General features: G+C 35.1%; 1 pseudogene; it reads left to right on the top strand.

The window, feature by feature from the left end:
* The first annotated feature begins 37,406 nt into the window (after positions 1 to 37,406).
* LOC132437161 (cerebral cavernous malformations 2 protein-like) lies at positions 37,407 to 66,731 on the top strand (annotated as a pseudogene).
* Positions 66,732 to 72,089: the final 5,358 nt, after the last annotated feature.

Below are 72,089 nucleotides of genomic sequence, written 5' to 3'. Positions count from 1 at the left end.
TTACCACCGAGAGGGGCAATCGGCCTTGACCTCAGCTCAGGAGGCCAAGACCCGAAATACCCCGGGTTGAATGGTTGTGGAATTGGCCTACCCGCTTGAGGGTGGGAGGGACAACTCCTCTTCCAGTGGCCCTTTTGGTGACAGTAAGGGCACGGGATATCGGGTGGTGGGGTGTGGCAGTTCCTGACAGGGTGCCCCTGCTGACGGCACTGGTGGTAGGTCAGTGGTGGTTTCTGAGATGGGAGAGGGGCTCCCGTGGGTCCCTGCTGTGGAGGGACTGAGTAACGGCAAGAGCCATATATTGAGCTTGTCGTTTTAATTTTTCCTCCTCTCTCAGTTCTCGTCTGTTCCCAGAAGCCTCCTCCCTGTTGTTAAAAACCTTAAAGGCCATGTCAAGTAGGACAGAAAATGGGGTCTGTGGCCCTTGCTCTAGTTTCTGTCATTTCTGTCTTATGTCTGGGGATGCCTGGCTTATAAAGTGAACTGCAAGTATAGCCTGACCTTCAGGGGTCTCAGGGTCTAGGTTGGTGTATTTCCTCATAGGCCCTGCTAATCAGGCCTGAAAAAGGGCTGGATTCTCAGAGGGTTCCTGTGTGACTTCTCCGAGTTGATTATAATCGACAGGTTTGATCATTGCCTTTTTCATACCTTGTAGTAGACAGGTAATCATGTAATTTCTCCCAGTGAGCCCTCCTGCTGTCCCATTTTCATTTGCCTGGTATCTCCATTCTGGGTCTGCCAGTGGGACTGCCTCTGCCCCCGCTCGGTTCTCATTAACATTTCGGACACGTGTCTCATCTGCCCAGGCCTGAGCCGAGGCCCCGATCCTGGTCTTTTCTTCGTGATGCAGTGGGTAGTTAGGACCACAGGAATATTTGGCCAGGTTAGGTCAATGGTTATAGTTAGGGCCTGGAATTCCCTGATGAACATGGAGGGGTCCTGGCTAAAGGAGCCCAGTTACCCTTGCATATGAGAGAGATCAGACATGGGGAAGGGGACATTAACTCTGATAGTACCTATGTCTCCGTTAGCGACCTCTTGGAGGGGAAGCATATTGGGACTTGATTCAGAGCGCTGGGCTGCTCCTGACCGAGTGTGGGGAGGGGAGGGAAGGTCTGCTTCTGGGTACAGAGGTGGGGGAGGGGAGGGGAGGTCTGCTTCTGGGTAGAGGTGCGGGGAGGGGAGCAGAAGGTTGAGGAGGAGGCTGGTGAGATCGGGGACAAGAAGGGTCATCCAAGGTATCGGGTGGAGGGGGAGATGGGGAGGGCCGAGGTAGTGAAGCTGAAGAAGGACGAGGGGGGAAGGGCGAGGTATTAAATCGGCAATGGAGAGACACATGCAACAGGAGTCCCTCAGGCTCGGATTCCGACTGAGGGCCATGAAGGCCTGGACGTATGGAACCTCGGAATTCTTTCCCAGCCTCCAATAACAGAGATCAAGTTGGAGGATGGTGATATAATTTAGCATCCCTTTAAGAGGCCATTGTTCTTGGTCCCCCAGCTTGTATTGGGGCCAACCCGTGTTACAAAAGAAAATGAGCCTCTTCTCTTTGAGATTGTCTGCGTCAAATTCCTTCCAATTCCTGAGAATACAACCAAGAGGTGAGTCTAAGGGGATAGAGGTACCTGAACCCATTCTTAGCCCCGGTGCCGTAGAATGGGGGTACTGAGAATCACTGACGGGCAAAAAGGTGTCCCTCTGTCTCAGTGGCTTCTCCATGCGACTATGGCACAAAAATGCCGACCGACTCAGCAGTTGCATCCAACTGAGAGAGGTGGCCAGAGCAGTGAGAAACCATACGGCCAGGGCTCCAGTGACCACAGAGAGGAATCCCCGGAACCGGGAACTGATTCACTGTTAGAAGACTCTCAGGGATGGGAAGGAGCTCTCGGGACAATCTAAAGGTGGCAAGGTTCTTTGGAGTCAGTTCGAGCTGAGGAGAGAGAAGCAGAAGTGACAGAAAAGAGGACTGAGGATTCCACCTTCTAACCCTACTGAGGAGGCGGTGGCCAAGGGACTGCGGGCTTGTGTTTTGCTTCATCCATGATGTGCCTCGCATTGCACAGAAGTTGTCTTGCTGGGGGCAGATGCTCTAATAGCCTGGTCCGTTCCATGACCACCTTATCCTTTCATAGGAGTCTTCAAGCGTCAGGTGCCCTAATGGCTTTTAAATGCCTGACCCGTGCCCGCACGATACCAATCGGCCTAGTCCTCAGTTGGAAGGAAGACAGAGGGATCCTCACCCGTTCTGGGTGGCAGTTACTGGGGTGATGTGAGCCATGGAGCCTTCGGAACACATCAGGGTGTGGCCCTGGCCAGAGTTCCTCCATTGCTTCCACGGCAGCTTGCCTGTTCACAAAGGGTCCCAAGGAATGAGGAGAGGAGGTGGGGAAAGAGATGCCCCTGGAGATCCTCATACGGGCCACCAAATATTGTGGTCTGAACCTGGGTTGGAAAAGAATTTGCAGACACAAGGCAGAATGTAAAGAATATAGAATTTATTAGAGGGAAGCATCGCTGCCAGAACAGCAGGCTGACTTCTTTCTAAATGGTGATGCAACAAAAATACCAGCCAGTCAACACTCGTACAACCCTTGAACAAGCCGCCATCACTTTCCATGGGGCCCACATTCCTCCCTAGATACACCCTGACAGAAAGCAGGCAACGGGAACCCAGGGCCCCAAGACGCCCCCACTCAGCAGGAAGCATCCAGAGAGAATTCTGTCGCCCCTTCTCACAAAAGGGGTTCCCGAATGTCTGAGAGGGAATTAGGCAGTTAGGTAGATATAAACCGAATATCCAACAGGGCCAAGGAATTCGCCCTATAAATAAAGAGAGGGGGGAATGTGGTGCTCCAAGGACAATGGTGCTTCAAAGACAAAGGATGACCCTGCCTGAAAAAATGTCAGCGTTACACCCCCCACCGGACTTACTCGCCCTCCCCACCATGTTGCGATGGTTACGACATTCCTGAGCCCACCTAGGTGCTGCCCACCTGGGCAGCGGGACCTGTCCCAAATAAGGAAAGGCATATGCCCTGTCTCACTCCCACCCTATAGAAGGAAGGTATATGTGCCTCGACCAATCAGTAAACGAAATTTTCACCTTGGACCATTCCTTTGTTTTCTGCCTGTAAAAACTGACCAATAGCACATGTTCAGTCTCGACTCTCCCAGACTACTAGTAAGTTGGCCCGCTGTTCTGGCAGTGACCCTTCCCTCTAATAAATTCTATCTTCTTTAAAAAAAAAGAATTATGTATCTTTTTTGTTTGTTTGTTTGTTTTGCGGTACGCGGGCCTCTCACTGTTGTGGCCTCTCCTGTTGCGGAGCACAGGCTCCGGACGCGCAGGCTCAGCGGCTATGGCTCACAAGCCCAGCCGCTCCGAGGCATGTGGAATCTTCCCACACCGGGGCACGACCCCGTGTCTCCTGCATCGGCAGGCGGACTATCAACCACTGAGCCACCAGGGAAGCCCGAGAATTGAGTATCTTAATCCTGTAGTATGGAGGTTCAAATGGAAAGAGGTGTTAAGAGAGAATTTACCAAAGTACGAAAACAAAACATAAATGAACAAAGAAACAAAACTTAATTTGATTTCAGGAGAAAGAAAAGGAATTGCAAGTGAAACTAAGATCAAGTTCTGAACAGAGTTGAAGAAGTGTTGAATTTAGTATATGTCATGCAAAGCTTAAGACTTCTCCAGCCTTGAAAATATTGTGAATTTTGGTGGAAATTTTGCCCTGGATAATTTTAAAGAGGAATAATTTATAATAATTAGGCCAAAGGTATTCCCAAGGGCAGAATTACACGTTAACTCGGGGCTTAAAAATGTAGCCTTCTCTTTGGGTGGGATGGTAGCAGAAAATAATTCAAAACAAATCCTTATTGCAAATATAGAGAGACAAAAGAGGATCCTAAGCCTACTTTTCCCCACTTATTACCAAAATATAACAACTAATTAGCTATTTCTCTTGAATATCTGAATTTTTAGATATGCAAATTCAAAAAGGAAGAAAAACAAAAAGAACCTTCTAGCTATCACTGAGGATCCCCTGAGCTTTCCCTCCAAACTGATAAGATTCTGTAAAATATCATTAGATAATACATAGCAATCTGGAGCTAACAGAAAAGCTTCTGGTGCTAATGTGAAAATTATAAGATAATATTCATTTGCCTGTAATCATCCACTAAAATGATGCACCAGGGACAGCTGAAAAAATAATATATTCCAGATTGTTTATCTATTTTACTGAAATTATTCCTTTATGTATCATCCAAAACACAATCTAACCCCCTGAAAGAGAACTTTATCATCAATTTGTACCAATTGCTCATAAATTCTGCTGGAAATAGTTTCTGAAAATAGATAACACTATAAGGTGTGTTTGATTTGATAACGATTTATGGTAAATATCCCAGTTTGAAAGCCTTTTTATAGTTCCATTCTTTTTGGAAATTTTTCTTGGGAAAAAAAGGGTGAAACAAATGAAGGGTTGGAGGAGGTAGTTTTGTTGTTTGGGTCATGTGGTTCATATGTTTTGGTAGTATTTGCTTGTTTTTAAGTGAAATAAATATAGTATCCTGAACTGTCTCTGATTTTTGTGTCCAAAGATCATTGCCTCTTTCATCTAGACACAAGAGAATCTTCATGCAGAGGGACCAGTTATTTACTTAAAAGGTCTTCTCTGCCTTATAAGTAATGCTCTCAGAAAAGACAACTGTCCAGTTCAGAGCACTACTTATTGAAGAGACTGTCTTTTCTCCATTGTGTATTCTTGCCTCTTTTGTGGTGAATTAGTTGACCATATGTGCATGGGTTTATTTCTGTGCTCTCTATTCTGTTCCACTGACCTATGTGTCTGTTTTTGTGCCACTACAATGCTCTTTTCATTACTGTAGCTTTGTAGTATAGTTTGAAGTCTGAGAGGGTGGTACCTCCAGCTCTGTTCTTTTTTCTCAAGATTTCTTTGGCAATTTCGGGTCTTTTGTGGTTTCATATGAATTTTAGGATTATTTGTTCTAGTTCTGTGAAAAATGTGATGGGTGTTTTGATAGGGATTGCATTCAATCTGTAGATTGCTTTGGGTAGTATGGCCATTTTAACAATATTAATTCTTGCAGTCCAAGAGCATGGGATATCTCTCCATTTCTTTGTATCATCTTCAATTTCCTTCACCAATGTTTTATAGTTTTCAGAGTACAGGTCTTTCACTTCCCTGGTTGAATTTATTGCTAGGTAAAAATAATTTCTTTTGATGTGATTTTAAACAGGATTTTAAAAAAACTTTCTTTCTGTTAGTTCATTATTAGTATGTAGAAAAGCAACAGATTTCTGCATATTAATCCTTTGTCCTGCAACTTAACTGAATTCATTTATTAGTTCTAAAAGTCTTTGGATCAAGATTTTAGGGTTTTCTATATACAATATCATGTCATCTGAAAATTTAGGCCTAAATGTAAGACCTGAAACCATAAAATTCCTAGAAGAGAACATAGGCAGAACACTATTTGACATAAATGGTAGCAATATTTTTTGGATCTCTCTTCTAAGGCAAAAGAAATAAAAGCAAAACAAAAACAAAATCCGACAACAACAGCAACAACAAAATGAGACCTAATTACCCTTAAAAGCTTTTGCCCAGCAAAAGAAACATCAAAAAAACAAAAAGACAATCTACAAAGTGGAGAAAATATTTGCAAATGATATGACCTACAAGGGGTTAATATTCAAAATGTATAAACAGTTCATACAACTCAATTTTAAAAAAACCACAAAGAACCCAATCAAAAAATGTGCAGAAGACCTAAATAGATATTTTTTCCAAAGAAGACATACAGATGGCTAATGGACACATAAAAACATGCTCACCATCACTAATTATTAGAGAAATGCAAATCAAAAAACAATGAGATATCACCTCACACCTCACCTTTTTGACTATTATCAAAAAGTCTACAAATAACAAATGTTGGAGAGGATGTGGAGAAAAGTGATCCCTTGTATACTGTTTGTGGGAATGTAAATTGGTGCATCCACTATGGAATAAGTAAATATCAGCATTCACTTATTTGGAGGTTCCTCAAAAAACTAAAAATAGAACTACCATGTGATCTAGCAATTCCACTCCTAGGTATATATCCACAAAAAAGCTAATGCTCCCAAATGTTCATAGCAACACTATTTACTCTAGCTGTGATGTGGAAGCAACCCAACTGCTCATCAACAGACGAATGGATAGAGAAGATGTGGTATATATTGATATACACAATGGAATATTACCCAGGCATAAAAAAGAATAAGATTCTGCCATTTGCAGCAATGTGGATGGACCTAGAGAATATTATGCTTAGTGAAATAAGTCAGAGAAAGACAAATACTGTATGATACAATTCATATGTGGCATCTAAAAAATAATACAAATGCATATAGCAAGACAGAAACAGGCTTGCAGATATAGAAAACAAACTAGTGGTTACCAGTGGGAAGAGGGGAGGAGGAAGGGGCACTTCAGGGGTATGGGACTAAGAGATACAAGGTAATATGTGTAAAATAGGTAATCAATAAGGATGTATTTTACAGCACAGGGGATTATAGACATTATTTTATAATAACATTTAATGGAGTATAATCTGTAAAAATACTGAATCACTATGTTGTATACCTTAAACTGATATACTGTATCAACTATACTTCAATGAAAAAAAGGCAACCAATAATGTATATATCACTAAGTCCATAGGTAGACTTCATTGTCCAACCTGCTTTATTGCAAAGCAGCATTTAGCACAGCAGACTACTTCTCTTTAAACATACTCCTTCCTAGTATATAGGGACAACATAGGCTCCTGGTTTTCCCCTTACCTCTCTTGATAATCCTTTTATGTCTCTCTTGTCAGTTTTTCTTCCTCAAGACGACTGTCAAGTAATAGAATCCCTCAATCCTTTTATAATTATAGATCTTTTCTCAGGTGATTGATTCTATCTCTTAGGTGTAAATGAGAATTTATAGGCATTTACACACAGTCCTACATTTCTAGTCTTCACTTCTCTTCTGAGTTTCAGGTTTATATATTTAAGTGCATACTCAAAATTTTTGGATGGATGAATCAGAGGACCTCAACATACTTTGTTCAAAACAGATGTCAAATCATTACACAACACCTCTTTCCCAAATTACCCTTCTTAATGTTCCCTATTTCAGCTAATTCTGTCAGAATTCATTTATTCGCTTGAACTAGAAAACTGAAAAATGTCATTAACAGCTCCCTTTGCCTCTCCCTCACCTCTTATCCAATTGTATTGCTTCCCCGTTAACATATCTATTTGTCCACTTCTTTCCATTTATATTGACAAAATGTAGTTGTTGTTTTTTTTTAAAGAAGTATTCCTTGTTTGATGGCTTGTTTGATTCCTTGTTTAAGTGGCTTTAGCCACTTAATTGGTCACTACACATCCAGTATATCTCCCTTTTACTTCTCCATATAGGAGTTTAAGTGATAGTAAAAAATAAAAATTCAATCTGATGTTTGTCAGTCTTCATTATAAATTTATTCTCCTCTTCACTCTATGCTTAGCTCCTGGAAATTTTGATACTGATGCCCTACTGCTAATAAATAATCAATATTAGCACATTTTACTGCAAATGTTTTGGTAAGATATTAAAACAAAGTATATATAGTACACTATGACTATTGTGTATGTGTGTGTGTGTGTGTGTGTGTGTGTGTGTGTGTGTCCATGTATACATACAGGTATAGTTACATCTTCTTAGAGAACTGAGTTCTTTATCATTATGTAAAGTCTTTCTTTACCCTGACATTATTCCTTGCCCATTTTTGTGTGTCTACTTTGTCTGAAATTAATATAAGTAATCCAGATTTCCTTTGATTAGTGTTAGCAAGGTGTATCTTTCTCCATCCCTTTCCTTTCAGCCTATCTGAGTCCTTATAGTTAAAGTGGACTTTATTTTTAAGATTTTTTTAAGAGTTTTTTTTTTTTTTTGATGTCGACCATTTCTAAAGTCTTTATTGAATTCGCCACAACATCGCTTCCATTCCAGGTTTTGGTTTCCCGGCCACGAGGCGTGTGGGAGCTTAGCTCTCCAACCAGCAATTAAACCCTCGTCCCCTGCATTGGAAGGCGATGTCTTAACCACTGAACCGCCAGGGAAGTCCCTAAAGTGGGTGTCTTTTAGACACCATGTAGTTTGATCTTCTTTATTCATTCTGTCTTTTAATTGGTATATGTGAACCATTCACATATAAAACGATTATTATATATTTGTATTAATATATAATGTGTTTGTAACTGTCTTATATTTATTGCATTTGTTCTTTGTTCCTTTTCCCTCTCTTTTCTGCCTTTGCTTGTTTTAACTGAGCATTTTATGTGATTGCATTTTATGCCCTTTCCTAGCATATCAATTATACTTCTTTTTGAAATTTTTGTTAGTGATTGCCCTAAAGTTTTAAATGTACAATGTTAATTAAGCTATGTGTCACTTCACATAACACTATACTGTTTCACATGTAGTGTAGATTCCTTGCAACACAGTATTCCAAATCCTTCCCTCCAGTCCCATAAGAGATCACCGGTATTCACTTCACTTATTCATATGTTATAATCACCCAATACATCGATAATATTTTACTCTAACCAAAATTTATCTTTTAGATCAATTAAGGATTAGTAAAAGATTTTATTTTACTTTTATTTATTCCTTCTCCTATGCTCTTTCATTCTTTATGTAGGTTATGGTTTTTGACCAATCTCATTTTCCTTGTCCCTGAGAAGTTTATAGTGTTTGTTTTTAACTTTTCTTTTTTTTTCAGGGCAGTTCTTCTGTCTGAAATTGGATAATTTATTCCATGGTTTAATCTCTGTGTACAATACTTGCTTATATTTCCCTTCATTCCATATTAGCTATGAAAGATTATTTCTGTATTTCATATGTGTGTGTTTATGTATGTGTGATTATGTGCATAAATGCAGTTGTTTCAGTTTATATTGAGAACAAGTGTTTGATAAATGAACATTTTACTTGAATGAATTTATATTTAAAGTATGGCATAGAATTTGGGTGTACTGCCTTAGCGTTTGGTTACAGCTTTTTACTTATAACATAGAGTTTCCATTTTGTATAAACAAATAAGAGAATATCATTTTGAATGGGTTGATTTTTACCTCAACAAAAGCTAGAGCCATTAGGTAATACTTAGTGTCTGCACCAACAATGTTGAATCTTTTAAAGTCACCTCTATCTATTCCACTGTAATGTTTTCTGAATGATTCCATACCTTTGCTATTTACCCATGTCATCTATGCCTCAGTTATATCCATTTTCAGGGAAAAGCAGTATATATTTGAGACATGGCAAATGCCAGAAAATAATAAAGAATGGTACGAAGTTGTCTAAGTTTTTTACTGATATTTTCTCATGGATTTTCACCAATCTTGATTTACAGGATGGATCTTGAGGAGTGAATATTTCACTGAAATATTGCTTAAATCAACATGATGCTGTTAGAATTGTTCTCATATTGTATAAGTGATGGTATGGCAATAAAAAGCATTTTTTTATTGTATTTATAGGTGATGATACCATATAAAAGGTTTCCCCATGAATATTAATTAGTTAGAAGTGATACTGAATGTGAGATCTTTTATGTGAAAAGTTAAATATTTAACGTGCTTCACACCATATGTGTTTTTGTTGTTTACCTGCAAGAGACTCAGATCCTCCATTAATGCTTCAATTTCTAAGAACATATTGAGATGTTAATATCATATGCAATTTAACGTAGTATTAAATTTAAAAAATAAAATTGTCCAAATAATTTTTTGTGGATGAATTTTAGCAGCAAACATTGTGGGATGAAGCACTTAGAAAGCAGCCTTAAAGTGCAAGAAACAGTTCAGAATGAAACTGGTCACAGAAAACTGCTTTTTCTTTTCACTTTGCTTTCCTTTTATTCCTCTTACTTCTTTCCACCCACACTCCCATGTAAAAGTTGGCACAAGACTAATCATGCATTCATGTATATATTTGTTTATATTTTGGCTAGAAATCAGTTTAAAGCATATCTGTTTCAGAGTAAGCATATCAAATAGTTTAACATCACTAATAATTTAGGTGGAAAATCAAATTGCTGAATTTTTCAGTACATTGAAATCTGTTCACTAAATACCAGATTACCTACAAAGTTTAAGTTGTTTTAGGGCAGGTCGTGTTTTATTCTCCAAAGTTATTGACATGGTACTTTTCTCACAGTAGGCATTTAATGGAAAATTTATCTTATTAAGAAATGAATAGAAGAGCTTATTCAGAATTAAATTAATGTAATAACTTGCATTTCTGATTACATCTTAATTTTTGATAAGTTGCTCACAATGTTGTAAAGCTAAATAGAATATTGAATATGATCATCCCCTCAATAATTTTCAAATTAATGTACTAGAGGCAATACTATATAAGACAGGGAAAAAACAGTTAAATGACTATGTGAAGAAAAAACATTAATATCTAACTTAGAAAATCAGCATGTACATAAATAGCATAAAATTAAGCTGTTTTGGCAGGTCTGAGTCAGGTTAATGGAAGAAGAGACTGATTCCAGCATCTAAGTTGGTCCTTGGACCATTTTCTGTATCAGGTAGGTCCCATTGTTATGTGGTAAGCTAGAAGCTCTCCAGGAAGCAGAAAACTGAAGTTACATAGTTCTGTCAGAACTCTTTTCAACATAGATAAAGCTTTGCCAGACCTGAGTACATTTCTGTACAGATTTTTCCCATGAAAACTTATTTTATATCTGCAGTGTGTGATGCAACTGTTTTCTCAGTCTCTGCTTTAGTTTTTGATATTCCACAAGGTCAGATAAATTGAATCATATAGTATGGAACACTTTTAGTCTAGCTCCTTTTATTTTCTACAGTGTTGTTGTTGTTGATTTAGTTGTTTTGTTTCCTTGATATTTTTCTGATTTGTTTTCTTTAGGTTTCTTGGATGCATGAATTTGTATTTTGATGTCTTTTCTTATTTTTGAAAAATTCTCTGCTGTTATTGATTTTGATATTTTTTCAAACCTTATCTTTGTCTTTGCATTCTGGAAATCCAATTATATATGTTAGACAGTTTGATATTGTATTACACCTCTTGGAAACTCTGTTTTATGTATATATATACATATATATGTGTATATATATATTTACACATATAATATATTTTTTCCTTTACCCTTTGTGTTTCAGTGTGGGCCATTACTATTGGTCCATCTTTGAGCTTACTGATTCTTTCCTCAGCTATTTCTAGTTCACTGATGAGCTCCGTGAAGGTATTCTCAATATGTTTTACCATATTTTAAATTTCTTGCTTCTATTTGACTCATTCTTATAATTTTCATGTCTCTATTAAAATCCTCCATCTGTCCATGAATGTTGTCTACCCTTTCCATATAATGTCTAACATATCACTTACAGGTACTTAATTTCCCTACCTGATAGTTCCAACATATATGTCTTATCTGAATCTTGTTCTGTTAAATTATTTGTCTCTTGATATTATTTTTGTTGTCCATTTTCATATGTCTCATAAATTTTGGATTAAAGCCAACATCGTATATAGTGTAATAGATACTGAGGTAAATAATACTTAATATCTCACTTGCTGGGCTCTGGTGAGCCAATGCTTGCATCCCATCACTTCTTGTTTCTTCCTATACTTCAGCTTAGTTCACTGTTTTTCAACTTTAGCTCTCTGATTGGTTCACAAACATGACTGCCTTTTACGTTACATTACCTAGGTTTGAAACCAAGCAAACCCCAGACAGGCTTTCTTGGTAACAGACCCCTTCTTGTTCCCCATCTCTGACTTAAAGAAAACACTTCACTCTCCTGAACTTTCCCTGAGTTTCAAAAAATCTGGCCCAAGGATTAATGATTAGAGAAGTGAGAACTTGCAGAGACAAAGAACTACAGGGCCGGGAGTGGGGGGGGGGGGCAGGAGAATTGGTAACAATTTAAACAATAGATCAGCCATATAGCATTGTCACAGGACCTTTAGTTCCTCTGTGAAGGCCATAGGTAACAATGTCTGATGCACATTCCTAAATTGTTTTTACAGAAACAAGACTCCCACCAGATGGAAACTGCTGATTACAAGCATGTAGACCCCAGATGGGTTAGAACAAGAAAGTTGATGATTGAGTTTCCCGTAACATCTCCCTGTTACTCACCATCCACAAATCAGTGACCCTCTGCCTCACACAGTCTTTAAAAAACTTTTCCTGAAAGCCACTGAGAAGTTCAAGGCTGCCTATTCTCCATGCTTGGCACCCTGCAATAAATGCTGTACTGTTCTTCACCACAACCCCAGTGTCAGTAGATTGGCTTTGCTGTGGATCTGGTGAGGAGACCCAAGTTAGTTTGGGTAATAGGTTTTCTCACTGTTCCTGGAGGAATATGTACATTTATATCATATATCTATATTTCTATCTATCTACCTATCATCTATCTATTTATATAATCATGTTAATTTTTACCCATCTATTTTTACTTTAACTGAATATTTTACTAATCTGATTTTCCTGTATTGTTTCTGTCCGAAGGTATCATATGCAGAATATATCACTCTGTAGCAGAGTGCTTGGTGTGATTTAATTATCATTACTAAAGAGAAAACATTTTTTATCAATGTGTATAATATTTTATCATTTATTTTGGTCCCACAAATATTTCAGCCATTTCTATTCAAAAAACAACTTGCTAAAAGTAATAAAAGGAACAGAACACAATAAAATGGAGTCTCAAGAAGACAATATCCAAGGTCTGTTTTCACTAATGTTTTATAAAATTTATGAATTGGCTTTGTCTTTTTATGTTTGATGGGCAGACTAGTGAAAGCTAGAAACTTAAATGTTTATGTAGAATAAAATCTGTTTAAGCCAACTGAATATTTGCTCTTTTCTTGCTCATATATTCTTGTGTAAAAATTAGAAAAAATACATACCATTTCTTATCATGTTGATAACATTCTTTATACTATTTAGTAGTAGTTATGTTCTAACCAATTGTATATTTTAAACAATGGCAGCACTGAGCCAATCCATCAATTCAGTCATATCTAAGAAATAGGCTCATCTGTTCCATGTAAAAACTGCCAACTGTAAAAAAAACTTTAGTGTAAAAACTGTTTAGACTTTTAAACTTCAAAGGAGTTATTTAATTAAATTTCTCTGCTTGGCCATGACCTTGCTACATTCCTTGTCTCTTTAATGCATTTTACTATGCAGCAAAACAAAAAATGATAAGGAGCAATAAAAATGTTCTCAGAATAATAAAAATGAATACACCATTCAATACATAATTATTGAGTATCTATTACTCTGCATACCCCACATTTTATAAAAGTATAAGCCATTTTTTTTCCTGATAAAATAGAAAAAAAGTGCTCTTAATAAAAATGAATGCTGATTTTTATAAATGCCTACTAGAGGATTTTTTTAGAAAGTCTGGAAGGTGTCTACTGAAAAGGTGATACCTGAAACAAATTATGAGTTCACACTAACATGATATTTTTAAATTTAAAAAATTGTTAATCACTGGAAGATAGCAAAACCTTTTCAACCTCATAAAGGCATTTGTTTGTATATTTCTCTTCTATGTATTCTTTAATTAACATCCATGTCTTCCAGAGAAAGTGACAATTAGCTCTCTATAATTTTATGGAAATCATTTAGGTTAATTACCATTAAACACATTTCAGTAGTCTTTTCAGATAGTTAGACAATGGCATCCATTCAATCAAGCATTTAGTCCTAATTGAAATAATTTTTTGATAATATTAACCTATCACTACATTTAACTTGTAGAAATATTCATTGCACATGAGATGATAAGCAAGAGCAAGAATGTAATAGCTTTAAAACTTTAACTTTTTGAAAAAATGTTGACATATTCCCAAATTTTCTCCCATTGTGAATCACTTGTTCTTTTCATTGATAATATCTTTGAGAGAAATTTAATTAGGAAATTTAAGTATCTAGGAATTAGGGATGAAAAAATGTCATTTAAAAAATATATTGGATTTTGCTCAAATCTCTATGGAAATTTCCACAGTTGTGTGTAGAGTTAGGTAACATAAGAAATAGGAATAATCCTTTTAGCTTAAAACCTAAGTAATGGCTAAAAATGAAAACAACCACAAACAGAAAGACAACCTACAAAATGGGAGAAAACATTTGCAAATAATGCAACTGACAAAGGGTTAACCTCCAAAATACACAAACAGCTCATACAGCTCAATATCAAAAAACAAACAATCAAATGGACAAAAATGGGCAAAAGATCTAAAAAGACATTTTTCCAAAGAAGACATACAGATGGCCAAAAGGCACATGAAAAGTTGTTCAACATTGCTAATTATTAGAGAAATGCAAATCAAAACTACATTGGGGTATCACTTCACACCAGTCAGAATGGCCAACATCAAAAATTCTACAAACAATAAATGCTGTAGAGGGTGTGGAGAAAAAGAAACCCTCTTATACTGTTGATGGTACAGCCACTATGGAAAACAGTATGGGGGTTCCTTAAAAACCTAAAAATAGAACTACTACATGATCCTGCAATCCCACTCCTGGGCATATACCTGGAAAAAAACATAATTCGAAAAGATACATGCACTCCAATGTTCAGAGCAGCAAAATTTACAATAGCCAAGATATGGAAGCAACCTAAGTGTCCATCAATGATGAATGGATAAAGAACATATACAGTGGAATATTACTCAACCATAGAAAACGAATGAAATAATGTCATTTGCAGCAACATGGATGGACCTAGAGATTATTATACTAAGTGAAATAAGCCAGATAGACAAAGACAAATATCACATGAGATCACTTATATGTGGAATCTAAAAAAATTACAAATGAATTTATTTACATAACAGAAATAGACTCACAGACATAGAAAACAAACTTATGGCTACAAAAGGGGAAGAGGAGGAGGGATAAATTAGGAGTTTGAAATTAAAATATACAGACTATATAAAATAAATAACCAAAAAGACCCACTGTATAGCACAGGGAACTATACCTAATATCTTGTAAGAACCTACCATGAAAAAGAATATAAAGATAGAATACATACATATATATATATATATATATATATATATATAAAACTGAATCACTTTGCTGTATACCTGAAACTAACACAACACTGTAAATCAACTATATTTCAATAAAAATTTAAAAAATAAACACAAAGAAATGAAAACAGAACTGCAGCCAAGTATCCTAATCTAGTTCACCAATATCTTGTTCTGGAAATTGTACATAAAAATTCTCCAGGATTGACAGGATGAGTTGAGATAATGTTCGGATCAAGCAAGAATTTGATCATGTAAACTTTGCATGCAACAACAAAATATTTAGGTTTTCTTCTGTATATAATATGGATTCTTTGAAGAATTTTAAAGAAAATTTTTTTCTGGTTCATGCTTGAGAAATACCAATGTGGTTGCTATATGGATCATGGACTGTGAGGGAGGGGAAGATAGCAATAAAGACAGGGAGGAACATTCGGGAAAGTCTAATACAGTGATTGATGGTGGTATTTAGACTCTCAATGGAGACAGATATATTGCCAGATTTAGACATTCTTTAAAATTATAGCCAATAAGAGAAGAAAATTGGCCTGTATTTGAGACTAAAAACGTATCAGATTAGTATGATGCCTCATTTCTGTTTTGGTCTGAGAAACAAGGAACGTTGTGGCATTATTTACTGAAATGGAAATATCATGTGATATTTGTCACTAAGTTATACATGGTTACAAATAATTTACCTTTAGTTTTGTTGTTCCTTATAAATTAAAAATGGCTGTATTATTATAATTTGAATACTGTTATACAACAAAAAAGCCTTAACTTATATTTCACAACTTAATAAATGATTTCATATACTTTTGTCAGTTTGATCAATATTTTTTTCTTGTTCATCAGAATTTGGGGCAAGAGGAGCAAGCACTTCTCCCAGTGTTTCTTTCCCATGAAGCTAATTTTTTTAATAAAAAGAGACAGGAAAGAAGAGGGAAGAAGGGAGGGAGGGAGGGAGGGAGAGAGGAAGGAAATAAAAATAAATTTCATTGTATGAGTATCGCATAATTTGTTTATCCATTCATCCATCCATGAACACTTTGGTTGTCACAACAGGAATCAAATTAAGAAAATACAGAATCCTAAAGTATTTACTCTATAGAACATCGCTTCCCCAGCTGTGAGGCATACTATGTCTTTCTAACCACCTGTACAGTCTCTTTGAAGGATACAACATTTGTAACAACACATTGAGTAAAGCTAAAACCATAATTTTCTTTGATTCCAAGAGACATATTTGGTCCATTGAAAGATATCACTAAATCTTACCTGCTGTTTACTAATGATTATATTACTAAGTAGGTCACATAACTCACAAATAATTTCCTTTCACTAGACATAACTTTGAAAATTGTCAAACCTGTAACTTGTAGCATTCTTTCCCTTGTTTATCTTCAGAAATCTCAGATGACTGTTAACAGGAATTGCACAAATATGGCTAATAATTCTTCTCTTTTTTTTCTTTATCATATGCCTTAATTTTTATATCCTCTCCAAAGTCTTAAAGCTTTTTTTTTTTCAATATCTCTCCTAGCAGCTTATTCATCAAGTGACACTACAACATAAATAATCTGAAGTACACCTCAGGATCGTGATGGAAAACTGAAAACATCATGCCTTGACAAGGATTCTGAGCTGTGTAAATTTGATTGTGGTCAATAAGGGAAGGACTTACTTTTGAAAAAGTGAAGGAATGAAAAAGGGTATGGATGTTTCTTCAATCCATATGAGACAAAAAGTTGCAATTTTCAAACCAAAAGTAGCCATTTTTCTTGCTCAACTCAAAACTGCAGGATTTACATTCTCAGACATATTCACCCTTAGTCCATCCAATTCTGATAATTATTAATTCATTAATCAATCTTAGAATACCATCTATTGACTTGCCTTCCCACTCCTCACCTCACATTCCTGTTTCTTATTCCCTCTTTTGATGAACAAAAAGCCTACCTCAAGAAACAAGAAAAATCTCAAATAAACAATCTAACCTTACACCTAAAAGAACTAGAGAAAGAAGAATAAACAAAACCCAAAGTTATCAGAAGGAAAGAAATCATAAAGATCAGAGCAGAAATAAATGAAATAGAAACAAAGAAAACAATAGCAAAGATCAATAAAAGTAAAATCTGGTTCTTTGAGAAGATAAACAAAATTGATAAACCATTAGCCAGACTCATCAAGAAAAAGAGGGAGAGGACTCACATCAATAAAATTAGAAATGAAAAAGGAGAAGTTACAACAGACATCACAGAAATACAAAGCATCCTAAGAGACTACTACAAGCAACTCTATGCCAATAAAATGGACAACCTGGAAGAAATGGACAAATTCTTAGAAAGGCATAACTTTCCAAGACTGAACCAGGAAAAAACAGAAAATATGAACACACCAATCACAAGTAATGAAATTGAAACTATAATTAAAAATCTTCCAACAAACAAAAGTCCAGGAGCAGATGGCTTCAGAGGTGAATTCCATCAAACACTTAGAGAAGAGCTAACACCCATCCTTCTCAAATTCTTCCAAAATATTGCAGAGGGGAGAACACTCCCAAACTCATTCTACAAGGCCACCACACCCTGATACCAAAACCACACAAAGCTACTACAAAAAAATTACACACCAATATCACTGATGAACATAGATGCAACAATCCTCAACAAAATACTAGCAAACAGAATCCAACCACACATTAAAAGTATCATATACTATGATCAAGTGGGATTTATCCCAGAGATGCAAGGATTCTTCAATATACGCAAATCAATCAATGGGTTACACCATATTAACAAACTGAAGAATAAAAACCATATGATCATCTCAATAGATGCAGAAAAAGCTTTTGACAAAATTCAACCCCCATTTATGATAAAAACTCTCCAGAAAGTGGGCATAGAGGGAACCTACTTCAATATAATTAAGGCCAGATATAACAAACTCACAGCAAGCATCATTCTCAATGGTGAAAATCTGAAAGCATTTCCTCTAAGATCGGGAAGAACACAAGGATGTCCACTCTCACCACTATTATTCAACATAGTTTTGGAAGTCCTAGCCACAGCAATCAGAGAAGAAAAAGAAATAAAAAGAATACAAATTGGAAAAGAAGAAGTAAAACTGTCACTGTTTACAGATGACATGATACTATACATAGAGAATCCTAAAGATGCCACCAGAAAACTACTAGAGTTAATCAATGAATTTGGTAATGTTGCAGGATACAAAACTAATGCCCAGAAATCTCTGGCATTCCTATACCCTAATGATGAAAAATCTGAAAGAGAAATTAAGGAAACTCTCCCATTTACCATTGTAACAAAAAGAATAAAACACCTAGGAATAAACCTACCTAGGGAGACAAAAGACCTGTATGCAGAAAACTATAAGACACTGATGAGAGAAATTAAAGATGATTCCAACAGATGAAGAGATATACCGTGTTCTTGGATTGGAAGAAACAATATTGTGAAAATGACTATACTACCCAAAGCAATCTACAGATTCAATACAATCCCTATCAAATTATAAGTGGCATTTTTTACAGAATGAGAATAAAATGTCTTAAAATTTGTATGGAGACACAAAAGACCCCGAATAGCCAAAGCAGTCTTGAGGGAAAAAAAACGGAGCTGGAGGAATCAGACTGCCTGTGTTCAGACTATACTACAAAGCTACAGTAATCAAGACAGTATTGTACTGGCACAAAAACAGAAATATAGATCAATGGAACAGGATAGAAAGCCCAGAGATAAACCCATGCACCTATGGTCAACTAATCTATGACAAAGGGAGCAAGCATATACAATGAAGAAAAGACAGTCTCTTCAATAAGTGGTGCTGGAAAAACTGGACAGTTACATGTAAAAGAATGAAATTAGAACACTCCCTAACACCATACACAAAAATAAACTCAAAATGGATTAAAGACCTAAATGTAACACCAGACACTATAAAACTCTTAGAGGAAAACATAGGAAGAACACTTTTTGACATAAATCACAGCAAGATATTTTTGATCTACCTCCTAGAGTAATGGAAATAAAAACAGAAATAAACAAATGCGACCTAATGAAACTTCAAAGCTTTTGCACAGCAAAGGAAACCATAAACAAGACAAAAAGACAGCCCTCAGAATGGGATAAAATATTTGAAAATGAATCATCAGACAAAGGATTAATCTCCAAAATATATGAACAGCTCATGCAGCTCAATATTAAAAAAAACAAAAAACCCAATCCTACACTGGGCAGAAGACCTAAATAGACATTTCTTCAGAGAAGACATACACATAAAAAGCTGCTCAACATCACTAATTATTAGAGAAATGCAAATCAAAACTACAATGAGGTATCACCTCACACCAGTTAGAATGGGCATCATCAGAAAATCTAGAAACAATAAATGCTGGAGAGGGTGTGGAGAAAAGGGAACCCTCTTGCACTGTTGGTGGGAATGTAAATTGATACAGCCACTATGGAGAACAGTATGGAGATTCCTTAAAGAACTAAAAATAGAATTACCATATGACCCAGCAATCCCACTACTGGACATATACCCAGAGAAAATCATAATTCAAAAAGACACATGCACCCCAATGTTCATTGCAGCACTATTTACAATAGCCAGGTCATGGAAGCAACCTAAATGCCCATTGACAGATGAATGGATAAAGATGTGGTACATATATAAAATGGAATATTACTCAGCCATAAAAAGGAATGAAATTGGGTCATTTGTACAGATGTGGATGGATCTAGAGACTGTCATACAGAGTGAAGTAAGTCAGAAAGAGAAGAACAAATGTCGTATATTAACGTATATATGTGGAACCTAGAAAATGGTTCAGATGAACCGGTTTGCCAAGCAGAAATTGAGACACAGACCTAGAGAACAAACGTGTGGACACCAAGGGGGGAAAGCGGGCGGGGGTGTGTGTGGGTGGGTGTGTGATGAATTGGGAGATTGGGATTGACATGTATACACTGATGTGTATAAAATGGATGACTAATAAAAAAAATCTGCCTGTGAAAAGCATAATAGTGTAAACATCTTGTTTAACAATGAAATGAATTACAAAAATAGGAGTCTCCTCTACCTAGTTATTAGTAAATTGTTAGACACATTTGTAGAACATGCACTGACAAAAGAAGAGAAACAATAACTTATTTTTTTCAGCATATTGAAAAGTGACCCTATGATAAAATTTGATTTCTATCATTGAGGGGCATGAAAATATGATTTTAGGTTTGGAGGGCTTTGCTATTTAAAATTGTCTGATCACATTTAATCCGTCAGAAAAAAAGGGCAATGTTTTTCATACTAAAACTGCCAATCCCTATATCTTTCATGCATCCGTGCATCTTGCACTGTGAAATCATGATGATGGTATTTGATTAGAACTGTCAAAGTTTTATGTGTTCTTTTGAATTTCTAATTTACTCCTTTTTAACTTGACAGGCAATGATTCTTTTTCATATCTTTAAGACACTAATGAAAATATTTACATATTAACAAAATCCCACACCTCCCCACACTTTTTACAAATGATGAGTACACAAAAGTGACACTGTGTTTGAAGTCACACATCACAGCATTTGATTCATCTTTTTTCAGTCCTTAGTCTTGACAGGTGCTGATGGTTTGCTTCCTATCTTAGAAGCTGCTGCAAGCTTCACATCTACTTCCAATTAATACATATCTGTTATAGTCCAGCAGCTCTAACAGATGCAAAACTACAAAATATTTCTTCAACTTTCACTAACCAGGTGTTGCAACGGTACCTGGTCTAGCAGGCAAAGTGATGTGGTCTGTTTCTAACAAGTATATTGTCAATCATTGGACCTCCATATTTTACTCATAGACAAAAGCCATCAGTGTAATAATAGAAATTTGACTTTCCATGTAACTTTGTAAAAAAATCAGTAAATACTTCATATGCCTCTATGTTGACTGATACAAATTTAAGTCTATATTTTTGGTGTGTTCTTCCTTCTTCAATTTGAAAATTTGGTCTTCCAGAATATCATTCAGGCTTTCATAAATTCCAAATGTTATGCTACTTTATCACTATTTTAAGAACATTAAAGTGCTAAAGTTACTGGACTTTCATCAGCATGTATTAAATTCTGACTGAAAAATTATTAGAAAAAATAACCAAAAGAAGAATATTTTATTGCTTTCTCAGGAAGTTTCAAAGTACTATTTCAGGAAAGAAAATGTAGATTAATAGATAAGTAGGTAAGTAGATAGGTGATAGATAGATAGATAGATAGATAGATAGATAGATAGATAGATAGATAGATATTGGATATTTTTTAATGAACAGATTTTTAAAAATTAAAACTCATAAATTTTTTTTTTTTCGGTACGCGGGCCTCTCACCATCGCGGCCTCTCCCGTTGCGGAGCACAGGCTCCGGACACGCAGGCCCAGCGGCCATGGCCCACGGGCCCAGCCGCTCTGCGGCATGTGGGATCCTCCCGGACCGGGGCACGAACCCGTGTCCCCTGCATCGGCAGGTGGACTCCCAACCACTGCACCACCAGGGGAGCCCCATAAATCATTTTGACTGGTGGTCTATGCTACTCATTCCCAATTAAGAAATTATCGATTAAGCTCTTTAGAATCAAAATAAATGTTTCAGAAAAGTTAAGTAAAAATGGCACACTTTATATTGATATGAAAAAGAATTATTTCTCTTGTAAATTATATTGAAATGGCAGTAGGATTCAGAGCGGACTGTTTTCTTAGCTCACAACTGTGTATATAAGTGAAAGAGTAATATGTAACTGTTTAGTTCGTCTCGGGGCAAGGGAAGCTCAGTTTGATCGACATAGCAATATTAATTAAATTTTTCTTTCTATTGTGTCAGAATCAGCAGATAAGCGTAAGTGGTTCTGTAAGAGAATGGAATCTGAACAAGCAGCTGACTGTTACTATGCTTGGGAATGTGAGGCTTGTCAAGATAATGTCTGTCTGAGTGTCTGTATCATTTCGTAATTGATAATACTTGCTCAAACAAATGGAGTGGAAGAGAAGCTAAACACTAACAGAAAGAAGACAGAGGAGAAAAAGGTCATATGATTTAGAATATGAATACAGATAGTTTTAATTGAGTCAGGAAAAAAGATACTGTTTTATGATGCCAGAAAACATATTTCATAAGTGGTCTGTGTAGCTAAGTGCATTTTACTGTGGTTGAGTGCCGTTTAGAATGCTCACACAATTCATTGTGTTCATTCACTAATTTTTTCATAAATACTTCACTGCTATATTTCAAATCCTGTGTTCAACACTGGCTAAGTAGTGATAGCATAATACAAATAACAACTCTATTCATTCAAGAGATGATATTCATTGACTTAAGTTTTAGGTGTTTTGTATATATCACTAAATAAATCTAACAAAGATCCTTGCCCTATCACAGGTTATAGTTTAGCATGGAGATTTAATATTAAAAGCCATCAATAAATAAGCGTAATGCACGATATTGGCAGGTAATGCATGCTATGGGAAACAAAGGGATAAAAAGGGTGAGAAGTAGTCAGATTTAGGAAATATTTTGAAGGTAGTAGATACAAGCTTTTCTGCTTAGTTGATTTCAAGGAGAGAGCAAGAGAAAGAATATGACTCAGGATGAGTTCAAGATTTTTGAACAAAATACCTGGGATGATGGTACTTACATCAACTAAGATGGAAATGTTTGCAAATGGAAATGGTTTTGGAGAATCAACAGGATTTCAGTTTTAGATACATTAAATTTGGCATAGATATTATACATACAAGTGGAGATATACTGTAAGCAATAGGATATATGAGGCTGGAATTTGGAGAGAAATATTTGGAGATCTAACCTTGAGGGTTACCAGCATATGAATGATATCTAGAATCATAAGACTGGATAAGTTCACCATGTGAGTGTAGATAGAAAATAAATAAATAAAAGAACCAAGGTTTAAACCTATATAATGAGTACACACTCCAAAAAAACATACAGCACATACCATATGTACATTATTGGGAAGGGGCCATAATAATAATTTTCATCATTCATACATGTTTTTCATCACTTCTGTATTTATATTGGGATTACTATGTATGCCACAATATAAGAAAATGCTTCATTTTTAAAATTAGGAATTGTTTTAAAATAGAAAAACTGAATGCATAATTTTAGGGATGTAAATAGTACTTAATATGTATTTACATATTATATATAATATGTATATAATATTATACATATTATACATATTATAATAAATACATATTATACATATTATAATAAATACATTATACATTATACATATTATACATATTATAATAAATACATTATAATAATATGTATTTACAATATTATATTAATATTTTACATGTAATATTTAAAATCATATATTATATGAAATACATTCTCTTAGAGTGTTACTTTCCTCTTTCCATAAAGCACTTTTTAAGACTTTTCACAGTCATTTTTGACATTGTCTTTATCAACATTATGGATATTTTGAGTGATCTAACAGAGTTCTCAAGAATCTTATTTTAGGAACTGAAAAAAAAATGTCTTGAGAATCTCCTATTCTCTGTTTACTGTCAAAAAGATCTTCAAGAAGAAATCTTTTCAGTTGTTGCCCTTATCATGAGAGAAAATATGGTCCTGTGGGACAATGGTCTCCGCTTAAGAAGTTCCTGTAGCACTAACAGATGTGGATGGTTATTATTGATGCAGTATTGGCAGAAGTAACAGAAGTATTTATGATTGTTACGTTTATTCTGTGGTTGTTATAGATAGAGTGAAAATCAGGAAACATATCCTAAATTTGTGTAATGAGAGAAGCAAAGTTATCATGCCAATTCTCGGCTTTGATTTAGACTATGTGGAACAATAAATTCCATTTTCTCTTCCTAAAACAATTTGAATTGCGTGAATTTCTAACTCATGTTAAAGGCACATTGGCAACTAGTTATAAGGCAATTATTTTTCTTTTCTTAACGGACAGCTTTTTAGAAGTAACAATTTACACTTGTAGTTAAAACTGGAGATAAAATCACAAAAAGTAAACTTAAAATGTTTAATGATCTAAGCATTTTTTTTGGAAAGTTGGGCTTCATATAAAACTTATCTATAAATGGGTATTTTTTGTCTTTATGACACAGTTAAATCAACTTCAGGGATTCTTAGGTAAAACATATTAAGTAAAAGCAAAAATTGTTCAAAGATTCATAAAATTCTTAGAAGTAATATGAATGTGAGAAAACCCAAGACTCTTGTTTTAATTTAAAAAAATAGGTCTGCAATAAAGATTTTTTCCAATAAAACATTAGATCTCAGTGTTTTCCTCAACAAATTGGATGCTGCTTTGTTATAATAGTATATGGCATATAAATAATAATTACCATCTGTGTAGCATTTTATAGGGCACTTTCTTATATAGTATGAATTTGACATGTGCTATTTGAAATAAAATAGAAGAAGAAACAAACGGGTTTAACTTTGATTTCTGATTTGTGAAGAAATTAACTTATATTAATAAAATATAAGAAATAACCCCTGCACACATAAAAATACTGTTCAATTTTTAATGTTACTACAATTTTTTGCTTAAATGCTTCCAGGATTTACACACATTTTTCTTATACATTTTGTAAATTAATATAATTGGACTTTTTTTGCATAGCATATGTAAAACATATGCATATGTCACTTTCTAACAGTATTTGTAATTTTGATGAATTGCAAATAAATTTGTGGACCTACAGAACTGTTCTATGAAAGAGGCAAGAATAATTAACTTGAAGTATTCTAAACAGCTAATATCATTTATTTATTTTCCTTAAAACTACACAAAACTTCTTTTAATGGGTGTGTAATCACAAATTTCTAAGATATTAAACTCAAACTTTCTTTTAGGTTATTATCTTTATGGTATTAAATGTATCTGATGGCATTTTTTGCATGTGCCAATTTACTTGAAAGGCATTTTGGTATACTGGAACAACCTAGAGATTTAAAACCACAAAGACTGCTTCTTTCTGCTATGTGCATTTGTAAAAAGTTTTTACACTTAACAGTTTTAGGATCTTTACAATAGAGATAATGTAACTCATCTAACTGAATTGTTAGAATAGGAACGGACACTTTTTAAACTATTTCTTTAGCTAGTAAATAATATTCAAATGCTAAACATTATTATCTATTGGTTAAAATAATTCTATGCTTTCACATAATAAGAAAAATAGTTTTGAATTGTTATTCCATATAGTAGTTTAGTGTATTTTGTTTTTTCTTTTCAACATACTATATCTTGAAAATCTTGAGTTACAATGGACAGGCAATTTGGTAAAACAGAAATAACATAGGCACTGAGTAAAAGCAATCTGCATTTTACTCCCTACTCTACTAGACAGATACAAGTATGGCCTTTGACATATTTCTTAATCTTTTTTATTCTCATTTTTAAAATGAAGAAAGTGACGTTTATTTGAGAAAGTTATTGAAAAAAATCTTTCTTAGAAATGGTTCAAATTCAAATAACCTGTGTAAAAGTTGCAGAACATACTAGTGATAACATAAATGACAATCAAAACTGATTAGTTTATAAATGTGTGTGTATGTGTATAAGGAATAAGGTTGATTTATACAATAGACATTATGCTCTCCACATATAACAAAGTTGACTTATTCTACTATGCTTCTACTTTCTCACATACCTTTAATAGTGTTTCTTCCTATTTTGCCCGACTAAAATTGTACTGTATCATCAAACATTTGTGTATGTCTTTCCCTCTTCTGGTCCCCTTTTACTTCCACAAACTAGCTTGTCAAAATGACACTTCTACTTAAAATACACTTTCTGTGTATTCTGTATCTATGCAGCTGATTAAGACTAGAAAAATAAATGTACCATGGAGGTTGTTCTCATTTTAAATTCATGAAGTCACTTAATCCACATTTTCATTTCTCTACACGGGTATTTTATATAATCTTTTTCTTTAAACCCCTGACACCTCATTTTCTATCCTCACTCTCAGCAGATGATATTGCTTTGTGCTACTATGAGAAAACTGAAATAATGAGAGATCTTATAAAAAAAAATCCCCTGTAAAATAACTGCTTCTTATTTCACTACCACATGTGCAGTCATCAAGGATGAACTATTTTGCACCTATCTATAATAGTTCCTCCTATTGTGCATTATACCCCACCCTCTCTTGCTCAAGAACCTGGCTAGAACATTCCCCCTTTTCTCCCAGATCCTCAACACCTCTCTGTTCAAGTATTTCTGTCAATGTATAGATATTATGTTAACAATCCCATTTAAAAAAATCCTTACTTGACCCATTTACTCTTTAGCTATTGCCTCACTTCTTTATTGCACTTCACGGCAAATTTCCTGAAACTAATTTTCCATATTTAATGTCTTCAATTCCTCTCTTTCCTTTTTCTTTTAAACTGACTCTAGTCAGTATTTTGCTACCATCACTCCACTGAAACCACTCCAGTCAAGGTCACCAATTACCTATGCATTGCTAAATCCAAAGATCACGCCTCAGCCCTTATCTTATTTTGATTATCAGCAGCATTTGCTGTAGTTTATCACTCCCACTTGGATATAAATTCTTTGGTTGGCTATAGTTTCATCACTTGGCTTCTAAGGTTCCGTGCTCTCTTGTTTTTTTCTTTTGCTGAATTGACTGCTTTTTAAAGACCCCTTTGGTTCTTTTTCTTCTATATTCCAAACTCTCCAATCATTGGAGTGCCTCCAGACTCAATCCTAGAACTTTTATCTTCTACCTATTAATTTAATGAGCTCACCCAATCTCATAGTTTTAAATAATAGCTCTTTACTGACAACTCCCAAACGTATATCTCCCTCCTAAATTACAGCTTCTCCCCTGAATTCCAGATGTATACGTCCAATTTCACATTTCTTGCTTAATATTGCCACATGACATTCAAACTGACAAGAAAAATTCTGAAATTCTTTTCCAAACCTTCTCCACCAATGGTATTCTATATCTCAATGACAAATCCATCCTTCCATTTCCTCTGGCCCCAATGCTTGAATTCATGCTTCTCCTCTTACTCCCTCAAATTCTATAGTCAATCCATCAGAAATCCTATCAATTCTAACTCAAGAATCTGATCACCATTTAGCAGTATTGTTGCTTCCACACCAGTCTAAACCACTATCATACCTACCAGCTACCTAGTTACTTCCTACTCTAGATTCTGGGTTATACTATTAAATATAAGTCAAACTGTGTCACTCTTTGTTCAAAACCTTTCAGTAACTCTCTATCTTATAGTAGAAGTCAAATATTAAAAATGGCCAACAAGGCCCCAAAGAGTCCGATACCCATCCGACTTTCTTTTCTTTTTGTGCCCCCTCCTTCTATCTTTCCCTCCTTGCTCTTCTCCAGGCATGTCAGACATTCTTCCTCTGCCTGGAATTTTCTTTTCCCTGATATAGCAGTGCTCAGTCCATCATATCTTTTGAGGTTTAGATGAAATTTCAACTTCTCAATAAAGCCTACTTGGGCTATACTAGCAAAAAAAAAAAAAATCCTTTGAGTATTTCCAAACCCTTTTAGATTATTTTATGTGTACTATATTATTTATTTATTATTTATTGTTTCCTTTACACTAGAATATAAGTTCCACATATGCAAATTTTTTGTCTATTTTGTCCACTGATGCCTTGAATAGTGTCTACTAAGTGCTTAACAAATATTTATTTAATGGATAGATCACCAATATGGCTGCTATTATAAATGAGGGAACAAAGGGAGGAAGTAATTTGCCAATGATAAAACCAAGAATATGTTACAAATATGGAACCATGATTGCAGACAATTATGTTACTAGATATCATGTCTTTAACTACTTCACTACAGTTAAAACCATATGATAAATTATAATTTCCATCATGTGTGTTTCTGCTCTGCTGCACTGTCATCTCATACTGTTGCATTGATTACTTTTTAGTTTCTTCATCTGCTTAAAATAATAATAAGCATATATTTGGAGACTATATATAAGTTAGTGATATATTCTTCAAACAAATATTAGTAACACTGTTTGTACACATCTCAACCAGGCAGCTTGTGTCTGGAAGCAAGGTTAGCTTTGGGAATCAAGAATTATATGTGCTCCTGAGTCCTTGAATTTTCATGAGACTTTAACACAACCTGCCTAAAGTAAGAGCAGATCATTTATATGGTGAAATGCTATATATCTTTCAAGAACCAACCTAAATAATAGTTGTTTAAGGTATTTCCTGTTTTTCTGAACTGGAAATATTCACTGTTGTCACAGAAGCCCAAAACAATTTTTCTCCTCTGTATTAAAGGACCATATTTTAATTTGCAGTGTATTTATTTGAAAAAGTCATTATATACTCCTAAATGTATCATCAGTTGTTTGAGAACATATTTTATTTTTGTGTACCACAATATCCAAAGTAGGACATTAGTATAAAATATCTGTTGAGTGCATTAAAAAAGAAACAAAGTACACTCCAATTGCATGGTAAAGTAAGTAAAATGAACCTGTTTGTTTTTAAAATGATGATCATGATGATCTGTTTTCTGCACCATCCCCCTCAACCAACAGAGATGATCCTATATAACTAAGAAATTCTATGAGGTGCAAGTACTGAATAAAATCAAATACTTGAAGGAAGATTTTTGTCCTGTTTGTTACAAGAAGAGAATTATAAATGAGCCATATGATGCCCTGGGTTTATTTCAGAATTTCAGTGTTTGTTTGGCTGTTTCAGAAAAGCTTAGGAAATCTCTCCCTGTGTCAGAAATCTTTACAATCCCATGTACTTTTGGATTTACACCATGGATAAGGTAGGATTTTCAGAGAAGTAACAAATAACATTTTAAATTCATTAAGCTTGAAAGTCGTTGAACTCTGTAAGATTACTAAAGTACAGTAAGTTTTTACATTATATATATATATATATAAAGAGCTTCTTGTAAACTTTGGCAGTCAATCAAAGAAAATCCTGAAGTTTTTGAAATTTACACTGCTTCATTTGCTGGATTATTAGTCTTAGAACCTTATAAATTTTTGTGGAAGATTCTGTTTTTGAAGCTCTGTATTAGAAAATTCTGCTTGACTGTCAAAATGCTCAACTACATTCCTAACATTTCTAACTCGAGGATTAATATTAATTCAGATGCATATTTTTGTCTACAAAAGTGATACACTATGCTTTGAACCAAAATTTTTCAATAATCACTCATATGCCAACTACCAGGAGCATTTGCTTTTGTCTGATTGGTTTTTTGTCTCAGGTGTGCATGTCACAACTGTACGACTGGTGTATATTTTCTGCAATTTCTTTTATCTTGCTGGTAATAGGCCATCAGAATTCTGAAACATTCCTGAAGTGAACAAAGAACAACTATGAAATAGAGGATTAAATGCAAAAGAAATGTAAACTACTGGCTTCAATGGTAAGGTTCCACTAATTCTAAGGATATGTTCAGTATTAAATATTTAAAGAATATTTCTATTACTCATTTTCTACTCAAAACTTTAAATGTCTTTTTATCTCTGTATGCATCTTCTCAGCAGCTTTCAATTTTTCTATTTCTTTGAGTTAGTATTATACATTTCAAAACATAAAGGCTTTTTAGAACTGAAAATGCAATGTCAATTTAACAATTTTACTAGAACTGTATGAAAACATGGGGATTTAGACTCTGCATGACATACTTGTCAATTTTGAAAGTGTTATGTAAGTCACGCAAGTATGAAGATGCAATAGTATATTATGTCTAAGGTAGCCCTGCCTTTACAGTTTATTTATATGTATATTCTCAAAATGACATATTTATATATATGGAAAAACCCATTCTTTGCCATATGATCATTGGTTATATGTGATTTTTCAAGTAAGTCACTATTGGTGACTGTGGATACATTTAAAATTATAAAAATGGAAGAAAACTTATAGAATAAGTTAACCTATAATTTTAACAAAATCTCTGTGTTTATTTTCTTCTAGTATAGTCAATAGATTATTATCTTGTTGCTACTCCTCTGGTTCAGTGCTTTTGTTTAGTAAATAAGTGGAATCTCTTCATTACAAAAGATGCAAACTGTACAAATTCCATTTGGGTGTTGTAACTATTGGAGTTTTGCCTGCATAAATAAATTGCTTACAGTTTCTCCATCTATAGAGATCCAGTTAACATTACTTTATGACTTGAATTTCATAAACCAAGGCATTTCAATGTCTCAAAACGTTTTATTAAAATTTCTTATGCTTTCTGGTTATCTCTACCCTAGGCTTTGTGGCTGCTACACTTCTTCATGTCACTATCAGCGTGATGATCAAGGTCAATTTAGCTTCTATAGCAACAATCCTTCTCAGCAAGCATTTGTATCTTAAAATTCTGGACAATCTGAAGGCAGATAGAAAAGGGGTTTATATCACAGTAATAAAACCAACAGTAATGGACACTGCAAGGACCATATTTCTTTCATTTTTGCAAACTTAAAGCAATTTTACTGTCCTCAAATGTAATCTGTGCATCTCATCAGTTCCTCTTTTTTCCCATTTCTTCTCCATTATCTAGTGTTTCTCTCTCTCTCTTTCTCTCATGATCTCAGGAGGAAAACAAAAATGAATCTTTCTCTTTGTCATACTGAAACTTACTCTCTCCCTAAGGTAAGGTCAGGATGGGGAGGGTGGGGTTTCTCATCATGAACTTTTAGTATTTATCACTGTAACCACCTAAATCACTTAGTATGCTTATTAAAGAAAATTTACTTTTTTCTATTTCATTGTAATTAAAATGGGGTTTCATTTCTTTGAAAATAGAAAGTACATATAAGTATTTAAAGTTTATTTAAAACAATATTAACTGGTAGAAATAAGTTTTACAGATCTTGGGAGTAATTGTAAATACAAAGAAAAGTCTGTACTATTCTGAGAAGAACTTAACTTTGCAAGACTATTTTTAACTAATTTAGGTAATAGAATACCTTCTGAGTTAAAAAGAAAAAGAAATTTCTGTTCGAAAGTTTGTTTGCATTTACCAGTGAACTCCAAGAGATAATACTGTTGACTATTATGTATGCAGGTATTTCTATTTAAAAATATAACTTCACACAATAAAAGATAACATATATGAAATAATTGTTTTCAAGATAGTAGCCATCAGGTGATGGAAGACAATGAATGATGCCTGAGAGAGAAGAAATATCCAATGTGGGCCCTTTACAACACCGTTAATGTCCTTGAGACAGTTTCCAGGCTTCTTCCAGGAGTTTATTATTGATCTTAAGTACTATCAAAATGACATGTTATTGGCATTTATTCTGCTTGGTGTTCTCTGAGCTTCCTGAATCTGTGCTTTTGTGCCTGATATTAATTTGGAGAAATATTCAGTCATTATTGTTTCAAATATTTCTTCTGATTTTTTTCTCTCCTTCTTCTGGTATCTCCACTATGCATAAGTTACACCTTTGGTAGATGTCCCATAGTCCTTGGATATTCTGTTCTGTTTTTTAATGTTTTTGATTTCTTTGCCTTTAGTTTTCAAGGATTCTATTTATATACACTCTACCTCAGAGATTCTTTCATCAACTTTGTCCAGTCTATTGGTAAGCTAATCAAAGGCATTCTTCATTCTTTTGCACTGTTTTTGTTGGATAACTTTTCTTTTTTTTTTTAACATCTTTATTGGAGTATAATTGCTTTACAATGGTGTGTAGTTACTGCTTTATAACAAAAATTATATACATAGTTTAGCTATACATATACATATGTTCCCATATCTCCTCCCTCTTGCTTCTCCCTCCCAACCTCCATATCCCACCACTCTAGGTGGTCACAAAGCAACGAGCTGATCTCCCTGTGCTATGTGGCTGCTCTCTATTTTACATTTGGTAGTGTATATATGTCCATGCCACTCTCTCACTGTGACTCAGCTTACCCTTCCCCCTCCCCGTGTCCTCAAGTCCATTCTCTACATCTGCGTCTTTATTCCTGTCCTGCGCCTAGGTTCTTCAGAACCACTTTTTTTTTTTTAGATTCCATATATATGTGTTAGCATACAGTATTTGTTTTTCTCTTTCTGACATACTTCACACCATATGACAGCCACTAGGTCCATCCACCTCACTAAAAATAATGTAGTTTTTCTTTTTATGGCTGAGTAATATTCCATTATATATATGTGCCACATCTTCTTTATCCATTCATCTGTTGATGGATACTTAGGTTGCTTCCATGTCCTGGCTATTGTAAATAGAGCTGCAATGACCATTGTGGTACATAACTCTTTTTGAACATTGTGCTGCATGACTCTTTTTGAATTATGGTTTTCTCAGGGTATATGCCCAGTAGTGGGATTGTTGGGTCATATGGTAGTTCTATTTTTAGTTTTTTAAGGAACCTCCATACTGTTCTCCATAGTGGCTGTATCAATTTACATTCCCACCAACACTGCAAGAGGGTTCCCTTTTCTCCACACCCTCTCCAGAATTTACTGTTTGTAGATTTTTGGATGATGGCCATTCTGACTGGTGTGAGGTGATACCTCATTGTAGTTTTGACTTGCATTTCTCTAATGATCAGTGATGTTGAGCATCCTTTCATGTATCTGTTGGCAATCTGTATAACTTCTTTGGAGAGATGTCTATTTAGGTCTTCCACCCGTTTTTGGATTAGGTTATTTGTTGTTTTCATATTGACCTGCATGAGTTGCTTGTAAATTTTGGAAATTAATCCTTTGTCAGTTGCTTCATTTGCAAATATTTTCTCCCATTCTGAGAGTTGTCTTTTCATCTTGTTTATGGTTTCCTTTGCTGTGCAAAAGCTTTTTGTTTCATTAGGTCCCATTTGTTTATTTTTATTTCCATTTCACTAGGAGGTGGGTCAAAAGGATCTTACTGTGATTTATGTCACAGAGTGTTCTGCCTATGTTTTCCTCTAAGAGTTTTATAGTGTTTGGCCTTATATTTAGGTCTTTAATCCATTTTGAGTTTATTTTTGAGAATGGTGTTAGGGAGTGTCCTAATTTCATTCTTTTACATGTAGCTGTCCAGTTTTCCCAGCACCACTTATTGAATAGGCTGTCTTTTATCCATTGTATATTCTTGCCCCCTTTATCAAAAATTAGGTGACCATAGGTGCATGGGTTTATCTCTGGGCTTTCTATTCTGTTCCATTGATCTATATTTCTGTTTTTGTACCAGTATCACACTGTCTTGATTATCATAGCTTTGTAGTATAGTCTGAGGTCAGGAAGCCTGATTACTTCAGCTCCGTTTTCCATTCTCAAGATTGCTCTGGCTATTCAGGGTCGTTTGTGTTTCCATAAAAATTGTGAAATTTTTTGTTATAGTTCTGTGAAAAATGCCATTGGTAGTTTGATAGGGATTGCATTGAACCTGTAGATTGCTTTGGGTAGTACAGTCATTTTCACAATATTGATTCTTCCAATCCAAGAACATGGTATATCTCTCCATCTGTTTGTATCATCTTTAATTTCTTTCATCAGTGTCATAATTTTCTGCATACAAGTCTTTTGTCTCCCTAGGTAGGTTTATTCCTAGGTAATTTATTCTTTTTGTTGCAATGGTAAATGGGAGTGTTTCCTTAATTTCTCTTTCAGATTTTCATCATTAGTGTATAGGAATGAAAGGGATTTCTGTGCATTAATTTTGTATCCTGCTAGTTTACCAAATTCATTAATTAGCTTTGGTAGTTTTCTGGTACCATCTTCTCTATGTATAGTATCATGTCATCTGCCAACAGTGACAGCTTTACTTCTTTTCGATTTGTATTCCTTTTATTTCTTTTTCTTCTTTGACTGCTGCAGCTAAAACTTCCAAAACTATGTTGAATAATATTGGTGTGAGTGGACAACCTTGTCTTGTTCCTGATCATAGAGGAAATGTTTTCAGTTTTCACCATTGAGAATGATGTTGGCTCTGGGTTTGTCATATATGGCCTTTATTATGTTGATGTAATTTCCCTCTATGGCTACTTTCTGGAGGGTTTTTATCATAAATTGGTGTTGAATTTTGTTGAAAGCTTTTTCTGCATCTATTGAGATGATCATATGATTTTTCTCCTTCAGTTGGTTAATATGGTTTTTCACATTGATTGATTTGCATATATTGAAGAATCCTTGTGTTGCTGGATTACACTCCACTTGATCATGGCGTATGATCCTTTTAATGTGCCATTGGATTCTGTTTGCTAGTGTTTTGTTGAGGACTTTTGCATCTATGTTCATCAGTGATATTGCCCTGTATTTTTTATTCTTTGTGACATATTTGTCTGGTTTTGGTAGCATGGTGACGGTAGCCTCTTAGAATGACTTTGGGAGTGTTCCTTCCTCTGCTATATTTTAGTAGTGTTTGAGAAGGATAGGTGTTAGCGCTTCTCTAAATGTTTGATAGAATTCACCTGTGAAGCCATCTGGTCCTGGGCTTTTGTTTGTTGGAAGATTTTTAATCACAGTTTCAATTTCAGTGCTTGTGATTGGTCTGTTCATATTTTCTATTTCTTCCTGGTCAGTCTCAGAAGGTTCTGCTTTTCTAAGAATTTGTCCATTTCTTCCAGGTTGTCCATTTTATTGGCATAGAGTTTCTTGTAATAATCTCTCATGATCCTTTGTATTTCTGCAGTGTCAGTTGTTACTTCTCTTTTTTCATTTCTAATTCTATTGATTTGAGTCTTCTCCCTTTCTTTCTTGATGAGTCTGGCTAATGGTTTATTAATTTTGTTTATCTTCTAAAAGAACCAGCTTCTGGTTTTATTGATCTTTCATATTGCTTCCTTCTTTTCTTTTTCATTTATTACTGATCTTTATGATTTCTTTCCCTCTGCTAACCTTGGGGGTTTTTTTGTTCTTCTTTCTCTAATTGCTTTAGGTATAAGTTTATGTTGTTTATTTGAGATGTTTCTTGTTTCTTGAAGAAGGATTGTAATGCTATAAACTTTCCTCTTAGCACTGCTTTTGCTGCATCCCATAGGTGTTGGGTCATCGTGCTTTCATTCATTTGTTTCTAGGTATTTTTTGACTTCCTCTTTGATTTCTTCAGTGATCTCTTGGTTATTTAGTAGTGTATTGCTTAGCCTCCATGTATTCGTATTTTTTACAGATTCTTCCCTGTAATTGATATCTAGTCTCATAGCGTTGTGGTTGGAAAAGATACTTGATACAATTTCAATTTTCTTAAATTTACCAAGGCTTGATTTGTGACCCAAGATATGATCTATCGTGAAGAATGTTCCATGGGCACTTGACAAGAAAGTGTATTCTGTTGTTTTTGGATGGAATGTCCTATAAATATCAATGAAGTCCATCTTGTTTAATGTATCATTTAAAGCTTGTGTTTCCTTATCTTTCTTCATTTTGGATGATCTGTCCACTGGTGAAAGTGGGGTGTTAAAGTCCCCTACAATGATTGTGTTACTGTCCATTTCCCCTTTTACGGCTGTTAGCATCTGCCTTATGTATTGAGGTGCTCCTATGTTGGGTGGATAAATATTTACAATTGTTCTATCTTCTTCTTGGATTGATCCCTTGATCATTATGTAGTGGCCTTCTTTGTCTCTTGTAATAGTCTTTGTTTTAAAGTCTATTTTGTCTGATAGGAGAATTGCTACTCCAGCTTTCTTTTGGTTTCCATTTGCATGGAGTATCTTTTTCCATGCCCTCACTTTCAGTCTGTAAGTGTCCCTAGGTCTGAGGTGGGTCTCTTGTAGACAGCATATATACAGGTCTTGTTTTTGTATCCATTCAGCCAGTCTATGTCTTTTGGTTGGAGCATTTAATCCATTTACATGTAAAGTAGTTATCAATATGTACGTTCCTATTACCATTTTCTTAATTGTCTTGGTTTTGTTATTGTAAGTCTTTTCCTTCTCTTGTGTTTGATGCCTAGAGATGTTCCTTTAGCATTTATTTAAAGCCGGTTTGGTGGTGCTGAATTCTCTTAGCTTTTGCTTGTCTGTAAAGGTTGTAATTTCTCCATCGAATCTGAATGAAATCCTTGCTGGGTAGAGTAATTTTGTTTGTAGTTTTTTCCCCTTCATTGCTTTAAATATGTCCTGCCACTCCCTTCTGGCTTGCAGAATTTCTGCTGAAAGATCAGTTGTTAACCTTATGGGAATTCCATTGTATGTTATTTGTTGTTTTCCCCTTGCTGTTTTTAATATTTTTTCTTTGTATTTAATTTCTGATAGTTTGATTAATATGTGTCTTAACGTGTCCCTGTATGGGACCCTCTGCACTTCCTGGACTTATTTCCTTTCCCATATTAGGGAAATTTTCAACTATAATCTCTTCAAATATTTTCTCAGTCCGTTTCTTTTTCTCTTCTTCTTTTGGGACCCCTATAATTCGAATGTTGTTGCATTTAATGTTGTCCCAGAGGTCTCTGAGACTGTCCTCAATTTTTTTCATTCTTTTTTCTTTATTCTGCTCTGCAGTAGTTATTTCCACTGTTTTATCTTCCAGGTCACTTATCCATTCTTCTGCCTCAGTTATTCTACTATTGATTCTTCTAGAGAATAGTTAATTTCATTTATTGTGTTGTTCATCATTGTTTGTTTGCTCTGTAGTTCTTCTTATCCCTGTTAAATGTTTCTTGTATTTTCTCCATTCTATTTCCAAGATTTTGGATATCTTTACTATCATTACTCTGATTTCTTTTTCAGGTAAACTGCCTATTTCTTCTTCATTTGTTTGGTCTGGTGGGTTTTTACTTTGCTCCTTCATCTGCTGTATGTTTCTCTGTCTTCTCATTTTATTAATTTACTGTGTTTGCGGTCTCCTTTTCACAGGCTGCAGGTTCGTAGTTCCTGTTGTTTTTGGTGTGTGCCCCCAGTGGCTAAGGTTGGTTCAGTGGGTTGTGTAGGCTTTCTGGTGGAGGGGAATAGTGCCTATGTTCTGGTGGATGAGGTTGGATCTTGTCTTTCTGGTGGGCAGGACTACATCCTGTGGTGTGTTTTGGGGTCTCTGTGACCTATTATGATTTTAGGCAGTCTCTCTGCTAATGGGTGGGGTTGTGTTCCTGTCTTGCTAGTTGTTTGGCATGGGGTGTCCAGCACTGTAACTTGCTGGTCGTTGAGTGGAGCTGGGTCTTAGAGTCGAGATGGAGATCTCTGGGAGTGCTTTCGCTGTTTGATATTACGTGGAGCCAGGAGGTCTCTGTTGGACCAATGTCCTGAACTCGGCTCTCCCACCTCATAGGCACAGGCCTGACACATGGCCATAGCACCAAGGCCCTGTCAGCCACACAGCTGGCATGGTGAACCCGAGGGCGGACTGGGGTTGGCCAGCAGGATCCAACCAGAGTGCAGTGAAGTTGTGGCTATGGGCACGGCTGCGGCAAGCCTAGGGGGTCATGCTGCCCTCTGCTCGGGCTCTGGAGCAGCTCAGCGACTGTGGAGGTAAGAGATGCTAAATGGGTAGTTAGGGCTCTGCTGGGATCTTAGCTCCATGCCATGTGGCGGGGGTGGGGTGCTAGGCTCTCAGTCACTCAGGGAGAGAGGTGGGGGTGCTGGAGAGAGGGGCGGATTGGGAGGGAGGAAGCAGGGCATGACCAGGCAGCCGGGGACTGCAGCTTCGCCGAGATCTTCCACTTTCTCGATCAGTAACATTTCTTTTTGCTTCTTTCTTAAAATCTCCAACTCTCTGCTTACGTTACCCATCCGTTTTTACATGCTGTCTACTTTATCCATTAGAGCTCTCAGCATGTTAATCATAGTTGTTTTAAATTCCCAGTCTGATAATTCCAACATTCCTCCTGTGTCTGGTTCTGATACTGGCTCTGTCTCTTCAAGTTGTGTTTTATGCCACTGCTGTGCCTTGTGATTTTTTTCTTGATAGGTAGATAGTTTCTTGATAGATAGTTTATGCCATTGGTGTGTCTTGTGAATTTTTTCTTTATAGTACCTAGGTGATGTACTAGGTAAAAGCAACTGCTGTAAATCAGCTTTTAGCAATGTGGTGGTGAGGTCTGTGGGGAGAGGAAGCATTCTATAGTCCTATGATTAGGTCTCAGTCTTTTGATGAGTCTATGCTTCTAGACTGTGCACTTCACAAGAGTGTCTCAGGTTTTTCTCCTCCCTTTGATGGAACAAAATATCTAGTGTGGCCTGGAATTTGTTATTTCCCTTTTTCCAGGTCAGTTAGCCTCTGATAATACTCCAACAAGTTAGGCTCTTGGTTAACTAGATTCCTCTAAGGGAAAGCCTTGTTAAGAACAGAGTTCTCTGGTGTATTTCAAAATGGTCCCTTTTTCCTTCCCCCAACCAGAAGCCACAGGAGATTTTTCTTTGATATTTACTGTGAGAATCTGGTCAAACTCCTGAAGGTAAACCTCAGTGTATTGTGGAGGTCTCCCTAAGACTGAGTCCACCTGGAGATTTTAACTCTTGGTTTTGTCCACACTGAACCTCTGCAACTCGTCAATTACTGTTGAGGTTCCTGTGGTGGTTCTTCCTCAAGAGCGTTTGCTCTGTTAAGCTATGACTCCCTGTATTCCCTCGTTTGACTCTCCAGTCTTCAGGGCAGGCGTTTGTCTTGTGTCTTACCCTAGTTAAGGGATCCAAGAAGAATTGTTAATTTTTCAGTCGGTTTAGCTTTTTACTTATTGTTAGAATGTAGTGGTGACTTCTTACATGCCAGACCAGATACTAGAAATTCATATCTCACAGTTTTTGTAGGTAGTATTTTTAGGGTCTCTCACAGACTGCAACCAAGATGTCAGCTACGACTGTAATCATTACAAGACGAGATTGTGGAAGGTTTTACTTCCAAGTTCCCTCATGAGGTTGTTAGTAAGATTTTAAGTTCTTGTGGTATTGAAAATTCACATAGAAATGAAAAAATATCTAGAACAGATGAAACAAATTAGGAAAGGCAAGTTGGGTTAACACTACCTGATTTCAAAACTTTTTATAAAGCTATAGCAATAAAAGAAGTGCGGTATTGAAATTAAGATAAACACATACATCAGTGGAACAGAATATTGAGTCCAGAGGTAAACCCACACTTATATGGACAGCTCATTTTTGAGAACCGTGCAAACACAATTTAGTGGAAAAATATCTTTTCAACAAATAATATTGGAACAATTGGAAAAACACATTCAAAAAATATGAAACATTAAATTAGAGTCAGGGATCATGCTAGGGACCTGAGGAAGGTATCTGCAAACTCTTTCATGTTTTACTTTTATGAACCCTCTTTAGTTTGACCCTTGAACTAAATTAACAGCTCTGTGTTTGGGGTTCATGTTCTGGTTTTGATCGATTCTAATTCTTATGCCCTCAGTGTTCCTACTCTACTTTTGCCTCAGAGGTCTTTTTACTGTTTCTGAAAGTCTAACTCTAGCAATCACTATATTAATACTTTATAACTGAATCTGTATCCACAGCTATATATTTGTTTTGTCATATTGAATTTCAACATATTTAGAGCATAAATAGTGACAAAATATTGAAGAATTCCGTAACTTAGGATCATCTCCTTGTGATAATGCTCATTATTTTTAAAAATCACAAAAAATAAAACTCTTAGGACATCATAGGACACTAAGTAATTTCATGTGAGTTACTTTTTAATCTAGATTAAGCATTTAATTGGGAATTTCTATAACTGAAAATAAGAACATAATTTTAATTAATTTCTAACATTAGGTATATACCTCTTGGCAATTTTCATGAGTTCTTGAGCCTTCTGCCTTTCATGATATTGTAAGGAAACATCTTTTTGTTAAAAATACGTTGAATTTATAAAATACCTGTGGTTTAGATATGATAGTTGTCATCATTTTGCTCTAGAAGAAAAACTGCAAATAAAATTTTGGCCTATGGAAATCTAAGCCCTTTATTCTAAAAGATTTTAAGTTTAAATGCCAAGTAGGTCATTATAACAAAAAAATGTTCTGGTCCTATTACTTGGATGTAAACATCTGCTTTGGCTTTAATGTCATAAAATCCTGAGCTTAGAATCAATATATTCTTTTAAGATAAGAGAAACAGTTTATTGTTGAGAATAAAGAACGGAAATGGAAAGAAAATTTAGTCATTTCAAATGCAAATTTACATGCATGTAATTCTCATTTGTATGCATGCAGTTTCAAAATGACTATGTGTTTGATGTGGAAAGACTAAAAATCATTTGCTACAGAAAAGCATTTGCTACACATACATAGGAATATTATTCAACTTGAAGAAAAATTTACCACATGCATTAAATTGACATTGACATTTGTTGTTGTAAAACAACAACTAATGAATTATTATCGTATGAATTGTATTTGTTTAAGGATGTTTACAATGATAAATGTGTCCATGTAAAAAACATTTCACTCATATGTTTTTATCTAAATTTGCATACATCCCATATATTTTACTTTCATTCTGGTATTCCATGATATAAAAATTAGAAATTGCAAGAAAATCAGACTTGTATGTTGTTTTTTACAACACCGTATTCTGCATTCTTGATAAGAATCTTTTCTTTCTTAACTCCTCAGTCTCTAACTCTAAATATCTAACTGTCTGCAACCAGATGCTCTGTAAAATGTCCTATTTGTTAACTGTAAAATTGCTGTGTCAACTTGTTCAAATCCAAAATACAGTGTGACACATAAGAAAAAATAGAAATGAAGCTAAGGAAACAAACAAGCACATAAACAGAAAAGCCAATTATTATTTCTAAGGAGCAGACTTCCTATTTTTAAAAATATATTTTAAAGTTATTTCTCAAATTATTCAGAATCAACATATCTTATTTTCAACACATCACAGAGAAACAAACATAAGTCTCCTTTAAAATTTTTCTTCTGCCTGGGTTACTTTATAAAATAAAATACTATAGTTTAGCATGGATGATTTGTATAGACACTATAATAGGCAATCTGTATTAAACAGTTAAACATTAGGAGTAGGAAACACACACAATCGGAAAAGAAAAACACACTTATGCACCTTGCAAATTGAGCGATAGGAACCCTTTTTACCAAAAAACACTTACAGAGGAAAGGTATCACTGAGAGCAGTATTGGTTTAAGAAAAAAAGTCACACAAAAAAATTATAACCATCTTTTAACTAGTTCCCAATTGTAGGCAAAAATACTGCTCTATTTCTCTACCTGGAACACCATGGCGAATGAGAATATTAGACTGAAAGTTAGAAATGAGTACCCTATTTTTAATTCTATCTCATATTATATATACAGGTATAGGTGTGGTGCACCACCCAGATTACTCTTTAAAGAAGGACTTGTCACCCCTCTTGGAATCTGAATTAGGGTTTGACACAGCGGCAGAGAACGACCTCACCCAAGGCCATGCTTTTCCTATGTGGCGCATATCCAACAATGAATCCACAAGGTCAATCGCAATGTTGGAAAATGCTGACAGGTTACATTGACTCCAAATGTCCTCATGAGGATGGTCAAATTTGTCAGGTGTGAATCGGTTTCACCTCTTCCTCTTAGTGCTGCTGCCGCCCTCATCCTCACAGTGTTGATCCTTAATTAATACTTCATGATAAACTCTTTCTCAGTTTCTGCTTCCTCAGAAACAAACTAGTGACAGTAATTCTCAGGAGTGGTGCAAGAAAGAATGCAACAATATTTGTAACTGGATGTCTTGCCAGCCTCTCTGCCATCATGAGATGATAAGTGGGGCACAGAGAACCCCTGACTCAAGGTGGTGATCCACTTGTTAAAAGTCTCACAAGTAGTGAACTGGCATAGTTTAACAGTGAAAGGGAATGCTTAAGCTGTAGCCATTTATCAGACTTTTGAGAGGCATAAGGGAAATAGTAAGTATAAAGACAATGGGACAGGATATCTATTTATTGCTAAGTACCATTGATACCTTGAAAAAAGTAATGAAAAGCTGCAGGGGATTAATAGGTAATTAAAGCTAGTGTGAAAGCCAAAGTGTCCCTTTGGCAGTGTGTAAAGTGACTCTTATCCTGCAGCTGGAGGGCAGGTAAAGCTGAGGCCAGGCCAAGGACTTAATAGTATGAATGGCTGAGGTCCAGAAAAGGTTAAAAACCCAACTAAATCAGCTTCGCTACGCCAAATTCAGGGCCAGTGTTGGGGAAATACAGGACCCTAATTTGACAGGTGTCCCCAAATGCTGAATCCTTAGATATAACTGCAATCCCTGAGCCTGCAGAAGTTGCCCAGCCCTCCCTATTGAAAGCTAACACTCCCTTTCTATTTAAATGCAGAGGCTCCTTCCTTGTACGACTGCTGCCCGCAAACGGTTTGGCAGGTTCTCAAAATGTTAAATGTAGAATTACCATAGGATTTAGCAATCCTAGCCCTAGATATAATCCCAAGAGAACGCAAAATATATATCCACACACAAGCTTGTATGCTACCTTCACAGTAGCATTATTCATGATAGCCAAAAAGTAGAAATGATACAAATTTCCAGCTGATGAAGGGATTAAAAATTGTGGTTTTGTTATCCATTTACACAACAGAATAGTCATGCAATGGAATAAAAATTAATGAAGTGCTGATATATGCTACAACATGAAAGAATTTTGAAGACATTAGGCTAAGTGAAAGAAGCCAATCATAAAAGATCGATTGAATGATTCCATTTATTTGAAATGTCTACAAAAGGCAAACTTGGAGACAGAAAGTATATTAGTGGTCTAGATTGGGAAGGGATGATGGTGGAAAGAAATGAGGACTGATAGCTAACAGATACGGGGTTTCTTTTGGGGGGTGATGCAAGGTTCTAAAATTAGATTTTCATGATAGCTGCATAATTCTGTAAATACACTAAAAGTTATTGAAGTGTGCATGGGTGAATTTATGATTTACAAATTATATCTCAAAGTTGTTTAAGAAATGGTACGGAAAGTTCTCATATAACTTTCGCTCATCTTCTCCTAATGTTAATTCCTTGAATAATCAATACCAGTAAAGTCACAGACTTTATTTACTAAAGTACTTCTTCAATTCCAGGATCCAATTCTGGATCCCAAACTGCATTTTGTTGTCATGTCTACTCAAGTCTCCTCCAAAGAGCTTGTTTTTCGTTTTCATAATCTATCATTAGAATCTAGTTACTAAGCCCAGCTTACAATGAAAAGGAAGGCAATTGAACTCCCATCTCCTTGATAGAGAGGTAACTGAGAATTCATAATATTTTTTTGAAACTATCAAAGTAGTTAAAAAGTTGGGGGGAAGGTATATTGGAGTATGCAAATAGCTAGTTTCTTTTTAAAGTTTGTCCACTAATTTTGTCATTCATCAATGAATCTTGCCTGCAACAGTTATTACTATGGTGTTCTTATGGTGATTTTTCTATTTCCTCATTTGTCTACATTGTAGGGGAGGGGAAAAATAGCTTTTCCTTCTACCCTTCTTGGTTTTTGGGTGGGGCTCTGTAACAAAACAAAACAGATTAGCAAGAGAAAAGCCTAAATTTATTTAATATCAGTTTTACATGACACAGAAGCTTTCATAAGAAAATGAAGATCAAAAGCATGTTTATACTAGGTTTGATGAAGAGTAGAAAGTCATGGGAAAATGTGATAGGACAAAAGGGTATAAGCTAAGTGTAGCGACCTGGGAAAAACTTATCAAGGCCTGTTTGTTAAGATTCTTCTTGGCATCCCTTTGTCTTCCGAGATAAGGGTGCTCCTTTTCTCCAGATATAGGAAGGGCATCTCTCACATGAGGCTTTTATGACCCATTTCAGGGAAGAAGGGTGAGGTGGGGGGGAGGGAGTCACAGTGGTATTCCTGCTTCTGTGGTTTTCTCACACTCTTTTAGCTTAAAATATTCAATGTACTAAGGTGCCATATTTTGGGGTAGTGTGTCTTGCACCCTATCACAGTATTCAACCAAGTCACTCCTTGCGATGTTACAGTTCAATGGGTTTTGACAAATGCATAGAGTCATGTATCCCACACCCCGATAACAAAGAGTAAATTTCCATCACTCTAAATTTCTCATATGAAGCTCCTTTGCAGTCAGCCCCTTTCCTCCTCCAACCCCTGGCAAACACTTATCTGTTTTATATCCATATAGTTTGACCTATTGGATATGAGTATTACATTGGATATGAGCATATACACATATGCCTGCACCCCTCTCCTTCTCTCCATACACAAGAATGTAGCTTTTGTTCCATAGAAGAGATAACAAGGAGCAGAATCTGAGTTGAGTTTCTTGCCCCTCTTGAAAGGCTGCCATTCCTCTCTCCTATGTCTGTAGCACAAAAGACACCTCTCAGAGCTGTTTCTGTAAAGATTCAGGAAAAAGAGCTTGTATATACTGACCACTCCTTCCAGGGATTTCACACTATCCTGCCAATCTGCACTTGACCTTTAATATTTTGTCAGCAATTCTAGCTAAACTCTAATGTGTTCAGTAGCATCTATTCCAGTAAGTGTGAATTTGCATCTGTTTTCTCTCTTCAAGCATTGTATTTTCTTAGATTTTGGGCCAGTTATTTGATCTGCTACCAGTTATGATTTTGAAGTTAGTCCACCTCTTTTTCTGTTGCAAGAGAGGAAGTGTCCCACTATTTAGCTCTGCATCTTGGGGTAGAATCCAGAAGTTCTCAGTTCTATAGTTTTTGGTTTGCTACTACCAGTTTACACTTATTATGCAAAGCAGGACTCTATACCCTTAAGATTTGTGCTTAGAGTGAAAATAGATATGTCTAATGCAGCCCCACTGGTATAAATTATACAAACTCTGTCTTTCCGAGTAGAATTTTTCTCACTTCTGTCTGTGCATACATCTGGAAAGTAACATAGCCAAACTAAGTAAGCATTTCTCTATTTTGATTCTTTAAGTCTTTCAAAATACATTTTACTTATCATTCTCTTGCTGTTATTGACCAGTTTTCCATTTTATTTTAATATGAAAAATAAGCGAATGTTTGTGCTTTTCCATTGTAGTATCTGTGGGTTATATAAACTGCAGGAATGTAGCCAGTCCTTCTTTGGGAACTTTTACATAAGATAACGTCGCTGCCTGTGGATATCTTTAGGGATGCCCTCTTTGTCATGTGTGATATAGTTAATTTTGTTTATTTTTTCTTGATTAGCATGGCTAGGATTTTAACTGTTTTATTTTCTTTATTTTTATGTATTTTTGAAATGTCATTCATTTCACATTTTGTATTTACTATTTCTCTTCAATTATTAACCTATGTTTTATTTGCTCTTTAAAATGTGCCTTAACTTTGTATCATACAAATTTTGACATTTGGGGGTTTATTATTATTTAGTTTGAAATATTTGTGACTACTTTTTGGAGCCACAAATATAGAACATCTACCAAGTGTAGGTTGATGCTTTAGATTTTTTATTTTTATTGATGTCTAATTACCTTCAGTATGTACGAGGGTATAATTTATATTACTTAAATACTTTAAATATACTGAGACTTTTTAATGTTTCTGCATAGGGTTAATACAGTCAGTAAATGTTTCCTGTGCACCTTGAAAAAATGTTCTCCTCATTCATTCAGTATTAACTTGCAAATTAGGTCAGGTTTGGTGGATAGTGTTCTAATTTTGTATTACTTAACTGACTTTTTATCTTTTTTAAAAATTATTTAAGAGTGATTTTTAAAATACAGACTGGGAGAAAATATTTGCAAGTGATGCAACTGACAAGGGCTTAATTTCCAAAATATATCAACAGCTCATACAACTCAATAACAACAACAACAAAAAATCTAATTCAAAACTGGGCAGAAGACCTAAATAGACATTTCTCCAGGAAGAACATGTAGATGGTCAACGGGCACATGAAAAGATGCTCAACCATTTTTTAAAGGTTTTGACATTGAATATGTCAAATAAGCAAATAAGCAAAACCTTATATGACATGAGTTTTCTGCTTGGATCTAATTGATTAAAGCAAGCATATTTAAAAGTAACATTTCTTGAATAAAATTTTAGGGTTTTTTCCTGTATTTTCTAAAATTGATAGACTGTTTATCATTATCATTTTTCCTTTTGGAGAGTCTTCAGCTGTCATCCTAATATCTCAAGAGACTATTTATAGACCAAGCATATTCTTTAGGTGGTATAAATTTCCTGAACTTGACATTTATGTGTCATATCTATAAGAGTTTTATATACATACGAATAGATATACATAATTATATATCTATCTATAGTTTTAGTAATATATACATATACTTTCCTAAGTATGTATTTGTGTGTTTATATATTATAAGCTATTGCCTCTCTCAGCTTCAAATCTACCCTTCTATATGCAACTTCATGATGTTGGGATTGGGACTCTCCAAATCAGTTTCTGTTTTGCCAGCTATTCTTGGTTAATTTCCACTAATAGAAGGAGATTGGTAAACTTGAGAAAGGAGAATGGATTTGCTCCTTCTAGTTTTCTTCCTGTTCCTGTTTTGCTTTTTGTTTGTATAGGCATCACCTTGGCAATGATTCTTCATCCTGGAGGTGGCAGTCTGTTCCCATAACCACATAGCAGCAGCTGAATCCATTTTGCAATTTTTCTATACCCTTAGAACCAGTCTTATTTTGTTACTTGTAGATCTCAATACCAGTGGGCCAGTGTTCACTTCTTAGAAATCCGGAACTCAGCTCCATGGGGACCCTCTTTGATTTCAGAGATGCCAGCAACAGCATAGCAGCACCACCCCCTTCCTGAGCCTAAGTTTAAGCTCTGCAGAGCCTTCCTGCAGGCTTCTCAGGGTTAGTCACTCCAGACTCTTCCCTTTGCTTTGGTAGCCATATCCTACAATCCCTACATTTGTGTTATTTTGTTAGTGTCTTCTGTTTTTATTATTTGGTGCTTCCACACTTGGTAAACAATTTTTATTTAATATTATTCTGTTAAAAGAGCTGGTATAATTTCTCTGGGCAGGTATTTGAGTGATACACAAATAATTCTTTTGCTGATATCTTTGATACAGAGTGATATGATACAGCATTTTTCAAATAAGCTGTACAGTGATTAAAATCATTAGTCCATTTAAAATTGCTTAGTAGTTGATTTCAAACTACTATAAGTCCAATGATAATTATATTAGTATATATTTTATCTAACCATTTTAAATTTGGAGTTAATTATATCAGTCTAATAAGGCAGAAGTGGCAAGTATTTTGATGCAGGCAATAGTATTATACAACGCTTAGCTCTGTATGACGTATATTCCTCCCCCTTTGTCAATCACTTAACAGTTTTTGTGAAATTCTAAGTAAAATGAGTCATCTCCATATAATGAATAATTTACATCTTCTTACTGGACTGACAAGAGTACAGTGGAAAATCATCTTTAATTTTGGAAAAATTTTGCAAATTATGAGCCATTTGCTGAGTTTTTATTCCTCATTAAATGATTCTTGTCATGTGTAAAATTCTCATTGAATGCAAATGACAGTATTCACATATTTTCAGATTTGTGAAATAACTTTACATGGAGAGAAAAATTTTATTCCAATGACAATAGGTAATTTGTCTTTCATATAGGTAATCTCGCCTACGGAGGGAAAATTATTGCTAATGTCTGAGTGCAAGCGGTTTTCACATTGTTTAAAGGAGTCAAATTTGTATGTCAGACTAATGCACTTTCCCCCCAAATTTTACAAAAGTTACTTCAGCTATCTGACAGGAAATTATTAATTCTGTGATATACTTAGTGATTCAATAGTTTTCTGTACCAGATGACATTGATTGACTTTGAAATGTAATCAGTAAAATACAGTGTATATATTAACATCTAAGTAACCACGTTTATTATAATAGGAGTTTATTCCACTTGTGTATTTATGTGACGCTGTCAACTTAAGAATGAAATTTCATTTTTCATGATTGTTGTTTAAGTGTGTGAACAAGGTTCTAGCTTCCTGGATTATAAATAATAACAAAATAAAACACAGGTCTTTAACTCAAAATAGACTGGCCTAGAAAATGCAAAGTTATCAAATACATGGAAAATTTAGTATTTTTTCACTGTTGTTTTTGAGGATATCTGTTATTTCCTTGATGACCTTTAAAAAACTGCCAGGTGTGCATTCAGTCTCAGTACTACCCATGGATGGTTATAAGAATACCAAGATTTGAGTCACTGTGGTAATCAGAGCACCAGATATGTGTCTGAGCTTCTATTTTATCTTTTGGGATTCTACATTAACAGGCAGATGTTCTGGGTTCCACTCTTGGCTGTAATATGATATTGGATAAGTCATCCTACTTTCAGGCTCAGATTTCTAATATAAACCTGAATTCCTATGACTTTAAGAATTTTTCAAGATTTATATGAAAATCAAATGTGATTATGCATGTGGAAACTCCTAAGAAAATATATAATTATTTGTAAAATTTCAAGTTGTAGAGTTGTGGGAGAAATGACTCTAGGACTTGGTATCAGGTAGCCATTAAGCAGAATCTCTTTTACTTTTCCTTCAGTGGAGATATGACACTATAAATCTCAATTAGTTGATCCCAGGAAGAGTATCAGATACCTCTTGTAGAACCTGTCAAAGTGTCTCAGGTATAATGCAAAAACAAGGACCAGGAAAACAGCATGCCTCTAAATAGACTGCCATGCTGCACAGAGCTGGTCTACACATGGTTTGATAAAAGCTTGGAAAAGGTGATCTTGAACATTTTCTATTCATTTAGACCCATAATTGAGAAAAACTAACTGAAATAAGTTAAGAAGGACTAGCAGCACAGGATGAATACAGGCAGGAACAGGGTAGTTGACTTCAAACCTGATCCAGTAGTTTGCACATAAACTTTCCCAATTATTTCAAAATCAAAGTATCTCTTAGGAATCCAGGGAAACTATTCACTACTACTTAGATCATGCCAGATATTTGTATATATCTGAAGCCTATCACCTATTACAAATAAAATAAAAATTATTGATGGTATGTGCAGAGAACTCTGAATATCTGTTATTCAGAGTTACAGTATCACTTCATTATAACGGATAGAACATTTTATGTTTTCATATCCTTAAAATCAAACCTCTGTATAATAAAGAGCAGGGCTTGAGAGAACTATACTCCTAAAAGCCAAAAGAATAAAATTCTTTATGATGGATATTTCTCACCTTATGTAAAATAAATCTATATATTTTTGTATTTAAAACAAAGGTAGTCAAGTTTAGAGGGTGTCGTCTTGAGAAAGATAACCTAGGTTAATTCCTAGATTTGCCAGTGAGAAGCTATGTGACCTCAGGCACCCTATTTAACTTGTCTGAACTTCAGTTTCCTCATCTACAATATGGAGGCAGAAAAGTCCTGTAATATAGACTTGTGAGAATTCAATTAGTTAGCACAGGTCCCAGGTTAAGCAGTAGTAAACGCTCAGTACATGTTAGGTATTAATACTGAACAATATATATATTAGAAAGCACTTTAGAAAAATTAATGCAAATGATTTTCTTAAAAAATTCAATTCTCTTAATGTTTTTGTTTATAAAATTACACTTTAATGTCTGTTTACATTGTGAATTTTTCAGTCTCACCATTCATTTATTTACTTATTTCTTCCCCACCTATTTTTGCAGCATATATAAAATGTGTGATAAGTACTTGCTGAATGTTGAACATGTCACAGTAAGAAGTTCACAGACCTTACCCTAAGGGAGATCAAGAAGCTCATAGTAGGGAAGATAAACAGATTAACACACATCCAATGCAGATGGTGAAGTCTTTGACAGCTCTATTCACAAGATGTTCTGCGACCTATATTAGCACCTCAGCCTTGTGCAGACTTTAAAGTCCTATTAGAGGAAGTGTCTCTTAGTAACACCAATCTCAAAAAAAAGGAAAACTGTATCTCAAAAAATAAACAGTATGTGAGAAAAGTACATTAAAAATGAAATTAAAATTCTGGGGAAATAGAAACTGAAACAAACAGGAAAAGAATAGTGAAAGATGAAGCTAAAATAGAGATAGAGGCAGTTACAAAGTGCCTTTTCTATGTCACTTAAAATTTTTTCAACTTCTTAACGAGAGTCATTGGCATGTTTTAAGCATAGTTTGTACATATTTTTAAGAGGTCACTCCAGGTCTAAGATAGAGAATGGTTTCGAATGAGAACAATCCAGAACTTATTCTACATAATTAGAATAACAGTACTCTAATTATGAGGTACTGACAATGGAGAGATGGATTGAAGAATTAAACATCTATTAAGGGACAATCTAGAATTGGTGACTGAAGGAATGTGGAGGAGAAATCACATTATATCTGGTATGACCTGTGTTAAAAATCATATTTCAGGTTCTTTTTGCTAGAGAACACATTATCTCAAAATACAGTGGCATAAAACAAAAATTTATGATTATTTCTCAGGGTTCTTGAGCTAGACTGGGCTCAGCTGAGCAGTTCACACTTAAGATCTTGGTGACAGACAAATGGCAGCTATGGCTGAAATCATCTGGTTGTTTATGCTTATATCTGACACAAGGGCTGTGATGACTGAACTAACTAGGAACTTTTAAGGCATCCCTCTTTCTCTCTCTCTCCCTGTAAGTCCTCTCCACATGCTATCTTAGCTTCCTCATAACATGGTAGCTAGACTTCTTCCCTGAAAGTTGGATTCCCTCAGAGATACTATTCTGACAGATAAGAAGTGGACACTGCCCTTAATTCCAGGGCCTGGAAACGGGCATATTATCACTTTTTCCATATAGGTTGATCAAAGCAGATACCAAACCTACCCATATGGAAGAGGAAGGATCACTGTCTCTGACTCTTTATGGGAAGCATGCCAAGGAATTTTTTTTGGCCATCTTTAATTCACCATACCCATTATTGTTACTATTTTATTTCTTGAGAATCAACTGGAAAAGGGGAGTGATAGAACATGAGGGTACTTGCCAGTTTTCTAGATATTGAAATTTTGAAAGGGAAAGTGGTTTGGAAAAGAAAATGAATTCTATCTGGATAACTGTCAGACTACCTAGTAGAGATACACAATCGCTGGATTTGGATCTGAAGACCAGAAATTGGGATCTCCTTTGGAGTTAGGCTTTACAGTTATTCATCTACACATTCTATAAACAGCAATTGAAGATCTGGCAGTGGAGGTGAACACTCTAGGAAATTAGAGAGATAAAGCAGATTAGGAGACCCAAGAAGAAATGGCAGAAGAAATGGCCAGGTGTTTAAGGGCTGGGCAAAAGTGATGAATACTGGGAAAAAAATGGTCAGATATGTAGGTAGAAAGGGAAGAGAGTCTGTTATCATAAAATCCAGGGTTAGAAAGCATTTTATTAAAAATTAAAAGAGATTGTCATGAAAGTTTTAGGGAATCTTCCTTTACTCTGGGTCTGAATTAAGACAAATTCATAACATTTATGACTGAGATTAAGGTTTCTTTTAGATTGGAACTGGTTTTCAGAACCTGAGAATATTATTGTGTTTGGAAAATGTTCATTTGAAAAGTAAGCTTTGCTGTGTTTGCACTTATTTTCTTTTTAATTTTACTATGGCTTTTAAATATGTCTACCTACATTTATATCCATAACTTTATCTGGTCCATCAATACTTTCTTATAATTTTGTGAGTACAGAAAAATGAAAAAATCATAGGGTGTCTGACAAATTTTTGTGATAAACATTTTAAGTGTTAGAGCTTTAAAAGCCTTGAAGTTTCTTTAAAGCACCCTCTTAGAGGTTTTTCTTTTAACATTTTAGACACATTTGGCTTTTCTAAAACTAGGTATCAAGACAAAGAGATTCTGCTGAACATCATGTGATATCTAATGTGTCATGGGAGGCTTTTCTGCCATTTCTGAGAAATCTCCTTTTTGGGTATGATCTTTCTTAGAATAGAAAAAGATTTACAACCCTAATACAACCTGCAGTGAAATCTCATTGTACCATTCCAGAATTACTTATAAGTCTCATTAGAAGTCATCCTTGTTTCTATGTGAATAACAACTATGATAAACTTTCATGAAAGTAAGAAAATATGAGTAATAAAATGAATTCATTATAGTGAATATTTAAAGGTTAACAACATGAAAAGTATGCTTTATTTTCTTAAATATGAACAGATTTGTGGCTCTGGAAGTAAATAATTAGTCTTACTTTATATACTGGCTGCCATTGACTTATGCTGTTATTGACTTGGGTTGTCATTGATTAGCTCATGTATATATGTATATATATATATATACACACACACATATTTTTGTATTCTTTTTATGAGTATATATGTGTGTATGTGTGTGTGCAAGTATGTGTAAACTTCAAACTAAAATTGTTAGAGTGTAACAATTTAAAATATATGGCCATCTTTTTCTAAAGGAAATAATATTTGTCTTCTTAATAAGAATAACTATGAAATAAAACTCTAACAACATCTTATATATTTCTTTTTTTAGATGTTTCAAGTAAAGACATAAAGTTTAATTATTTTTTTAAATGTCTTAGAAATAAAACATCTAAATATTCATTACCAGTAGCTGAAATGTTTGTCTTAGCTCTCAGTTTCAGTATTGGTCCAATATGTAAGCACTGGTAGGTAGAAAAATCTTCACAAACAAAAGTCTTTATGTACAAATTGTATGAGGTCATATAATAGAAAATATGATCACACTGAAGGGAAAATTTACATTTAATAAAATGGTAATCAAGGAAAAAATTAAAAACAAATATATCCAGATTTAAGATGTACTTGATGATTTGATTTCCTTATAGCAAGAAATCTTTTATTATATTATCCATTTATTAACAGAGTAAGATTGATACCATTGTTCAGAAGTGTTATTTTAAATGGCATCTTAATTAAGATAAAACTTACATTATTAAATTATTTTTTCATAGTGTAGATAATTAGCAAACTATTTCCAGCTCTATTGCTCTATCACCTTTGTATCATGTCAACATAGCTTGGAGGCAGAGCCTGGAGAATGCAACACGAATATGTTTACAATTAGACTCATAAACAGGGAGTGAGTGACCTCCTCACATTCCCTGATAACATGGACCATCCAACCTCTCTAAAGGAGACACCAGCAGTTCTGAGATGGAGCCTAACAAAAATAGCATGGGATGAAATTCATTATGAGGATGGAATTTATCAAATAGATGCTGCATCCATGCCAGTACACATTTGATGTTTTAAACGTCCAGGTTAAGACATGGGGTGAACAATCTTGAGCAATCTGTGATGGTGTTCTCCAATAGGAGAAATTAGAGTTATGTTTCAGAGAGGGGACACAGTTTAAATTTGAAGACTGCAACAATGGTACTATAATAGAAGTGGTGACCAAATCATGGGAGAATTTTAGAATAGGCCTTTAAGAATAGACATGTGTAAAAAACAGTCTGTCATCTTGTTAATATGACCTCTTTGTAGTTTTTGTCTGAATTTTAAGAGTGAAAGAGAAGATAAACCAACTGAAATATAAGTTGCACCAAGTATGAAAGATGGCACAGGATGACATAGTATGAAAGAAAGTTTTTCACCCATGGTGAGAAAGATGGTGAACATAAGAGCAAAAAGAGAGAGGTTGATCCCATTATCATTGTAGTATAGTTTTTTCCCATATAAAACCAATCATACACCAAGTTGACAAGAACCAAACTGTGGAAAGATAGATTAATGAACAGTTTTTAGTAGAACCCACAGTAAAAAGATGAATACCTATTGTAGCCAGCTTTGGTTTTTGTCTGCTTTCTTGTTCACATTGAATCAAGCTCATAAGTTTGTAGGGTTACAAACACATAGTAGGCTAGATTTCCATAAATGAAAGGTAGATTTAAAATAATTTCATATATATCTCTAACAGTTAAAAAATTAAAATTTATTCTAAATGTCAATAAAGCATTCAATATGAAAATGAAATTTGATCAATTAAAAATAGGGAATGTAGTCACAACCAATTGTGAATGAAATTCAATTGATAGGGTCCAACTGATATTTTTTTCCCTAATGTATTATTAGGAAAATAATATTCAGTTCTTATAAGCTTTGATTGCACAAATGATAGATATCTCAGACTTTGAGGTTGTTGAGAATCTTCCAAAGAAGATCTAAAGTTTTGATAGACTTTTTAAAACTATCTTATTTAAATAGTCACTAATTCAGAATCATTTTATGAATTATCTTTTTCCTTCATCATTATCATAATTTTTTATGAAACAACTTGGAATATGTTTTGAAAAGAAATCAACTCTACTACTGACTTTCATATACACAAAAGCAAGATTAGATCATATCTTATCATATATCGATCATGTCTTATCAGGTATCATGACTACGCAGTTTGCAGTTTTCAGAAGTTAGAATAAACAACATTACATCATGAACAGTGATAGTACAGCAAATAGGACCACTGTGTGACTTCACAATCATATAAAAGATTATCTGTAGAAATATTTGAATTATAGTGAAGACTTTTCTGTGATTTCCTTTAAAAACAATTTTCCTCATGCTTGTTTTCCTTGTGTTTTTAAATATTTCCAAACCACTTCATTCCTAAGGCCATTAATTAACTGTCAATAATAACAAACACTTCTCCCTCTCTTTGTAGTGAGATCACAGTGTGACAGCTATATGACAGCATTTGAATTACAGGAAAATGAAGTAGGTTGTCTATAGTCATATAGTGCAAAAACTAAATGGATTATGAACCCAGAAAAAATATGGCTTCAGAATTCATGCTTTTATCACCTGTGATTGTTCATCTCATTCCATGTGTTAACTTGGCTATGTTATGACACCCAGATATGTGGTCAAACATTATTCTAGATGTTTCTGTGAAGGTAATTTTTAGATGAAATGAACACTCAAATCAAGATGGCCTTGTCCACTCAGTCAAAGGCCTCTATAGAAAAAGATGCCGTTTCTGGAAAAAGAGGGAATTTTGCTGGAAGACTGCCTTTGGACTCGAACTGCAGCTCTTCTCTGGGTCTACAACTCACCAACCCACCATGCAGATTTTGAACTTTCCAAGCCTCTGTAAATGTGTGAGACAATTCCTTAAAATCTCAATCTCTCCCTTCCTTCTCTCTCTCTCTGGGTCTCTCTCTGTGTCTCTCTTTGTCTTTATCTCTTTTTCCTCAGAATCACTGTAGACCAGGGTTGATGTATCTTATGCTGCTCTTAATTAAGCTCCCTGTTATCAGTGAGAATGAGAGCACTTCAGAATAGCTCAGACTAACTGGCAACACTTAACTGTAAGAGGTACGTACAATGAATGTGATGGATAAAAAGGACAGAATATAATCCACAGCAACCTGACCTAGAGGGATCTGTGGTAATTTGAAGAAAACATGATGCTTCAGGATGCAAGACAGATGTGGACTCCATACAAATATTTCCTGACATATAATACCAGAAAGATCTCTGGCTGTGCCAGTTTTCAGATGTAAACAACTTCTGAGACCTAGAGCTCATTGGTTTAATGGGAGGCTTGGTCACCTTGAAGAAAGGCCCTATAATCCCACAGGAAGCATATACCATACTGGTCAATAATTTTTCTCCAAAGGAGCTGACAGCTGTTTCTTATAGTAGCTAAATACTAGGAAAATTGAATACTCAGATCTTCACAGGGCTATTGGATGCAGATTTTAAGCCGACACTGAACTGATACCAGGAAATCCAAAAGTCATGAGCCCTCCTCATCACTTCACCCCCTGTTTAGAGTGATAATTCAAATTCCAGTCCAACTCCATCTCATAATTTTTCCAGTAGGTCTGTTGACCTAGGCTATTTCTATGGTCTCTGAATGCATGATCAAGATGAATATAGTTAAGTGCTCTCAGAATCTCATTTTGTTTTCTTGACTTATGGATTTCAGAGCCATTATTGTAGAAAAGGCTCAGTAGAAATCCACGATACCTCTTACCCCTCTCAAAATAGAGTACCAACAGCAACACTCAGTGAAATGGCACAGTACGGTGAAAACTTCACAAACCTAAAGGATGCAAGGATGATAGTCCCTGACATATCCCCACTTAACTCAATACTTTGTCCCCTGAAAAAGCAAATAGATCAAAGCAGATGACAGTGGTCTATTCTAACTTTAACCACGTGACAGCCACAATCATAGCTGCTCTAACGAATGTAGGATCTTACTGAAACATATCACACAACCCTGAACCTTGGCAAATGGCTATTGGTGTGTTGTTGTCAACCCCAACCCAGAATGGGAATCAGAAGCCATTTACAATCCTTTAGGACAGACAGCAGCACACATTTACTAGCCTTAGAGCTATATTAATGTTCCTTCTCTGTCACAGTAAAGTATGAAGAAGGCTAGATCCTGTAGTCAATGTACAGAACATCATGTATGTCATCCATACTGACAAAAACTGAATCAATTTTGGGGCTTTGAGTAGGTCAATAGCAAGAGAGGAAACTGTATCCATTTCAAATTATGGTACTAAGTAGTACTGTCACTTAAACCATATGGCTTTGTAGATGCCATGATGCTAGAAAAACATCTACAGAATCAGGGTACCATGTGGATACTTATAGCACAGACCTCTGGGATTCTCAAGCAGTGTCATGATTTGTGCAACTGAGAATTATTCTTCAATTCAGTTCTTGGATCTATCATAGACTCATAAGCCCTTGACATTAGCCTTGAGTCTTTCGGTGACTAGAGGACATGAAGATGCCCACAATGAAATGCATATTTTCTGAAATACCAAATAATAAGTTTGAGTAGACTTAATACCAATTCATCATACAATGGAAAGAGAGTGTTTGAGGTATAGCTCAGGCAATTAGAAAGGACAAAGTATATTACATAAATAGGTGTCCTAGACTCACATGTCATCTAAATCTGTTGCATTGATATTTATCCCTCACACTTTACAGGTAGTTCCCTAAGACCAGATATCAAAGAAGGAAAAATTCTAGGTCCATTTAATGGCTAAGTTAGTTCAATATATTGGTGTGAACTAAATATACTTTTTCAACATTATTGGTCTGGAACCTAGGAATGGAAATTATAACAGCCCCTCTCAGTGACACATTGGGGAATTTATCCCCACTATTTTAGACTGTGTTAAAATTTTATTTTTGACTTAATTCCTAGGTTTTAATTGCTTGGGGCTTTGATTTGTTGGAGACAGGCTTTTCTACTTGGGAATACAGTAAGGGTTCAACCTGGTTACTTTGGACAGTTTGCACCAAAAATCTGAAGGCAGACAAGTTATTCCTACTTTGATAGAGGTAATTGACTCTGATTTTCATGATGAAATAGAGCTGTTGCTATTAAATCAGGAGAAGGAAGAATATGGCTGCATTTCTGGAGATTTACTGGTGTGCTTGTGCATGCTTCCATTTATGGAGATAACCACAAAGAGAAAATTATAAGCACCAGGAACTGGCAACAGCACAGTTACCTTGGAGAAAGAAGTCAGGGTCATCTTACTGGGCAAACTACTTATTAGCAGAAGTACTGACTGAGGTTATAGGAAATCTAGAATGAGAGGTAGAAGAGAGATGATATATATAAACTATGGCCACAGGATGAACTGCATACAGGAAACTAACTTCTCAACGGTTTCTTCAATTATCCTCTTTTTTAAACTGCAACTGGCTACAAGTATCAGTGAATCAGTAAGTAAAGAGAGTGGATCTGAATTTTGCAAGAAGTGAAATGTAGCAAAACATAATTACTGATGGTTTCCTATTCCAAGTACTGGTATGTATCCAACTAAAAGCATATCTGACAGTGAAAATTTATGGTCTATAAGCGCCTGAGAGCTGACAATCCCAGGAGAAGCCCTCAAATAATGAAGGAAGGAGGTGATGGGTAAATACCACAACTTTTTTGACTTTAGGTGGGATAATTCTGAGGTGAATTTTATAAGTCTCTCCAAGGGGGAGATAAAATCCTATTTTTCCAATGTGTTAACTTAATTATTATCATAACCTTGAATGACTATATCGCTCCCCTAGTCCCTCACTGTGCTCCTGAGATGATTTCTAAATAAATTATTTACTCTGTACATGTCATTTTGGACTAATAGGCTTAGAAACCCATCAAGTGAAAATGTCTCTCTAAAAAATTCTTCGATAGCTATAATTGCTATAGGGAGCGTAGTCTACCTAGAAAACTGAGAGAGTTGAACTCCTTTTCTTGAAATTTTTTATTAGATTGGATTAGATTAAATTCCCTTGACTTGAAACTGAAACTCTATCTACAGAGGGATAGAGATATAATTTTTGACCTATGAAACAAAAGGAAATCAACCTAACCTTCCAAAATAATGTTATTAAAGTGTCCAGAGATTAGATAAATATATGCAAATATCTTTATGCATTAAACAGAAAATTTAATGGAAAATGATTCCCCATTTCAACAGCAACACCAACTATAAAATACCTAGAAATAACAGTAAAGAACATTGTTTAAGATCTGTATAAAGAAAACAGCACAATTTTATTATTACAAAAAAAGTCTAATAAATTTGAGTTAGGTATAAGGAAGAACCTATATTTCAGAATGGGTGTACATGGTGTATGTGAATTGTAGTTTCACTATATAATAAAACTTAAGGTTACCAGAAATCTGATTATTAAGACTTGAATGACCGGCCAAGAATTTTGGATTTTAGTTTGGCGTCTTGGGAGTGGGTTTGATCATTTCTGAATTTTAGAAAGGTTTGGAATTACATAGTCTAATTTGGAATATCAAGAAGCTACAGTAGGTAAAACAAGTTCTATGTGACAATTACATAATTATTATTGGTATAGATACTAATAAGAGATTCTATCAATACTAATAAGAGAAGCTGATAATAGAAATATTATTTTAAGAAGGCAAAATACTCTGTTTCAATTTTCCTAAACCAATATGTGTGTGTGTGTGTGTGTGTGTGCGCGCGCGCGTGTGTGTGTGTATAAAATTTTAAATGTAACCATTATTGACTATATGGCTTTTTCTCTAAAGCTCATAATGGCCAGCTCTCCAAATATATTCTATGGCTCAAAGACTACAATCAGTCTTGCTATGGCTATTGATAGTTCTGATATCCAGAATAGTATGGGTGGCCCTGCTTTAGCAGAAAACTGCCAATTCCCTCAGTATCTGTGAAGATCTCAGAACTGTTTTCTATTCTCCTGATGTGATTATGATTTTCTTTAAATTGGGGTAGGTGGAAATATGTTACCAATGAAGAATGGAACATTCTACTTCATTCCTAAGAATTTCATTTTAACACCATCTTTGCACATTAAAAACTAAAATAAAATCCCTTGAGGGTAAATAAAAGATGTCTGGGCAGAGATAAAATGTAAAGCATTTGAAGATGATTCTAAAATTCGGGATTATGTATATATGTATAAGAAAAATCTGGTGCAATGGCAATAGTCCCTTTGAACTTGCATAGAATAGATAATTTAAAAAAATTTTTTAATGAATCCCCAAATTAGATTCAATTTTCTAGATAGTCAACAAACTAAAGCAGCACTTTCCACATTGTGTAGCTTTCTTAGGTATACATGTGATTAATACATATAACACCAAATCAGTTAGACGCGTTCATTCAATTATTAGCTTTTGTGGTACACTGAAAAATATTTTCCATAGAATAACATTTGAAAATTTTAAGTCTCTTTGACTATTTTGTTTCTAAAAAATAAATGCCTATATTTCTGCTCTGACATGTAAATAGTGTGGATGTTAGCACTTCCATCCTCATGATAAAAAATGCTAAACAAGCTGAAAAACAACTCAGAGAATTGAGGTCAAAGGGCAAGTTGCTGCCCACAAACCTGAATAGACTAAGATATGGAGGATCACAGAAAATCACAACTTACTTGGAGCAGAAGCCACTGCTGGCACCAGTACAAGTAGGCAGACTTAAACTGTAATTGAAGAACTGCTGGCAGCTCAGTGTGGAGTATCTTGAAAGTTATGACCTCTGGGGATCCCAGTGTTAGGCAGGCCACCAAAATTCCATGAGTTTTACCTTCAGGATCCCCACTAGCTTCTCACTGTAAAAAAAAAGAAAGGAAAAAAAATCCCTTAGTTCTTCCTGTGTATAGTCTTTATTACCATAACTTTATAATAAGATTTGAAAGTGGGTACTCTGAGTCTTTCATATTTATTTTTCTTTCCTTTTTCTTTTTATAAATTTACTTATTCAGTTTTGGCTGCATTGGGTCTTTGTTGGTGTGCACGGGCTTTCTCTAGTTGTGGCGAGCAGGGCCTATTCTTTGTTGCGGTGTGCGGGCTTCTCATTGCAGTGGCTTCTCTTGTTGCAGAGCACGGGCTCTAGGCACATGGGCTTCGGTAGTCACAGCAGGCAGGCTCAGTAGTTGTGGCTCACAGGCTTTAGAGTGCAAGCTCAGTAGTTGTGGCACGTGGGCTTAGTTGCTCTGTGGCATGTGGGATCTTCTCGGACCAGGGCTCAAACCCATGTCCCCAGCGTTGGCAGGTGGATTCTTAACCACTGGGCCACCAGGGAAGTCCTATTTTTCTTTTTGAAAAGTTGTTAAGGCTATTCAAGGTCCAAAAATATAGTGGGAATTTGACTGGAATTCCATTGGCTCTATACATCAAATGGGGAAGACTAGTATATTAGTGATATTGAATCTTAAAGTCCATAAATAAGGGTTTTTTTCCTCCATTTAACTAGGAATTTTTTTTTCTTTCATCAGTATTTGGAATTTTCTTTATCCTATTTTACTGAAGTACAGTCGACTTATAACATTGCATAAGTTTAAGGTGTACAACAAGATGGTTTGATATATGCGTATGTAGTGAAATGATTACCACAATAAGTTTAGTTACCATCAATCACTTCACATACTTAAAATTGTTCATTCCTGTGATGAGAACTTTTAAAGTCTAGTCTCTTAGCAATTTTCAAAGATACAGTACAGTATTGTTACCTACAGTCATCATGTTGTACACTACATCCCCCAAACTTATTTATCTTATACCTGGACATTGTACCTTTTGACCACTTTCATACATTATCCTACCCTAAGCCATACCTCTGGCAGCCACCATCTTGATCTCTGTTTTTATGAATTTGTTTTTTCAGATTCCATATATAAGTGAGATTATGCAGTGTTTGTCTTTCTCTGACTTATTCCATTCAGCATAATATCCTCAAGGTTCATCTATGTTGTTGCAAATGGCAGATTTCCTTTATTTAATGGCTGAATAGTATCTAGATCTCTATATATATTCATCTGTTGATGAAATTGTTTGTTCTATTCTTTTTTTATGAAAGAGTGCTAGCAACACTTCTTCCAGATCTCTAAAATCATGGTGGAAGATGGAAATTCATATATACATTTTATTTAGTTTATGAATCAAGATTGAAACATTAATGTAGCTCATCAGCCACATATAACTGGATTCAATAAATTTTGTCTATTAGGATAATTTTTCCTTTTGTTTACTTTAATATGTAATTTATTCCATGAGTTTCACTTATGTTGCTGTAATATCTTATGGTTTGCAAAATAGGAAGCCTAATCTTAAAATATTCCTGTATGGTAGGAGTATTCTCATTTTAGATAAAGAAACTGATGCCCAGGGAGGAAAAATTTTTGACAAAGTTTACCAAGAAAATATACATTGAAGTTTGAAAATGAGCTAGTGCTTCCAAAACCCATGTCATTGTTCCACACTTATTCTGTGTTTTATGTAACAGTGCACTGTAAACATTATAATAAAAATGAAGATTGAATGTATAACAACATGTTTATAAAATTAATATACAATTAATTAGCAATTAGACTTTATATCTGTGTTATGAGTGCTTTGGGGATATAAAACTCTTCATGGATAAGAATCTAATCTCGATATCAGAATACCATTCTATGTATCATGAATATTGGTATCAAGTATGATATATTTAAATGAATCTCTATCAATGTGAAATACTTTGTCATTGACAAATGATGGGCTATATAGGAAATTAGTATTTAGGAAATAAAGATATAATTTTAAAAATCCTTGCTTTCTTACTAGGGGAAAAAAGGTTGAAGTAACTGTAATATTAAATTATTTTAAGAATTAATTAAATAGATTACTAAAAATAAAAAATGGAAATACTTTCCTAGAATTTTATTCTGAATGTTCTTCTAAATTGAAAATATATTACTATGCTAGATATCAAGCCTCCAAGGAAAGCACTTAACAGTTTCACATTTCACTGACTAGTGTTTGAGATAGTTACTTTAAATCATAGCAGGACACGTGGAGTTAAATGATTTTATCTTGGCTTGAGAATTAACCAACAGCTGAACACTTTACCTGCAATCTCATTCAATGTGATTTTAATGGACTAGCTCATGGTGGGAAAATGCCATCACAATTAAAATGAATCTCTTAGGTTTATAAATCCTTGTAGAGACTAACTCAAGAAGGATATCAACAGAGGTTACAAAGAATATTTCACTTGGAAGTGTCTGTAATACTCTGCATATGTGACATTTTTTATAAACTCTTACAGTTTATTATATTTTCTATTTTAATACGCAGTAATCATCAACTAAATATTATGTGCATATTTTAACAAGTGCTATAGACCTAATGCTAATGCTCTTACCTTGAAGAGGATTATTTGTAGTTCAAGGCTTTAAACTACTCTCTAATATGTAGAATTCTACACTGAATAGTTTGCCCAAGTGTTCTGAAGGCTTTGACTTTGCAAGATATTGCCATCATTAGCATCAAACTTCTGGATCAGAAACAAAAACCACAATGCCGTATGTTGTTCATCTATGTTGTTGCAAATGGCAGGATTTCTGAATCTAGGTACTGAATCTAGGTACTATTCAGCCATTAAATAAAGGATTCTAGAATTAACAAAATCATCGAGGCAGGTTCTAAACAATTTTTTTCTCATTAAAATTTTAGCATTATTTATTTCAACAGTGTTTAAAATTGTTTTAATGGCAGTGGTGTTGAGAGGATCAATAGATATGATATCAATAGATTTAAATGAAGAAGTGGTTGAAAATTCATAAAGATTACCTTGGTAATAACACAAAGGCAGGAAAGACAATAAAGACACGTTGCTAGAAGTCTAAATCTGAGTTATCCTAAGTATTTAATTGGAAAGATACTTGAGACTATAAAGATAGAAGGTCCTGGACGAGGATAAGAAATGAGGTACAGAATTAAAGGAGGTATTCTCAGATTCTTGAAAGTGAGTGCCTCCTTAAATTTTGGGTCCTAGGCTCTTGCCTTTCCTCACCCTAGTCCTGAGCAAGAAAAGTTGAATTAAATACTACACAGATTTCCCAAGTTTCGATATTTCAAAGGACTCACGAGGCTTCCCAAAGCGTACTCACATAATGCTCTTTATTTAAAGTGAAAGTATCAATAAGACACAGCAATAGAAAGAGAGTACAGGCAAGTTTTGGAGGTCTGAAATATATTCAGGTACAATCTCCCCAGAATCCTTAATGCACATGGGCCAGGCTTCAACATCAGTTGAGGCATCAAGATCTGTGCAAGGAATCTGGGTCTCATGAGCACTCAAGGCAGAAGTAAGGAAGGGGGATTACACATGTCTGGCAATGTAGTTAAACATTGCCATATCTCATAGGCTACACCAGGTAAAAACCATCAGTAAACCAAGCCCTAGGAGTGTCTAGGAGATCTTTAGACTTTAAACTACACATGATAAATCCCACAGAGCTTATCTTGGTCAAAGCCAACCTCCAGTATCCCCAGAGATAAGGATAGAATTTTCCCAGACCAGCTGAAAATCAGCTCTATCCTACACATACTCCAGTATGACTCCCCCGACCTTAGGGCTTCTAGGCAGAAACATTTTAACAGATGCCAGCAGGATTGCAAATTGGATTTAAACCAATCTTAAGCATGCATGTGAGATCTTGATAGTCCTAGATGTGGCCCAAGGCTTATATCAGGAATAAATTAAAGTAATAATAACTGACTACAGGAATTTGAATTCTCTGGACAGTTATCAAATTTTGCCTTTTCATTACTTTTGGTCCCTTCCTCATACACACACCTTTTACATGTACTACTGAAGAATTCCAAATTTGAAAAGCTGCATTATGCTTAGCCATCTGCATTATGTTCAATGTTGAGCATTCAGTGGTTTGATCCTTAGAACAGGTTTCTTTGGAAAATGTTTCCAAAATCATGTATTACCTTTGAACTCTTGTACGTATTTATTTGCTTTTTTAGTAGGTAAAATGAAAATAAAGAAATTAACCATAACCAATTTAAAATGGTTAGTAAACAAATAGGGTGAAACATTTAGATGAAATAGGACTGTTTGTAAGGTAATAACACATGTGGAGAGTTTAAATGCAAAAACAGAATGCCATGAGAATTTCCATATTGTTTATGATCCCTGATTTCCAGTATGGTATATGTAAACATGCTCTGAAAAGTATTTTTATGTTCTTCTCTACATCACTAAGACAAATTAATGAATATACCACATTCCAATTTTGAAAGTAAAGTATAACAGTATGATTGAAACTACTCTGAATTTATATTTTATTCATAGACTGCCTTAAGAATTATTTTTATAAGCATCTGTTCAGATATATTTTTACTTTTATTAACATATTCAAAGAGTAAAAAAATTTTGTCAGGAAAAGTTTTATTACATAAATGTATATAGTATCAAAGTACATATTTATTATTTAAATTATAGTGAGGTTACTAAAGCAAAAATGTAGACTTGGAAAAATGTTTTGAAATTACATATTTCTATAAAATTATTTAAAGTAATTGAAGTAGTTCTTCAACATTAAAATGATAATTATTTTGTTCATTTAAATAAAATACTGCATAGACATAGATATATATAACATGATGGAAAATTTCATTGATATTATAAAATCAGAGTATAATGAAAAAACTACAGAAATACACAAAAACAGTAAATTATATTATAAATTCCTGGTGAATGATGTCAATAAAACCACAAAAATGTTTTGGAATCTGGAGGATTTGAAATGACTCACAAATGTGTAATAATGAACTACTCTTAGAACTATTCAAACACTAAATATGTACTGCTTGTTAATCATTTATTATAGTTTTAATTTAAAATTTTTACCATTTTATTTTAAACCTCATTGTCAATATTGGGCAATGTCTTATTTAAAGATGAAAAAATCTTTAAGTTTTATAATTTTCATTAAAAATTTGAATCTAAATTACATAGCAGAGAAAAAAATTGGAAATATAATTAATTTTTTTCATGAGATAAAATTATTTCTATTAATGTTGGAAAAAACTTAAGTAGGAACTATAATATGTTGATATAATTTTGAATTATCTGAGTTATTTTATTTAAATAGTGCCTCATGCTTTCTCAGTTTTCTAGACTTGATTGTTGGGGGACTTCAATGGAAAAGGAAGTTATGCATATTATCCTGTTAAGTAAAATAAAAATGTATAACATAATACTATTTCTGTCAATGGATTTTAGACACTTGGTAGTTCAGGTTTAGTAGCAACATATTAATTCATCAGTTTTTTTTAACTTTTCTACATATTATTCCTTAACATCTGGAAAAAATTTAAAATCTATCATAGTAAATATTGATATCTAAGAATGTCTTTTAAATTTGTTACCAAAAATCTTTTGTGTGCCTCACTGTGTTAGTTTTATTATGCCCATGAAAAGATTAAATCTGTATACTTAAAATAAAATTAAAGACAAAATGGTACAGAACTCCTGAACTGTGGAGTTTTTAACTTTATAAACTACCAAACATACAAACTGCTATCAACTGCCTTTTGTACATAAGATCTGTAAAAACGGCACTCTTTATAATAAAGCCCCAAATCCTCCTCTCTATGACTAAGATAAAACACTGAATTGAGACATGGTTAATGTATTAATTTGATGAATAGAATTTATGCTCATCTCACTCAATTTTGACCTGTGGCTGCTTGCGGGGACATGGAAGAGGGGGCAAGAAAATCAAGAAACCTGGAATTGTGTTGCCATTTAAATGAGTATTCCTAAAAGGTGAAAAAGTGGAGAAAAGAAAGCCTAGCTGAATGTGATAGAAAGACCTGGACACAGTGGTGCTGTCCCTGCCAAGCACGCCAAGCCCCATGTACTGCTGAGCCAGTACCCAGAGAAGGAAGTGAAGCGCTGAGGTCAGTTAACGTACAGTATGTACCAGGACACCTGACTGCCTCAAGTAGTAAGGAAATCCTGAACTTCACTGATGGTGCAAAGAGCCCACCAGCTCTCCAAGCACGATGCTGTGACCAGCCTGTCCACCTACAATGTCCAGCTGGCCTGGAGGGACAAGGAGAACACCATCTCAGGTCCCATCCATGACACTGTCTCTGTCTCCCACCTCCAGTATGATGCCTTGCACCTGGTGGGACTGAAGAGCCCAGGACCCCGGCATTTCTTCAGCCCGAGGCTGTCTGTGGAAAGTTCCAGAGGCCTCAGGAAAGGCTTCGTGTCCGAGAGCGGAGTGGGGCCTGTGGAGGCCAGCTGCCTGGTGATCCTGGCTCCTGTTCTGCCAAGTCTTCCACATACTTTATGTGGAGTCCACCATGGACCTTCAGGGCAGAGCAATATTGGAAGGTGTCTCAATACCTACCACCACTTCTGTCCCATCACAAAAATGACTGATTCTCCCACAAAAGTGAACATTAGAGGATCCCACGAGGCTGAAGCGGGCACCTTCCTAGGTAAGTGCACGCACAGGTGGCACCCTGCCTGGCCTCCTGCGTATGGACATCACCAAGTGCCCTGACCACCAACGAGAGCGCTCAGAGCGCTGGACCCCTAGCTGCTGACGGCCTCTGCACTGACGCAGTACACCCGGCTTTCCTCCCAGGAGACCTAGCAGTTGGCCGCCCTGGGGCCCCAGTACCACAAAGGGCCTCAGTCCAGAGTTCGCCATCCACAAGCGGCAGCTCAATGCAGACAACCACAAGTTCCTGCTGCTGGGGCCGAGGGCCCTCATCCCTCAAGAGGACAGCTAGTACTTGGAGGACTTCCTGGAGACCATCAGGGTGATGGACAGTGACCGCATGCATCATCACGATAGGAGCAAGGCCTGGGCGCTTTGCCATCCCCACCCACCCCCTTAGTCTTGGCCCATCCTTCCCAGGAAGAGGTTCCTGTGACCTCTGTGCATCCACACTTCCTATCCCTGGGCTGGGCTGGGGGCTGGGCGACAAACTCCAGGCACAGATGTCCCTCTGCTGTTAAGGAGCACTTTTATATTGAGAAACAATATATAAAGCAGTATAAAATAACTCATTTATGATCATATTAAACTAAACTTTGCAGATATTTTCATTTCCTGCTACATTGACTGAAATATTCTTTCTCCTGCTGCCTCGTTTTAGAAATCCTTCTTTATTACTCACATCCTCCATAAAATATTTTGTAAAGATACAATGCTACATATTTCTAATTACTTTATTTGTTCAAGAAGAATTCTTTGGATACCAGTTATGTGTGAGGAGGGTTCATGTAAGAAAATTTTCTGATAGTCTCATAGGTAATGTCACAATTTTGGAGAAATATATATTCTGTTGACTTGTTCATTGCCTGAAAATTTAGATATTGGCAGTAAAAATTCTTTATTTCCAAGTTAACTGACAAAAAGTCAATGAGATTCCTAAAGAGCAGGGTTTTGGGTAGAGGTAGAGGGGTGATGTTATAGTGAAAGCTTCCTAGGCTCATCAAAAATTATTGTACTAGTCCTGACTTTGCATAAATTAATACAAGAACAAAAGAAAGTTCTAAATCAGACTTTTACATCAAGAAATAGTTCATTGCACTATGTAACTAAACATTTTATTATTGGCTCAATCTATGATTAACACCAGAAGAGATTCCACAGAGTGGAGTAGACATAAATTGTATCTACTCTTCTTTGCCGAGATTCCTTTCTACATCAGAAAATTTGTGATAATTTATCATCAGAAGATGATGGGCCCTTTATTGATACTTTCATTAAAATCTACTAAGGATTCTTTTTCTCTAAAATCAAGCCAAATGGCTTTAAGAGAGGCAAAACTGTTATTCCAAATGGGCACTGTGTGTGTCCCTCTCCACAAAAGGCCATTCTCCAAATTTTCCAAATTTCCCTGAAGGCAAGGAAGGTCATGGCTTGGGAGAAATGATAGATAAATGAAATTCATAACGAGGCTCCATACTCCTATGCCTTTACTCAAGACTGCCAGAAAATTATGTGACTCATTAACCTCTCTTACACAGGGCATTCTTGTTTTTATCTGTACTCTTCACTTGTACCAGCAGATCCCCAGATTTATAAGTTTGAAAGAGATAGAAAGCTGAGTAAAACTGCTAGGTTTTTTAGTTTATAAACAATTGTTATTTCTTCTTCTGATATTACTTTCAGTAGATAATATCAAGTGCTCTGGACACATTTCTTTCAGATTGAAAAAAATAAATAACACACACACACACATATATACATATATACACACACACATACATACATAGATATATGCACATGTGAGATAAATTTCTATTTTTATATGGTTTTGAGTTGGAAACCTTGTTTCTTTAATATTGAAGTCTTTCCTCTGTAACTGTTTATTTTATATTGTCATTGCAAATAATCTAAAGGACTGATTTTCAAAAATTCCTCTGGGACAACACTAACGCACCAACATTTGAATTATAGGGGTCCCAGAAGAAGAAGAGAAAAAGAAAGGGACTGAGAAAATATTTGAAGAGATTATAGGTGAAAACTTCCCTAATATGGGAAAGGAAATAGTTAATCAAGTCCAGGAAGCACAGAGAGTCCCATACAGGATAAATCCAAGGAGAAATATGCCAAGACACATATTAATCAAACTGTCAAAAATTAAATACAAAGAAAGCATATTAAAAGCAGCAAGGGAAAAACAACAAATAACATACAAGGGAATCCCCATAAGGTTAAGAGCTGATCTTTCAGCAGAAACTCTGCAAGCCAGAAGGGAGTGGCAGGACATATTGAAAGTGTTGAAGCAGAAAAACCTGCAACCAAGATTACTCTACCCAGTAAGGATCTCATTCAGATTTGATGGAGAAATTAAAACCTTTACAGACAAGCAAAAGCTGAGAGAGTTCAGCACCACCAAACCAGCTCTACAACAACTGCTAAAGGAACTTCTCTAGGCAAGAAACACAAAAGAAGGAAAAGACCTACAATAATGAACCCAAAACAATTAAGAAAATGGGAATGGGAACATACATATCAATAATTACCTTAAATGTAAATGAACTAAATGCTCCCACCAAAAGACACAGATTGGCTGAATGGATACAAAAACAAGACGCATATATTTGCTGTCTACAAGAGACCCACTTCAGACCTAGAGACACATACAGACTGAAAGTAAGGGGATGGAAAAAGGTATTTCATGCAAATGGAAACCAAAAGAAAGCTGGAGTAGCAATTCTCATATCAGACAAAATAGACTTTAAAATAATGACTATTAGAAGAGACAAAGAAGGACACTACATAATGATCAAGGGATCGATCCAAGAAGAAGATATAACAATTGTAAATATTTATGCACCCAACATAGGAGCACCTCAATACATAAGGGAAATACTAACAGCCATAAAAGGGGAAATCGACAGTAACACATTCATAGTAGGGGACTTTAACACCCCACTTTCACCCATGGACAGATCATCCAAAATGAAAATAAATAAGGAAACACAAGCTTTAAATGATACATTAAACAAGATGGACTTAATTGATATTTATAGGACATTCCATCCAAAAACAACAGAATACACATTTTTCTCAAGTGCTCATGGAACATTCTCAAGGATAGATCATATCTTGGGTCACAAATCAAGCCTTGGTAAATTTAAGAAAATTGAAATTGTATCAAGTATCTTTTCTGACCACAACGCCATGAGACTAGATATCAATTACAGGAAAAGTTCTGTAAAAAACACAAACACATGGAGGCTAAACAATACACTACTTAATAATGAAGTGATCACTGAAGAAATCAAAGAGGAAATAAAAAAATACCTAGAAAAATTCTCAACAAAATATAGCAAACCAAATTCAATAGTACATTTAAAAGATCATACAAAATAATCTAGTGGGATTAATCCCTGGGGTGCAAGGATGGTTCAACATATGCAAATCAATATAAGTGATATACCACATAAGAGATATACCACATTAACAGAATGAAGGATAAAAATTATATGATCATCTCGATACAGAAAAATATTTGACAAAATTCAACATCTTTTCATGATAGAAACTCTCAACAAATGAGGTATAGAAGGAGTATACCTACTCATAATAAAGGCCATATATGTCAAGCCCACAACTAATATCATACTCAAACATGAAAATCTGAAAGCTTTATCTCTAAGATTAGGAACAAGACAAGGGCACCCAGTCTTACCACTTCTATTCAACATAGTACTTAGAGTCCTAGACAGAGCAATTAGGCATGAAAAATAAATGAAAGACATCCAGATTGTAAAGGAAGAATATAAATTGTCTCTGACTTCAGAAGACATAATCTTATGTAGAGAAAATCCTAACGACTCCACCAAAAGGTATTAGAACTAATAAACAAATTTATTAAAGTTATAGGATACAAAATTAACATACAAAAATTAGTTGCATTTCTATACACTAACAACAACTGTCTGAAAAAGACATTAAGAAAACAATCCCATTTACAATAGCATCAAAAATAAAATAAGATAAAATAAATACTTAGGAATAAATTTAACTAAGGAGGTGAAAGATCTGTACCCTGAAAACTGTAAGACACTTTTTTTTTTTTTTTGCGGTACGCAGGCCTCTCACCGCTGTGGCCCCTCCCACTTCGGAGCACAGGCTCCGGACGCGCAGGCCCAGCGGCCATGGCCCAGGGGCCCAGCCGCTCCGCGTCATGTGGGATCCTCCCGGACCGGGGCACGAACCCGCGTCCCCTGCATCGGCAGGTGGACTCCCAACCACTGCCCCACCAGGGAAGCCCGTAAGACACTTTTAAAAAATAATTGAAATTATTATTTTAAAAATAATTGAAATAAAAAGAAATAAATCAAAAGATATTCTGAGCTCATAGGAAGAATTAATATTGTTAAAATGCCCATACTACCAAAGTGATCTACAGAGTCAATGGAATCCCTTTCAAAATTCTGATGGTATTTTTCACAGAAACAGAAAAAAAATCACAAAAGACGTTGAACAGCCTTTCTTGAGGAAGAACAAAGCTGGAGGCATCATACTTCTTGATTTCAAACTATACTGCAAAGGTATAACAATCAAAACTATGTGGCACTGGCATAAAAATAGATTCATAGACCAACGGAGCAAAATGCAGAGCCCAGAAGTAAACCCACATGTGTATGGTCAATTAATTTATAACGAAGAAGCCAAGAATATACAAACGGAAAAGGGAAATCTCTTTGATAAATCGTGTTGGGAAAACTGGACAGCTACATGCAGAAGAATGAAATTGAACTGTTACACAATACACAAAAATAAATGCAAAGTGAGTTAAAAACTTCAACACAGGACCTGAAACTGTAAAACTCCCTTCCAAGAAAGGAAGAAAAAAAAATGACATTGGTCTTGTCAGTGACGTTTTTGGATATGACACTGAAAGCACAGTCTACAAAGCAAAAATAACAAGTGAGACTACATCAAACTAAAACCTTCTGCACAGCAAAGGAAACAAACATAATGAAAAGGCAGTCTAAAAAATGGGAGGAAATATTTGCAAACCATCTATCTGATAAGGGATTAATATCCAAAATACCATTAGACCTTGAACGATGCTGGAGTTAGGGGCACCAACCCTCAGCACAGCTGAAAATCAGCATATGACCTATAATCAGCCCTCCATTTGTGTCATATTATTTTCTCTGCTTTTTGTGTATTGGAAATACATTATATACACAATTTTAAATGACAAGACAATTTAAAAGAAAAAATATTAGGACGAAAATATTTTATGAAAATTTTA

The sequence above is a fragment of the Delphinus delphis genome, chromosome 14 (assembly GCF_949987515.2).
Source record: "Delphinus delphis chromosome 14, mDelDel1.2, whole genome shotgun sequence".
In the NCBI taxonomy this organism is placed as follows: domain Eukaryota; kingdom Metazoa; phylum Chordata; class Mammalia; order Artiodactyla; family Delphinidae; genus Delphinus; species Delphinus delphis.
This window is presented reverse-complemented; position numbering and strand designations above follow the sequence as displayed.